General features: G+C 37.7%; 2 protein-coding genes and 1 pseudogene across 2 annotated transcripts in view; 2 read left to right on the top strand and 1 right to left on the bottom strand.

The window, feature by feature from the left end:
• Nucleotides 1-14,034, top strand: part of LOC135230230 (olfactory receptor 8K3-like) — a 19,212-nt gene extending 5,178 nt beyond the window's left edge. Inside the window, exon 1 of the mRNA XM_064279151.1 lies at nt 1-14,034. This exon is cut by the window's left edge and continues 5,178 nt beyond it. Coding sequence (XP_064135221.1) covers nt 13,002-13,949 — 948 coding nt within the window. The 5' untranslated portion in view covers nt 1-13,001 and the 3' untranslated portion in view covers nt 13,950-14,034.
• A 42,634-nt stretch (nt 14,035-56,668) lies between these two features.
• Nucleotides 56,669-59,356, top strand: LOC111749056 (olfactory receptor 4C11-like; annotated as a pseudogene).
• A 92-nt stretch (nt 59,357-59,448) lies between these two features.
• On the bottom strand, nt 59,449-63,657 carry LOC111749055 (olfactory receptor 4C6-like). The gene has a single exon (XM_064279150.1). It carries the CDS (start codon nt 61,864-61,866, stop codon nt 60,958-60,960), a length of 909 nt encoding a protein of 302 aa, XP_064135220.1. The 5' UTR covers nt 61,867-63,657; the 3' UTR covers nt 59,449-60,957.
• Nucleotides 63,658-72,089: the final 8,432 nt, after the last annotated feature.

The raw sequence follows: 72,089 nt of genomic DNA, 5'->3' as shown, positions 1-72,089 counted from the left end.
TTGAGGAATTTTCCTTCTATTCCTATTTTGCTGAGAGTTTTTATCACGAATGGTGTTGAACTTTGTCAAATGCCTTTTCTGCATCAGTTGATAAAATCACGTGACTCTTGTCTTTTGTTTCATTTATATGATGGACTACATTAATTGTTTTTCTCATGTTGAACCATCCCTGCATACCTGGTATGAATCCCACTTGGTCGTGGTGAATTTTTTGATTATTTTTTTGAATTCAATTGGCTAGAATTTTGTTGAGGGTTTTTAAAGGATCTAGGTTCATGAGGGATATATGTCTGTAATTTTCTTTTTTTGTGGTGTCTTTACCTGGTTTTGGTATCAGGGATATGCTGGCTTCATAGAATGAGTTTGGGAGTATTCAGTCCTTTTCTATGCTCTGAAATACCTAAACTCTTCTCTGAAAGTTTGGTAGAACTCTTCAGTGAAGTCATCTGGGCCAGGTTTTTTTGTTGTTGTTGTTGTTGTTGTTGAGATTTTTTGATTACCTTTTCAATCTTTTCTTTTGTTATGGGTCTATTTAGTTGTTCTACCTCTGTTTGTGTTAGTTTAGGTAGGTAGTCCGTTTCTAGAAATTCATCCATTTCTTCTAGGTTTTCAAATTTGTTAGAGTACAATTTTTCATAGTAATCTGATATGATTCTTTTAATTTCAGTTGGGTCTGTTGTAATATTGCCCAACTCATTTCTTATTCAGGTTATTTGCTTCCTCTCCTGTTTTTCTTTTGTCAATTTGGCCAATGATTTATCAATTTTGTTGATTTTTTCAAAGAACCAGCTTTTGGTCTACTTAATTCTTTCAATTTTTTTTTTCCTGTTTTCTATTTCATTTAGTTCTGCTCTAATTTTTATTATTTGTTTTCTTCTGGTGCCTGAGGGTTTTCTTTCATTGTAGGGATACTTCTTTGATTTTGGCCCTTTCTTCTTTTGGATGTGTGCATTTATTGACATAAATTGGCCTCTGAACACTGGTTTTGCTGTGTCCCAAAGGTTCTGATAGGAAATGTTTTCATTCTCATTGGATTCTATGAATTTCTTTATTGCATCCTTAATGTCTTCCATAATCCAGTCTTTTTTGAGCAGGGTTTTGGTCAGTTTCCAAGTGTTTGATTTCTTTTCCCTGCTTTTTCTGTTATCGATTTCCACTTTTTTGGCCTCATGGTCAGAGAAAATGCTTTGTAATATTTCAATGTTTTGCTTTCTGCTAAGGCTTGCTTTATGACCTAACATGTGGTCTATTCTAGAGAATGTTCACGTGCACTAGAAAAGAAAGTATACTTGGGTGCTGTTGGGTGGAGTGTTCTGTATATGTCTATGAAGTCAAATTGGTTGATTGTGGCATTTAGATCTTCCTTGTCTTTATTGAGCTTCTTTTGGATCTCCTGTCCTTCACCAAAAGCCGTGTGTTGAAGTCTCCTACTATTATTGTGAAGCTGTCTATCTCACTTTTCAATGCTGATGGAGTATGTTTTGAGTCTCTTGCAACCCTGTCTTTGGGTGCATAAATATTTAATCTGGTTATATCCTCCTTGTATATTGTTCCTGTAGTCATTATACAGTGTCCTTCCTTATCCTTTATAATGGTTTTAACTTTAAAGTCTATTTTGTCAGGAATTAATATTGCCACTCCTGCTCTTTTTTGATTGTTGTTTGCGTGATATATTTTTTCCCATCCTTTCAGTTTTAGTTTGTTTGTGTCTCTAAGTCTGAGGTGTGTCTCTTGTAGGCAGCATATAGACGGATCCTGTTTCTTTACCCATTCTGCCACTGTCTGTCTCTTTACTGGTGCATTTACATTCAGTGTAATTATGGACAGGTATGAATTTAGTGCTATTATTTTGATGTCTATTTTTGTGTGTTGTCGACAGTTTCTTTTTCCCACTTAATTTTTTGTGCTGAGTAGATTATATATTGTCTTTTCCTCTTATTCTTTGACCATTTTGTTTCTGCCGAGTCTCTATTTTTGTCTTGTATTTTATTTTGATGTGTAGGATAGTTTGTCTCCTTTGTGGTTACCTTATTCTTTAACCCTATTTTTCTAAATTTAAACCTAACCTTTATTTCTTTGTATCACCTTGTCTTCCTGTCCATATGAAAGATCTATGACTACATTTCTTAGTCCCTCTTTGTTGTTTTAATGTTGTCTTCTTTTATGTAATAGAATCGCCCTTTCTCTCTTTTGAGCGTTTTTTATCTTGGTTTATTTTTGTGATTTCCCTGTCAGGGTTGACTTCTGATGGCTCTGCCCAGCATTCTAGTCTTGGGTTGATACCTGACATTATTGATTTTCTAACCAAAGAACTCCCTTTAGTATTTCTTGTAGTACTGGTTTGGTTTTTACAAATTCCCTAAACTTCTGTTTATCTGCAAACGTCCTAATTTCACCTTCATCTTTGAGAGACAGTTTTGCTGAATACATGATTCTTGGCTGGCTATTTTTTTCCTTCAGTTTTTTATATGTCATCCCATTGCCCTCTTGCCAGCATGGTTTCTGCCGAGTAGTCTGAGCTTTTTTTTATTGACTGTCCTTTGTAGGTGACACTAGCCAATCTTAAAATTCTCTCTTTATCTTTGGTTTTGGCAAGTTCGATTATAATATGTTTTGGTGACTTTCTTTTAAAATCTACCTCAAGTGAGTTCGATGAGCATCTTGGATAGATATCTACTCATCTTTCACCATATCAGAGAAGTTTTCAGCCAACAAATCTTCAAGAATTCTCTCTGAATTTTCTTTTATCCCTCCCTGTTCTGGAGCTCCAATTACTCACAGGTTATTTCTCTTGATAGAGTCCCACATGATTCTTTTCTTCATTTTTTAAAATTCTTTTATCTGATTTTTCTTCAAATATATTGGTGCCAAGTGCTTTATCTTCAAGTTCACAAATATTGCTCAATTCTTCTCCTCTGACTTTCTATTGAATTGTCTAATTCTGTAATTTTATTGTTAATCTTCTGAATTTCTGATTGCTGTCTCTCTATGGATTTTTCCAGCTTATTAAATTTTTCATTATGTTCTTTAAGAACTTTTTAAATTTCTTCAATTGTTTTATTTGTGTGTTCTACGGCTTGTTCTGCATTTTGCCTTATCTTCTTCCTGAAGTCTTGAAGAGTTCCGTATATTAATCTTTTGCTTTCCGCATCTGGTAGTTCAAAGAATACTCATTCATCTGGACAATTCCGTGATTCTTTGTTTTGAGAGCTTGTTGTGGCAATCATGGTCTGTTTCTTTATGTGACTTGATATTGACAGTTGTCTCCAAGCCACCTATAAGTTATTTTATTAGTTTGTTTTGTTTGCTTACTGTATCATAGCTTCTTTTTTTGTTTTGTTTTGGTATAACCCTATGGGTTGCTTGAATGAGCTAGCTTGATTATTTTCACCTTTGGAGCTCTGACATCCTCTCCCCAGATGGCTAGAGCTGTTTTCAGGTAGCTTAGGTTTCCAGGTAGCTGATCACCAAGTGTATGGTACAGGCTCTGTCCTACAGTCTTGCAGGGGTAAGGGTGATTGGTGTAGGTACTGGTATCTGGTTGCAGCAAGTGGTCACACTCTGAACAAGGCAGGGGGCTGAGAATCATCCCCCAAGTCTCTCTGAAGAAAGCTGGTCCATTTTTCCTGGAGTGTACAGGTGGGTGGGTTCTGCAGACAGACCATGGGCACCCAATGTTTTTGGTTGTAAGGACTGGGAGGTACCAGTTATCCTTGGACCCCTGTTGCAGGTGACTGGGTGACCTGAGTGAAGCCACCAGTCCTTATGCCCCTTATGTGGGTTGGTGAGGACCCTGTGTAATAGGCAAAGTGGTGTCAAACATCAAACACCCACCTCTCCACCGCCCAGCTGAAATAGTTGTAGTCTGCCAACAAGGGCCTATTCTCCCGAAATATGCCCACAGATGTCCATGCAGAGAGTAAAGGTAGTCAAAGTCCATGGACCATTTATGCCTGGACAGGAGCCGCTTCAGTCCTGAGCTCCCCATGTTAGTGGAGCTGGCAAATTATCTTTTCCCTCAATTTCATATTTATTCCTTCTCCAGGGCCTGGAGGATGGCTCTAGGTGCTCAACAGGACCTATCTCGGGCCCAGGGAATTCAGCCATGAAGCCATCTTGGGGGTGTGGTAGAATATACACAAGTACTTGGCTTTTGCTGAGAGTGACATTCTTCTCTGGTTTCAGAGGTGTGAGCAGGCTGTGTGGCTGGCTGCTTCTCCCTGAGGAAATTGCAGCTGAACACTAGTACCAGTCCACCACAGCTGCTCCCGGGAATGGTGCCTGAGGGCTCCTGGCCATTCAGGTCTGGTAACTTCTCTCTGCTTCTGAATTGTCTCTTCCTCCCCTGCCTCTCAGTTCGTTTTCTAACCTTGTCTGTGATGTCCAGGGCTCCTAGCTTGTCATGAATGTACTCCTTTCACTTTTTTTCCCAGGTATTTGTTGTAAGAGGGCTCGCCAGTTGCGTCTGTCTATTCTGCCATCTTGGCCCCACCTCCTCATTTATTTTTATTTATTTGTGCTTTAAAAGTGAAAGGTTACAAATCAAGTCAGTCTCTCATACAGGAATTTACATACACTTTGCTGTATACTTCTAATTGCTCCCCCCTTAATAAGACGGCTCACTCCTTCCCTCCACTCTCTCTTTTAATGTCCATTCAGCCAGCTTCTGACCCCTTCTGCCCACTCATCTCCCATCCAGATAGGAGATGCCAACATAATCTCATGTGACTCCTGATCCAAGACACTCATTCTTCACCAGTATCATTTTCTATCCCATCGTCCAGTCCAATCCCTTCCTGAAGAGTTGGCTTTGGGAATGGTTCCTATCTTGGGCCAACAGAAGGTCTGGGGACCATGACTACCAGGGTGCTTAAGTATCAGTCATACCACTAAGTCTGGTCTTTTTATGAGAGTTTTTAGTGTGCATCCCACTGCTCTCCTTCTCCCTCAGGGGTTCTCTGTTGTGTTCCCTGTAAGGGCAGTCACCTGTTGTAGCTGGGCACCTTATAGTTTTTCTGGTCTCAAGCTGATGTAGTCTCTGATTTATGTGGCCCTTTCTGTCTCTTGGGCTCATAATTACCTTGTGTTTGGTGTTCTTCATTCTCCTTTGCTCTAGGTGAGTTGAGACCAATCGATGCATCTTAGTTGGCTGCTTGCTAACGTTTAAGACCCCAGCTGCCACTCTCCAAGTTGGGAGCAGCATCATTAGTAATTAAAGAATTTCAGTTAAAACATTAATGACATAATTCTTTACATCTATTAGAATATCATGTAGTTGGTAAGTATGTGGAGGAACCTGAGTATTCATAAACTCCTACAGGGAAATTAAAATGGTATAAATACTTTAAAAAATAATTTCCTTTCAGCATCAGGGTCTTCAAAAGCTAACCACAGTTTTATCATAAAATTTAACCATATTACTCATATATGTCTACCCAGGAGAAATTACAGCATTTTTCCTTACAAAGGCATGTATACAAATGTCCATAGCAACTTTGCAAAAGTCAAAAACTAGGATCAACCCAACTGCTCATCTACTTGAGGACGAATAAGTAAATTGCGGTATATTCAAGAAAATGGATACTACTCAACAATAAAAACTAATGAATTATTGTTACCTGCAAATATATTGATAAAAAGTACAAATCAATAAATTGGACTTTGTCAAAATTAAAACAACCCACACGTAGACATTTATTCCAGAGAAATGAAAACTTATTTTCATACAATAACATTTACACAAATTAGTAGATAAATGGTAACTTTGGAAAAGTGCAAGATAGTACACAGTACTGGGGAAGTCATGATAATTTGTTTAGGGCGAAGTCATAGAAGCTTCATAGACATATCCAAACCACCTGAGAGACTGAGCTACTGGGCTGAGGGGCTGGGGACCATGGTCTCAGGGAATATCTAGCTCAACAGACATAACATAGTCTATAGAGAAAATATTGTACATCCAACTGTGGTGACGCTTGCAAGCAGGCATCTAAAATATATCTACTGGTCATTCTGTTTGGAGCAAAGGAGAATGAAGAGAACCAAAGGCACAAGGGGAAGATTAGTCCGAAGGACTAATGGACCACAACAACCACAGCATCCACCAGACTGAGCCCAGGACAACTAGACAGTGCCCAGTTACCACCACCAACTGCTCTGGCAGGGGTCACAATAGAAGGTCCCAGACAGAGAGGGAGAAAAATGTAGAACAGACTTCAAATTCACACACACACACACACACACACACACAGAAACCTGGCTTGTTGGTCTCACAGAGACTGAAGAAACCATAAAAGTATGGCTCCTGGACACCTTTTAAAGTCCAACACTGAAGTCACCCCTGAGATTCACCCTTCAGCCAAAGATTGGACAGGTCTATGCGGCCAAAAATAACACACATGAGTGACGTACTTCGTATTGCAATCATAAATACAGGACTAGTGGGCACACTTGTTCAAAAGCAAAGAAGAGAAAACAGGATGGGACAGAAAAATTGGACAAATGGAAACAGAGGCTAAGGTAAAGAAAGGGAGAGTGTTGACATAGTACAGGGTTGGCAACAAATGTCACAAAGAACTTGTGCATTAACTGTTTAATGAGAAACTAATTTGCTCTGAAAGCTTTCACCTAAATCACAACCAAAAAAAGAAAAAAAGGTTGATAAAAACATTATTTATAATAGCTAAAAACTGGCAGCAACCCAAAATTTCCTTCTGTGGGTGAATGGTTATGTAAACTGTAATAAATAGATACATGATACAATACTCTACAATAAAATGAACAAATTATTAATACACACAACAGCATGGATGGACCTTAGTAGAGTCATGTGAAGTGAAAAAAGTCTATCTCAAAATGTTGTTGCTTTCTGCCATTGAGTTGACTTTAACTTATGACAACCTTATGTATAACAGAACAAAATGATGCCCAGTCCTGGGCTATCCTCAAAATCACTGGTATGATTGAGTCCACTGCTGCAGCCAATGTGGAAATCCATGTCACAGAGGGCTCACATTCTCTTTGGCCCTTTACTTCACCAAATATGATGTCCTCCTCCAGAAAATGGTCTTTCCTGATGACATGTCCAACGCAAGAAGATCGGACAATGTTCTGTTGGAGACAACAAGATATTTACCATTAAAAAATTTTTGGTTCGTTAGGTACCATGGAGTGGATTGTGACTCATAGTGACCTATAGGACAGAGTAGAAATGCCCCATAGGGTTGCCTAGGCTGTTATGAATGCAGATGGCAAGTTCTTTTTTCTCCAGAATGGCTTGTGGGTTAAAACTGTGAACCTTTTGGTTAGCAGTGAATTTTTAAACATTGCAATACCGGTGTTCCTTCCATTAAAGAATAGACAAGTAAAAAAAAATACACACATACATATACATATCATTACATATCACAAATAAGCAAAAAAAAAAAGTCACAAATGTTTACATTACAAATATTTAAAATGGCAAAATGCATCAAAAAGATTTATAGCATAATACATATATATTCATAATAAAACATTACACACAAAATACCACACTTTACAAGGTGTGATGGTTAAGGTTGTGTGTCAACTTGTCTTGGCCATCATTCTCAGTGGTTTGGCAGTCCAAAGATGTTGTGATCACTTCCATGATGAGGTTCGATATAATGTGGTTACCTCCATGATAGACTCTGCTCTGAGTAGCAAGTCAGTTGAAAGGAAGTTTCCTTGGGTGTGTGGTCTGAATTGAATATAAGCAGACATTCTGGCAAGGTTCATTTGCTATTGCTCACTTTGGGTCCTGTAGCTGGCTCCTGTTCATCTGACCTCTGGTTCTTGGGAATTGAGCCAGCAGCTTGCCTTCAGTATTGCCTGCTGATTTGGGGATTCTTGGATCTTCCCAGCCAGTGAGCAAGAGCCCTGCTGTTTGACCTGTAGATGTTGGGTCATCCAGCCCTTGCAGCTGCATGAATCAGGAGAAGCCTGTATCCTGATCTCGGGACTTGGGATGTTCCAGCTTCAATATCCCTGTGAGCCATTTCCTTGATGTAAATCTCTGTATACACATATTTATATGCTTTACTGGTTTTGCTCCTCTAGAGAACCCAGCCTAAGACACAAGTGTATATTGACATGGTACAGCATATGTCAAGCACAGCTGAATATGTGTGAAGGCAAGAAAGATGTTTTGGGATGAGGATTGAACAGAATGGAAAAGCATACAATATTGAGATGTAATAAAGGAAGCAAAAAACCTAAACAGACAGATGATGGCAATTGATCATCAAATGAGAAGCAAGGGTAACATTTCTGTTCTTTAGGTCAAAACAAAATTAACAAACAAAAAATAACTTGAAAATAGCAATAACAGCAACAATAATAAAAATAGTAAGAGCAAACTAGGAAGTGATACCTCACATATGCACAATGCAATAGTTTTATTCCATTTAAGTCTTTTAAATAATGTGATAAGACAGTGTTTAAGCACTTCTTCGTTTTGTCATCCGTTTGAAGAAACCACTGTAGAAATAGAGAATGTTGATAGGTCTGTTATACAGATACGATATTTTAATCCCGATCCCCATGTGGTAAAAATGGAACGTTAACAAAGAGTAAAACAAAGGACTATATGAAACAGATAAACATAGACATGCATACACACTCTATGAGTAAAAATTTGGTCACTGGTGAATACAAAATATACTGGACAATTAACAAACGAAGGCCAGGTATTTTGTTAAGCTTTCAAATGCCTCAGGAACAATCAGCAAATTGTTTGGCATCTCCTCAGGGAGGATCTCCATGGGTAAAAAAAAAAAAAAAATCCATAAATTCTTCTCCCTCTGCCGTTTTAAGAAACACTTGGGAGAGGAGTCAAGACAGAGGCTTCATTGCAGGTAAAAAGACTGTTTCCGTATTTTACCAGTATCCAGAATGTTTCATTGACCCTTGCAGGGTCCCACCTTTATCCAATGGCAAAGTCATTGCAAAATATTAGGATTTCTGATTCAGTTCTGTGTGCGTTATACTTTTCAATAGTGCCTGAAGCTAGGATCTCTCTCCAATTTTTTGACATAATTTTTTTTTCAAATCTTCACACTCTATTTCAGAGGCTAAATGCTAAGAAGCATTTTGAAACATTATCATTCCATGTCTAAATATTTTTACTTCATATAAGTAGTTATCTGAATAAAGTTAACAGAAAAAAACAAAGTCCTGGAGTCAGTTTTGCCTCATAACTGCCCCCTGGGTATCAGAGACCCGTGCTCCACAGGTTTTTCAATGGCTGTGACCTTCCAGAAGTAGATCTTTCTTTCTTCAAGGTGCCTCTGAGTGGACTCGACCCACCAGCCTTTCAGTCTGTAGCTGAGTGCTTAAGTGTTTTTGCCACCCAGGTGGCCTAATTATGTGAATAATAGAGCTCCAATATGAAAGTAAAGGAAGCATATACAGTATTAAAAATACTGCAGCAGAATTATGAAGCTGCAGGTATTCAGTTTCTAGCATTGGTGTTCTTCAAAATCCTCAGTTATAAGCTGCCTCTAGGCTCTTATGTACCTCTCAAGTGTAATTTAATATTTAATGCATATTTAGATAACAGTACAAATGTCCATTTTTCCTAATCTCTTGATGAAGAAACAAATAAATTTCCATCTCACACCTCGTGTTGAGAAGTGAAAAGCAATTTTTGGAGTTTAGGAAACTTTTAATTACCTAGTTTTTTTTTTTATGGTGATAGTATAATATATACCATATTCTTCAATTTCCAGTAGAATCTGGCAGGAAGAAGACATAATTTTTTCAAAGAGCATAGCTGTGTAAAATGAATTAAATGCTCAACAAATACAGTAAACTATGGAAAATAATTTGGTGCTCTCCGTGGAACTCCAAAGCCGATGGGAGGAAGTCCTCTTATCTCCTCTTAACTTATAGGAAAAGCAGCACTTACCAATATAAGTATTTTTGTTCTTCAGCCTTTCATCATTGCAACTCGACAAGATTTACATTGCTTTTATTGTATTCATTGAAGATAGTTGATTTCCTAATTATAATATCTACTAATACCCAATTCAGTACCTCTTAAAAAAAATTTTTAGTGTGCTTTAAGTGAAAGTTTACACAGCAAATTAATTTTCCAATCAGAAACTCTTACCAAAAACTGTGTCCGCACTCTTCTCATTTCCTTCCTGGCTCCCTGTTTCCATTAGTCAGGTTTCCCTGTCCCTCCCTGACTACTTGCCCTTTTGGTCTCCTGTAGTTGATCGAAGTTATTGTTTAGCAGCCCCGTCTGTTATTGGCCTGAAAGGTGGCCACCAGGGGTGTCTGTAGTTTCACATTAGAAGATTGTCTTAAGAAAATAGTCTCAGGGGTTTCTCCAGCCTCTTTCAAACAAGTAAATCTGGTCTTTTTTGTTTATTTATTTTTGAATTTGAATTTTTTTTTTACATTTTTTCCCCCATTTTGCTCCAGGCTTTCTATTGTGATCCTGGTCAGAGTGGTACCATCTAGTCCTTCTGGTCTCAGGTTAGAGGAGGCTGTGGTTCATGTGGGCCATATGTCCTTTGGACTAATTACTTCCTTTAGTCTTTGGTTTTCTTCGTTCTCCTTTGTTCTAGGTGGAAAGAGGCCAATAGTTTTTTTTTTTTTTTCTGACATAAGCAATGTGTGTACAGGGTCACAACCTTGTAAGCAATGTTTTAAATGAGATAGTGTATTTCCTGTGCAACCATTTTATTATTTAATATGATACTATTGTATTTTTCTATTTGTTTGGTTATTCTTGATTCAGAGGCTGCTGGTAGTGCTATTTTCATGTAAGTAGTATCATTTCAAACCTTTCGTTCTTTTACCTTAAACTGCCATCCTCATCCTTCTCTGGCATTTTTTTTTTTTAATCTGTGGCTTATTAGGGATACATATATACATTTTAATTTAAATATACATGTGTTTATATGCATTATGTACTATATAATAGCTTAAACTAGAGGATTTCTTTATCCAAATGGAATTTTTAAATGAAATTTTGTTATATAAAATCAGTGACATGGACCTTACTTTCTCCCAATTTGTTCAAATTTTCTCTCACTGTCTTAGATTCTTCCATGAGAAACTATATCTCATTTGTTACAAACAATTTAGTATATTAGTTATAATGAAAATGCTCCTAGGTTAGGACATATTTTAAGTAAATTTATATTCAAATGCACTGCTGACTCAAAAGTGACCCCATAGCTGTAAATAGGCTATAAATCTCTATGGAAGCAGACTGCCACATCTTTCTCCCATGGAGCCACTGGTGGTTTTGAACCGCTGACCTTTAGGTTAGCAGTCCATCAACTTATATTAAAATGTATTAAGAAGATGTATCATCCAGAAGATTGGCACATCGATGGTCCAATTTTAGTCATGGAGTTGAGGATGCAGGAGGGAAGGGCTGGGCTCAGTTACATGGATAACAAACTACTCAACCTACTTATCATCATAACCCTGACATAGAAGCTAGATCACAGTAGGAGAATTTGCATATGCATATGTAAAGAAAACACCTTTCAGGTAACTTACTGTCATCATTTGTCATTTAAAAAAAAAAACATCACTATATACTTGATATTTGAGACTTATGTCCTGATATCTTAAATGCATTGAAACATTTAATCCTCATTTTTTTTTCCAGCAACACTGAAGGGAAGTGGTCATTTTGCACTTGTGAATAAAGAAATTAAGGTATCTTTTTTTTTTTTTATTCTATAACCCACAAAGCCAAAACCAAACCCATTGCCACTGAGTTGATTCCAACTCATAGTGACCCTATAGGACAGAGTAAAACTGCCCCAAAGAGTTTCCAAAGAGTACCTGGTGGATTTGAACTGCCGCTCTTTTGGTTAGCAGTCGTAGCACTTGACCACTATGCCACAAACTTTTCTATTACCCACAAGCTGAGGTATAAAAAAGACTATATCTGTATGGGTCTACCACCTGGAATAATTTCCTGTATAAAGACAGACTATCCCCACCACGATCTATTAGATTTTCCTTGTGTTCAATACTTGTCAAGTATGTTGTTTCCGACTGTACCACCTGTGGCACAAGGGCTTTTACAGGACTATGTTTTGAAGTAAGGGATACTAAATGTTTCCACACATTCTGGGAATTTGCATTTTGAAATGTTTTTAATGAAGTTAACATACATATTATAATTTTATACATGTCATTATGTAATTGTCAGTATTGTAAATGAAAAAAGAAAGTTTTGTAACCACCCATATACCTAACACATCTAAAATTTTTTACTTTTTTTATTTTTGCTTCATATATCTATATGTAAAAAAAGAAAACCTGTTGCCATCGAGTTGATTCTGACTCATAGAGACCTTATAGGACAGAGTAGAACTGCCCAATAGGTTTTCTAAGGAGCAGCTAGTAGATTCAAAAAGCTGACTTTGTGGTTATCAGCCAAGCTCTTAACCACTGCTCCACCAGGAATCCCATCAAGGTATATGTATATGTACATCTACATCTACGTGTACACGTACACATATGCCTTCACCTACATCTTTATCTGTGTCTATCTCTATCTCTATGTCTGTATCAGGGCTTTTCAACTTCCGCCATAGTGACATTTTGGACTGGAAATTTTGTTATTGTGTGGGGTTACTCTGTATATAGTAGAATTTTTAATAACATCCCAGGCCTCCATTAGATACCAGTAGTACCCTTCTCCTAGTACTGACACCCAAAATGTCCTAGGCATTGACAAATGTTCCATGGGCAGCAAATTTTCCTCAATTGATAACAAGTTAGATTTTTCTTTCTTTCCCTCTATCTTTTTTTCTTTCTTCATGTACCTATACTTTACTTGTGGGAGGCGGGTTTACTTTCAAAAACCTGTATTGGAAGTTTGGATTTATCTTATTCATTTAGCATATTGCCTTTGTATACTAAAAATCTACCAGATGATGCTACATAAAACCGATTGACTACGCTGATATCTCTATCCAGAACAGGTTTCCTGATAGACCAAGATGGAAAAGCAAAATCTAACAATGCTAAATGAATTCCTTCTGATGGGAATCACAGATCACCCTGGGCTCCAGGCTCCGTTGTTCGGGCTGTTCCTCATCATCTACACGATCTCAGTGGTGGGCAACTCAGGCATGATCATCCTCACCAAGACAGACTCCAAGCTACAAACACCCATGTACTTTTTTCTCAGACACCTGGCTATCACTGATCTTGGTTATTCAACAGCTGTGGGACCCAAAATGCTAGTCAATTTTATTGTGGATGAAAACACTATCTCCTATTATTTTTGTGCTACACAGCTAGCTTTCTTTATTGTGTTCATAACTAGTGAACTTTTTCTTCTGTCAGCAATGTCTTATGACCGCTTTGTGGCTATCTGTAACCCTCTGCTCTACACAGTCATCATGTCACAAAGGACTTGTTGGGTGCTGGTGGCAATACCCTATCTCTACAGCACATTTGTTTCTCTTCTGGTCACCATAAAGATTTTTAATTTATCCTTCTGCGGCTACAATATCATCAATCATTTCTACTGTGACAATCTCTTCTTGTTATCCTTGCTCTGCTCAAACACACATGAAATTGAATTGATCAATCTCATCTTAGCATCTTTTGATTTGATTTCATCTCTTCTAACAGTTCTTGTTTCTTACCTACTCGTTTTTGTAGCCATTCTCAGGATGAAGTCAGCTGAGGGCAGGCACAAGGCTTTCTCCACCTGTGGATCCCATCTGACAGTGGTGGTAGTGTTCTATGGGACTTTAATCTTTATGTACATGCAGCCCAAGTCCAGTCATTCCTTTGACACTGATAAAGTGGCTTCCATATTTTACACCCTGGTTATCCCCATGTTGAATCCCTTGATTTATAGCTTGAGGAACAAAGATGTAAAATGTGCCCTACATAGGACATGGAAAAAAATACGCAATGTATTTTCTAGAGTTTGATGCAGCATATGATTCCTACAAATTACACCATGATCTCAAACCTTGTCTGTGTGCCTCCATAGGGAACAGTGAGCACAAATATATTCAACATATATTTATAAATTGCCTTCTACATGCTAGTCACTCTTCTAAGTGCATTGATGAACAAAAGAGTACAAACTGGTACCTTTCTTGAAGGAAAGAGATGAATCACAAACAATAATTAAGAACAATCTATAGTACAGTAGAATGTGTTAGGACCCTTGTGGTGCAGCAGTTAAATTGCTTGACTGCTAACTGGAACGTCAGTGTTTCAAAAAACCAGTTGCTTCTTGGGAGAAAATTGAAGCAATCTGCTTCCATAAAGATTTTCAGCCTTGGAAACCCTATGGGACAGTTCTATTCTGTCCTATAATGTTGCTATGAGTCATAATTGACTCAACAGCAGTGCATTTGGTTTTTTTGATAATGTGTTAAAAAATACCAAACCCATTGTCCTTGAGTCGATTACTACTCACAGCAACCCTGTAAGACAGAGTAGGACTGCCCCATAGGGTTTTCAAGGAGTGGGCAGTGGATTTGAATTGCCGACCTTTTGGTTAGCAGCCAAGCTCTTAACCACTGCACCACTAGGGCTCCAGGAGAATGTGTTGGGAATCATGAAATTAGGCAAGGAGAGTGGATATGCTGAGTGGAAGTGGGAAAAAGTACTAGGTACAAAAGTGGAGATACAAAGATTCTGGTGTTTTTTTTTTTCAATTATTAAACTTTTCAGTGTCAGCACTTGTGTTTATGTATGTGTGTGTGTTTGTAAGCCTTTGCCTTCTGTTTTAGTCTTCAAAGTCTTCTGAAGGCTGCATTAGATCAGGGCCAGGTTGCGAGGAGTCTCAGAGTATATGGCGATTTAAAGTACTCAGTTGCATGAATTGCTTAAATGCCCCCATTGCAGATCTTGGAGTTCTACCCTTTACCCATTAATGCCTTTACTTTCACATGTAAATCTGTTTACTCAACATACCTTGAAATTTTTGCAGTTCAAAAGTTCAGCTCTGCATCTGACTTGTTTTTGCCTAGATCAGAATATACACCAGTTAAGATAAATTTCTTGAGGCCAACCATAGAGGCTCCCAGGTTTGAAATCCATCCCCTGCTGGTTGTTCTTTCTTAATAATTATCTTTTTTTGTTTAATGGATGATCCTTTCTTATCTATATCAACAACTTTTTAAGTTGTTTGTTCAATTACTTTCTGTGTATCTCCTTGGGTAACAGGATAGTCTATGACGAGTTAAGTTTGCTGCCTCTCTTTCATTGGTTTGGCTTTCCTAAACTTTGGTAAATATTTATTATGAATTTTATTTGCATTGACTTTTGTCCACCCTACTTGTGAGCGACAAAATGAGATAATCCCATGGTTTGTGCTTACCTGTATTTCTAATTCAAGTAAGACCTTTTATGTGGTAAGGATATAGTTATCTAGTTTTACGGACATAGCTGCAGCATGTTAAAACCCACTGCCGTCGAGTTGATTCCGATGCTCCTTAATTTTTTCCATGTATTTTTGTTTATTGTTATTATTTTAAAATTTCTAGTATTTTTTTGAAACTTCAAAAGTCTAAATTATTTTCTTGGCACATGATCATGAAATAAAATTCTCCGTGTAGCCAATGAAACTTGAATAAAAATAGTCCATTGGAATATAAAAAGGTGCACGGTTTATTGTCATGTGAGCATAAATAGTTTAAAAATGTTAAAGTACTTAGAAGGCTATGAAGGTCATGAGCACTAAACCAAACAAAACCCCGTTGCCATCGAGTGGATTCTGCCTCATAGCAACCCTATAGAACAGAGTAGAACTGCCCCTATAGGGTTTCCAGTGAGCAGCTGGTGGGTTTGAACTGCTGACCTTTCGGTTAGCAGCAGAGTTCTCAACCACCACGCCAATAGGGCCCTGCTGCTGGACTTTTTTTTTAAATAAATTAAAACCCCTTTCTTGAGCTAATTTTGGGTGATCCCTTTGCTTATTGTTTCATTACATGCATGGGAAAAGCATTACTAGATGATGCAATGCAGAGAGGCAGAGGCACCATAAGCAATTGTGACAGTTGGGCACCATGGTATTGTAGGGTGTGTCATTCATATACACTAAGATGTGAAAGAAGCAGCTGAAAATTTGCAATATATTGGGTAGTCCCAAGTTTAATGCAAACATCTAAGAGCTTCCCACCACAGAAATCATCAGATCAAAAGGAATAACATACAACTCAGGGATATCCATCAACCCAAAGGAAAAAAAAGTGTAATTCACCTATATAGTTTTTCACTGAAGGAGCTCCTGAAATTAAGAGAGAGAAAGAGAGGAGAGAGAGAGAAAAAAAAAAAAAAGGAAATACTAGCTGAGGATCTTGAGTATACGAGTTAAACATTTTTACAGTTAGAATAAGAAATGATCTGTGATTCATTTAAATATTTAATGGTCCCCAATAATCTTAATACTTGTTGTTGTTAGGTGCCATTGAGTTAGTTTTGACTCACAGAAACCCCATGTACAGGAGAATGGAATAGCACCTGGTCCTGAGCCATCCTCACAATCATTGCTGTGTTTGAGACCATTGTTGCAGCCACTGTGCCAATCCACCTCCTTGAGGGTCTTCCTCTTTTTCTTTGACCCTGTACTATACTAAGCTTGATGTTCTTCTCCAGTGACTGGTCCCCACCACCAAGTGTCAAATAGTATCTGCATGTAATCTTTCATCTAGAGAAAGTTACCACCAAATTGGTACTACATACGTTGCTGGATTCCCTGGAGAAAGAGTAAACCAGTGGAGAGGTGAACAGAAATGCTTTGAGGTAGGGAAGTCACAGAAGTCAAGTTACAGGAAGAGTGATATTCTAATTTCCAGTATATGTGACTGGCACATTGCTAGAACTGTGAGGGGCATGCCCTTCACTACAACGTGGTATTCCTCCCAGTTTTCGTTGTGTCATATTCTAGTAGTAGGTTATCTTGTATTCATAGCCAGTCTTTTCTATACACAATGGCAACTAAAAACAATAGCAAACCTGTAAAGGCTCCTTGGTGAGAAATATAAAAATATTATATTACTTAAATCCCAGAAAACCTGCACAATTTAATATATGAAATAACAGCAAAGTACAGCATCAGATATATCTATTTACATAATTTTAGCTCAAAATATTAGTTTATTACTTGAAGCAATAAAAACTAGCCAACCCTAAAGTAGGCAAAATAAGAATTCAACATTTACTGTCTCATAGAGAATATTGGTATTTAAAACTCACTTCTTCATGGACATTTTCTTTGACCATCACAACAAATGACTCTATGGAAATTGTTAACTTAAAATAATTGATAAAGAAACATTGGATTTTTTTCAAGGCTTTATTTTTTACAAAGTCATTAAATGTTCATGATTTTTTTTTTAAACATTAAGACTTTTAATACCTACTTGAGTAAGCAAGGATTCTACACATTTAAAGTGCTTTATACATGGGTAAATCTCTTTTTTCACATCTAGAAGTCAGATAAATTGGCTTTTTCTTGTTACATTTATTTTTTAAAACCTTTTATTGAGATATAATTAACATAGCATATAATTCACTGGGTTTTTATAGTTCACTCACTTGGCTTGAATTTTTTTCTTCATTTCTTTCAGTATGAGAAATGCCGAGCATGTTCTTCCCTTTTGGTTTTCCATGGTCTTTGCACATTTCATTATAATAGTTTATTTGTCTTCTCAAGCCACCCTTTGAAATCTTCAGTTTTTAACTTCATTATTTCTTCCATTTGCTTTCAAGAGCAATTTTCAGAGTCTCCTCAGCCATCCATTTTGTTTTTTTCTTTCTTTCCTATTTTTTTTTAATGACCTTTTGCTTTGTTCATACTTGATGTCCTTGATCCCATTCCAAATTTGTCTAATCTTTGGTCATTAGTGTTCAATGTGTCAAATATATTCTTGAGATGGTCTCTAAATTCAGGCTGGATGTACTCAAGGTCATGTTTTGCTCTAATTTTCTTCAGCTTCATCTTGAACTTACATATGATTAATCATTGGTCTCTTCTGCACTTGGCTCCTGGCCTTGTTGCAACGATGATATTGAGCTTCTCCATCATCTCTTTCCACAGACATAGTTGATTTCATTCCTGTGTGTTCTGTCTGGTGAGTTCCACATGTATAGTCTCCTTTATGTTGCTGAAAAAAAAGTTATTCGTAAAGAAAAATTTGTTGGTTTTACAATATTCTAACATGCGATGCCTGACATTGTTTCTAACACCAAGGCCATATTTTCCAACTACCAATCCTTCTTCATTGTCTCCAACTTTCACATTCTAATCACCAATAATTATCAATGCATCTTGACTGCAATTTTGATTAATTTCAGACTTCATAAGTTGATAAAATCTTTGATTTCCTTATCTTTGGCATTAGTGTTTGGTGGGTAAATTTGAATAATAGTCATATTAACTGGTTTTCTTCATTGGAGTATGGATATATCCTGTCTCTGACAGCATTGCACTTCAGGATAGATCTTGAAATGTTCTTTTTTAAGGATGAGTGTGATGCCATTCCTCTTCAATTTGTTGTTCCCATGATAGTCCAAATCAAAACGTATAATACCAGTCCATTTCAGCTCACTAAGGTCTAGGATATCCGGATGCCCATCTTTATGTTTTTTGTTTCATTTTTTACAATTTCATTTCTCAGAGATTCATACTTCATACATTTCATGTTCTGATTATTAAGGGCTATTTGCCAGTTTCTTTTCATTTTGAGTCATGCTAATAAAATTGAATATCTTAATCTGATAAAATAGAATAAGAAAGCAGTCTTAAACAGACAATTCACAACGAAAGAAGGAGTGGAGCGACTAATATCTGTCTCCATATTAAAAAAATAAGAGAAATATAGGGAAAAAATGCATATCATATACATCAAATGTAATAATTTTATTGCATTTGAGAACATGGTGGAAATAAGGAAATATTGAGTGGCCTGTCCTAAAGGTAAATTTTTTTAATCCAGGTCCCTGGGTGCGACAATTTGAAAGTTAACTGAGTTAAATTAATAAATGTATCTAAAAGAAACCTACTCCTTGGTGAACGCAAATAGTTTAGAAAATTAGCAGACACCCTAGATGTTTTCTTAAGCTTTCAAGGGCTTCAGACATTAACACATTGCTTGCTATCTCCTCAGGGAGAGCCTCAAGGGCTGAGAGAAAGCTATAAATTGTTTCCACTATGCCATGCTAAGGAGCTAATAAAACAGATTGATTACAGGTAAAAGGCATAATTTTTTATGCAGTGCCATTTTTCTAACATCTAGAATGTTTTGGTGACATTTTCAAGGCTTCATTTTAATCAATGGCAAAGCAACAGCAAAATAGTAAGAATTTTGATTTAGTTCTGTCTGCTTTCCATCATTATCCCTGATAAGTTTTATATGAGGTAGATGTGGACTTCTCGTATTCTCTTTTCTAATTTAACGCTTTGAATTTTAATGTCTGCATTTGCTTGCTAATAGTTTACTCAGAGACTGCTCTGCTTATAGTGTTCAGGAATAGATATATGCAAGTTAAGAAAGAAAAGAAAGAGAGAGAGAGAAAGAAAGAGAGAGAGAAGAAGGAAGGAAGGAAGGAAGGAAGGAAGGAAGGAAGGAAGGAAGGAAGGAAGGAAGGAAGGAAGGAAGGAAGGAAGGAAGGAAGGAAGGAAGGAAGGAAGGAAGGAAGGAAGGAAGGAAGGAAGGAAGGAAGGAAGGAAGGATAGATGATGATAGATTAGATAGATGATAGACAGATCAGACGGACAGACAGACAGATAGATAGATAGATATAGACACACAGACATAGTTAGGAAGAAGTAATCACTACAAAATTTTAAACCAACCATTCTGTTATCTTAACCTGTAGGGCTATTGTTGTGTTTTTAAAACATCTGAGGTATATTCAGATACTTTTTTTTTTGAGATTATAATTAAATGGATCTCTGATGTCTCATGGCACATAAAAGTTCTGATGTTAAATGGAAGACGCTTCATGTTCAGACAGATTTTAAATAACTTCCAGTAATTCACATATATGTCATCGTCAGTATATTTTCTTTTTCTCCTACGCTATTGTGTCATATGGTGATTTTTTAACTTTCTTTTTTTTCATAAAAAGTAGAGGATTTTTTTTTTTTACAAGGCAGAGTTTGTGACATTAATGTTTCACTATTTGTTCAGATTTCCTCATATATCCTAGATTTCTCCATGAGAAAAACTACATATATCTGATGTGTTAAAAAAAAACTTAGAATGTGTCAGTTATAATACTAATGCTCAATTGGAGGAGAAATTATGTAGACTAACAAAGAAAGTCATCTATAGAATGGCACTTTCAGGCACTTCAGTCATAGAATGGGTTTTATGGAAATGTGGGGCTGGGGTCAGTTACAAGGATAGAACCATAATGAACCTAGTCATTATGAAAGTGGTGGCAAAGAATTTAAGTCACAGTCCAGAAGAATTTACCTATAAATATCATAGAGATCAAAACAATTAACAAAAAAAATCATTTCAAGTAATTACTGGCAACATCAAAAAAAATAGGTGACAAGGATGATAGACAAATACATGATAGATAGTTATACAGAGAGACATATGGATGAATGGATGGATGGGTGGATAGATGGAAGGATGGATGGATAGATAGATAAAGTGTACTAAACACACTCTATTTTAGAGTTATTTTCAAGTAACAAAGACACATTGAAGCATTTAATTCTCATGTATTCTTCATAACAATCCTGCAAGAAAGTGTTAGAATATGATTTTTCAGGTAGGGATAAACAGATTCATATAACTTATGTTATTTACCCAAAGTACCACTTTGTATATCTTACAAATGGAGGTATAACCCAACCTAGTATAGCAGAGGCTGTATCTAGGTTCATACAAAGGAATGTTTTCATCTATAAAGACAAATAATCCCTATTGTAATCAATTATATATCTATCTAAAACTCATCTACTATGTTGATTGTTCCATCCTGAACCAACTGTAATCATGAGTTTGCATAAGATAATGTTTTGAAATGAAAGGTTCAAAATGTTTTCACATATTTCTTCTTTGTTGTTGTTGTTAGGTTCTATCGAGTCGGTTCTGACTCATAGCGACCCTATGCACAACAGAATGAAACACTGCCTGGTCCTGCGCCATCCTTACAATCGTTTGTTATGCTTGAGCTCATCGTTGCAGCCACTGTGTCAATCCACCTCGTTGAGGGTCTTCCTCTTTTCCGCTGACCCTGTACTTTGCCAAGTATGATGTCCTTTCTCCAGGGACTGATCCCTCTTGACAATGTGTCCAAAGTACATAAGATGCAGTCTCGCCATCCTTGCTTCTAAAGAGCATTCTGGCTGTACTTCTTCTAAGACAGATTTGTTCGTTCTTTTGGCAGTGCATGGGATATTCAATATTCTTCACCAACACCACAATTAAAAGGCGTCAATTCTACTTCAGTCTTCCTTATTCATCGTCCAGCTTTCACATGAATATGATGCGATTGAAAATACCATGGCTTGGATCAGGCAAACCTTAGTCTTCAGGGTGACATCTTTGCTCTTCAACACTTTGAAGAGGTCCTTTGCAGCAGATTTACCCAATGCAATGCATCTTTTGATTTCTTGACTGCTGCTTCCATGGCTGTTGATTGTGGATCCAAGTAAAATGAAATCCTTGACAACTTCAGTCTTTTCTCCGTTTATCATGATGTCGCTCATTGGTCCACTTGTGAGGATTTTTGTTTTCTTTATGTTGAGATGTAATCCATACTGAAGGCTGTGGTCTTTGATCTTCATTAGTAAGTGCTTCAAGTCTTCCTCACTTTCAGTAAGCAAGCTTGTGTCATCTGCATAACGCAGGTTGTTAAGGAGACTTTCTCCAATCCTGATGCCCTGTTCTTCATATAGTCTAGCTTTTCTTTAGGTATACGAAAAAGATAAAAGTTTTAAGAAGAGTACAATAAATATCCATGTATCTAACACCTAAAGGTTTAACAGTTTATCCATTTTTGTTTCATCTATCAATCTATCCATTAATCTATAATATGTGTGTGTGTGTGTGTGTGTGTGTATAAAATTTGTGGGAGTAGGGTATATATTCAAATATCCTAATAAGGAAAGATTGGATTTATATTATTCACACTGGATTTGTATACTAAAAATCCATCGGACGACTATGTTAAAGCTATTGACGATGCTGATGTCTCTATCCAGAATAGGTTTCCTGATAGACCTAGATGGACAAACACAGTCTAACAGTGCTGAATGAATTCATCCTGTTGGGAATCACAGACTGTCCTGAGCTGCAGACTCCATTGTTTGGACTGTCCCTCATCAACTACATGATCTCAGTGGTGGGCAACTTGGGTATGGTCATCCTCACCAAGATAGACTCTAGTCTACAAACTCCCAAGTATTTTTTTCTCAGATACGTAGCTATCACTGATCTTGGTTACTCAATAGCTGTGGGACCCATAATGTTGGTAAATTTTGTTGTGCATGAAAATACAATCTCCTATTATTTTTGTGCTATACAGCTAGTTATTTTTATTTTGTTCATAAATAGTGAATTTTTTATTCTGTCAGCAATGTCTTATCACCACTATGTAGCCAGCTGTAACCCTCTGCTCTACACAGTCATCACGTCACAAAGGACGTGGTGGGTGCTGGTGGTGACTCCCTACCTCTACACCACATTTGTTTCTCTTCTCCTCACCATAAAGATTTTTAATTTATTCTTCTGTGGCTACAATGTCATCAGGCATTTCTACTGTGATGGTCTCCCCTTGTTGTCTTTCCTCTGCTCAGACACACTTGGAATTGAATCGATCATTCTCATCTTAGCAGCTTTTGATTTAATTTCATCCTTCCTAATAGTTCTTGTTTCTTACCTGCTCATTCTTCAATCATTCTCAAGATGAAGTCAGCTGAGGGCAGGCACAAGGCTTTCTCCACTTGTGGATCCCACCTAACAGTGGTGGTAGTGTTCTATGGGACTTTAATCTTTATGTACATGCAGCCCAAGTCCAGTTCCTCCTTTGACACTGATAAAATGGCTTCCATATTTTACATACTGGTTATTCCCATGTCAAATCCCTTGATCTATAGTTTAAGGAATAAAGATGTAAAATATGTCTTACATAGGACTTTGGGACAATTATGTAATATATTTACTCAAAGTTCACTATACCATATGATTCATATAAATTACATTATGGGCTTTAAACTGTTTTCTCTCTGCCTCCAAAGGGAATAGCAAGCAAAAAAGCATAGACAAGTTCAACATATATTTCTATGTTGCCTTCTACCACTCAGTTTACTAAGAGCTATAAAGAGATTAATAAATAAAACAGTAAAAAATGATGACTTCCTGACCAGTGCCTGATCTCTAAAATCTATATGATTCTGTTAAAACTCAACCACAAAAAGACAAACAACCCAATCAAGAAGTGGACAAAGGATATGAACACGCACTTCACTAAAGAAGATATTCAGGCAGCTAACAGATACATGAGAAAATGCTCTCGATCATTAGCCATTAGAGAAATGCAAATTAAAACTACGATGAGATTCCATCTCACTCCACCAAGGCTGGCATTAATCCAAAAAACACAAAATAATAAATGTTGGAGAAGCTGTGGAGAGATTGGAACTCTTATACACTGCTGATGGGAATGTAAAATAGTACAACCACTTTGGAAATCTATCTGGCGTTATCTTAAACAGTTAGAAATAGAACTACCATACAACCCAGAAATCCCACTCCTCGGGATATACCCTAGAGAAATAAGAGCCTTCACACGAACAGATATATGCACACCCATGTTTATTGCAGCTCTGTTTACAATAGCAAAAAGCTGGAAGCAACCAAGGTGTCCATCAACAGATGAGTGGTTAAATAAATTGTGGTATATTCACACAATGGAATACCACGCATCGATAAAGAACAGTGACAAATCTGTGAAACATTTCATAACATAGAGGAACCTGGAAGGTATTATGCTGAGCGAAATTAGAGGCAAAAGGACAAATATTGTATAAGACCACTATTACAAGATCTTGAGAAATAGTATAAACTGAGAAGAACACATACTTTTGTGGTTACGAGGGGGGAGGGAGGGAGGGTGGGAGAGGGTTATTTACTGATTAGTTAGTAGATAAGAACTACTTTAGGTGAAGGGAAGGACAATACTCAATACAGGGAAGGTCAGCTCAACTGGACTGGACCAAAAGCAAAGAAGTTTCTGGGATAAACTGAATGCTTCAAAGGTCAGCGGAGCAAGGGCGGGGGTTTGGGAACTATGGCTTAAGGGAACTTCTAAGTCAATTGGCAAAATAATTCTATTATGAAAACATTCTGCATCCCACTTTGAAATGTGGTGTCTGGGGTCTTAAATGCTAACAAGCAGCCATCTAAGATGCATCAATTGGTCTCAACCCACCTAGATCAAAGGAGAATGAAGAACACCAAGGTCACACAATAACTATGAGCCCAAGAGACAGAAAGGGCCACAGGAACCAGAGACTTACATCGTCCTGAGACCAGAAGAGCTAGATGGTGCCTGGCCACAACCGATGACTGCCCTGACAGGGAGCACAACAGAGAACCCCTGAGGGAGCAGGAGATCAGTGGGATGAAGACCCCAAATTCTCATAAAAAGACCAGACTTAATGGTCTGACTGAGACTAGAGGAATCCCGGCAGTCATGTACCCCAAACCTTCTGTTGGCCCAGGACAGGAACCATTCCCGAAGACAACTCATCAGACATGGAAGGGACTGGACAATGGGTTGGAGAGAGATGCTGGTAAAGAGTGAGCTACTTGTATCAGGTGGACACTTGAGACTGTGTTGGCATCTCCTGTCTGGATGGGAGATAGGAGAGTAGAGAGGGTTAGAAACTAGCAAAATTGTCACGAGAGACTGGAAGGGCTGACTCATTAGGGGGAGATTAAGTGGGAGTATGGAGTAAGGTGCATATAAGCTTATATGTGACAGGCTGACTTGATTTGTAAATGATCACTTAAAGCTCAATAAAAATTATTTAAAAAAATGTTGTCTTCCTTAAGCAGGAGAGATGTATTATAAGCATACTAATTAAGAAATTTTATAGGATATTAGAAGGAGTTAGGTGGTGATTAAAAAAAAGAAATGAAAAACAAGAGTAAATATGCCCAGTGGGATAGGGAAACAGTAGTAGATACAGGAAGAATTCCAAGTATCTGGTGTTTTCCCCATTTAGAAGAAAAAAAAAATTGTAGAAAGTATATGTGTGCGTGTATGTATGTGCGTGTAGGTGCATGTATGCGTGTACGTGTGTGCATGTGTTTATGTGTGCTTGTGTGTATGTGCGTGCACACTTGTTTGTATGTGTATGTGAATGTATGTATACCTACGTGCATGTGTCTGTACGTGTACATATGTGTGTATGTATATGTGTGTGTGTGTTCGTGTCTGCATACCTTCTGTTTTGTGTTCATTCTCTGCCCAGGGGTGGCTAATTCTGATTGCAAGAAGGCTCTGTATAGTGGGATGATATGAAATTTGCTCAAATGTCCACTTTCTAAACCTTGAAATCCATCTCTTTCATCATCAGCGCCTTTATTTTCATATATGAGCCCTTAGAATCTGTTTGCTTTGTTATTATTTCTATCGTTATTATAACAGTAATATAAACAGTAATAAAATATAGTTATTATATTTGATAAGACCAGCTCAGTATCTGTTTTTCTCTAAATGAGCCCATTTTGTCTGTATCATTAGATATACCAGGTAAGATAAATTTATTGGCGTCAGCCACAGAAGTTTCCGGGTTTTTTTCATTTTTTCTCTTCCAGATGGATATCACTTCCTTATTGGACGCTTCTGTCTCATAGATTTTTCCCCTTATCTGTCTAGAAAACAATAGTTACTCTATTTAGGAGACATTATCTGTTTAAGGTATCCTTGCATAAGAGGTCTATGGTATGATGACTTAGGTCATTTGCCTTGTTTTTTTTTTTTTTTAAGAATGTTCTCAAATTTGTGTAATATGAGTGTGCACTATATTTTGAGTGACCTATTGTTTGAATTCACTGTTTTGACTATTCTACTTGGAAGAAGCAAAAGAAGATAATCCCATGATTTGAACTATGCTGTGTTTCTAGTGAGTGAGGTGTGATTTGTAGTATTTTATATATTTGACATGGTTTCTGCACATGTTATTGTTGTTAGGTGCCATCAAGTTGGTTTTGACTCATAGTGACCCTATATACAACAGGAGGAAGCACTGCCGGGTCCTGTGCTATCCTCACAATAGTTTTTATGTTTGAGCCCATTGATGCAGCCACTGTTGTCAATTCATCTCCTTGAGGGTCTTTCTCTTTCTTGCTGACCCTCTACTTTACCAAGCATGACATCTTTCTCACAGAACTGAGGCGTCCCGATAACTGGTCCAAAGTATATGAAATGTAATCTTGCCTGACTTGCTTCTAAGGAGCATTGTGGTTGTATTCTTCAAAGACAAATTTGTTCATTCTTTTGGCAGTCCACGGTATATTCAATATTCTTCGCCAACACCACAGTTCAAAGGCATTAATTCTTCGGTCTTCCTTATTCATCATCCAGCTTTCACATGCATATGAGGCGATTGAAAACACCATGCCTTGGGTAGGAGCACCTTAGTCTTCAAGGTAATACCTTTGCTTTTCAACATTTAAAGAGGTCTTTTGCAACAAATTTGCCCAATGCAGCATGTCTTTTGCTTTCTTGACTGCTGCTTCCAGGAGCATTGAATGTGGATCCAAGTAAAATGAAATCTTTGACAACTTCAATCTTTTCTTCATTTATCTCAATGTTGCCTATTGGTCCCGTTGTGAGGGTTTTTATTTTCTTTAAGTTGAGGTGTAATATATAATGAAGGTTTGGCCTATGATTTTCATCAGTTAAGTGCTTCAAGTCCTCTTCACCCTCAGCAAGCAAGGTTGGGGATCATCTGCATAACACAGGTTGTTAATAAGTCTTCTCCCAAACCTGATTCTGCATTCTTCATGGAGGCCAGTTTCTCAGATTGTTTGCTCAGCATACAGAATAGGTATAGGTATAGTGAAAGATACAACCCTGATGCACACCTTTCCTGACTTTAAACCACTCAGTATCCCCTTGTTCTGTTTGAATGAGATTGCCTTTTGATCTAGGTACATGTTCTGCATAAGCACAATTAAGTGTTCTGGAGTTCCCATTATTCTCAATGTCATCAATAATTTGTTATGCTTCACACGGTCGAATGCCTTCACATAATCAATAAAACACAGGTAAACATATTTCTGGTATTCTTTGCTTTCAGCCAGGATTCATCCGACAGCATCTATGTGTTTTTTCTGGACATAGTTCTTCCATATTCCTTGCTAATTTTCCATGCATATTTTTGTATTTTTATCCCTTTAATAGTAACAAAAAAATTGTAATGAGAAAGAAAAAATAAATTTTAAATATACTAAGGTTGTCTATTAAAAAAAAAAGATCCAATCTAGGTTTTAGTTTAGCACCATACAAGGGGGGGTATGATATATTTTCATGTATAGAGAGACTAGAAAACACGTAAGAAAAAAAAAGTCACTGGTAAAGAGAGTATCAAAATGGAAATTTCAGTTTAATATACTCTGCATCCTCACTCAGGTCCAAGTGAGCTGATTGGGAAACTTTATTAAGCTTTTAGGAAAAAAAGAAGTAGCCTATTCCACATAAAATCTTCCACAAATCTGAAGAAAACAGTGTATTTGCATTTTCCATATGAACGTAGCTTTAACCGTGATATCAAACTCAGGCAAAGACATTAAAAGAAGAGAAAACAACAGAACACATATATGTAAAATGTAAAGAAAAATTTAAGAAATTGAGCCTGATGACATGTAAAGACAATAACACACCAAATTAGGTGTTCTCCAGAAATGCACGGATAGTTCTACATTAAAAAAAAATCAATTACTGATATTAAACGTAATAACAAATTACAAATGAAAAACAATGCCATATGAGTAGATCTAGAGGAATATTTTAAAAGTTCTAATAATTGTGATAAGGCTTTGAGAACGCTAGTATTAAAATGGAATATCCTCAAACTGATAGAGGGCACCCATGAAAAACCTACAGCTACCATCACACGTGGTATGAAAAATTGAATACATTCTCAGTAAGACCAGGAAAAAAACAAGTAAGTCCACTCTTACCAAACATGTTTATATTTTAGTGGATATTCTAGGTAACACAATAAGGCAATAAAAGGCAATAAAAAATTAAACAAATAAATAGAAAGCATCCAGATTGGAAAGGAAGAAGGAAAACTTTTTTTTTAATGATAGAAGACATGATTTTTTTATGTAAAAAATCTAATAGAGCCTACATTACATTTATAGAACTAAAAAGATAACTTTTTTTTGTGAATTTACTTTCAGCTTATTAGTTTATTAAAAAAAAAAAACAAAGCCCGTTTGGATTTTAAGTGGGCTTGCATCAACTCTATAGATTTATTTGGGGATTTCATAGATATAAAGCCAAAAGCAAAATCCATAAAAAAGTTTAACCACATCAAATATTAAAACTTATGCTCTTCAAAAGACAGTTGTATAAAAACCAGTTATATTCTGGGAGATAATACTTTCAAATAACATATCTCATAAATGGTTTGTTTCCATGATATACAGATATCTCAAAGCTCAAAAAACAGAAAAGAAATAAAAAGAAAGAGAGAAGGAAAGAAAAGAAATGAAACAGTCCACAAACATGGCCATAAATACAACAATTTACCCAAGGAACATATACAGTTGGCAAATAAGCACATAAAAATGTTCAGTTCATTAACCTTTGGTGAATTTCAAGTGAAAACATTAATGACAGATCTCTATACAGCTATTAGAATATCAGATAGCTGGTAAGTATGTGAAGGGACCAGAACTCTCATATGCTGCTAGTGGAAAATTAAATCTGTGTCAATACTTTAAAAAATAATTTATTTTAAGTATCAGGGTCTTAAAAAGCTGAACATGGTTTTACCATATTATTTAGCCATTTTACTCATATATACTCAAGAGGAATGACAGCATTTTTTCTTATAAAGATATGTATACAAATGTTCATAACAACTTTATTTGTAATACTCAAAAACTAGAATCAACCCAAAGGTTCATCTACTTTAGAATGAATAAATAAATTGTGATATATCCAAGAGAGTGCCCATCACTCAATAATAAAAACTTCTGAATTACTGGTACATGCAAACATATGGAAGAAAAGTACAAAATGACAGGTTGGGCTTTGTCAAAATTAAAACAACCCACACTTAGAAATTTATTCCAGAGAAATGAAAATTTATGTTCATACAAAAACCCTTACACAAATATTCACAGAAACATTAATAACTAAAAATTGGTAACCACCTAAAATGTCCCTCTATAGGTGAACGAGTAATCAAACTGTAGTAAATTCATGATGAAATAATACTCAGCAGTGAAAAGGAACAAATTATTAATGCTTATGATAGCATGGAAGGACCTCAATAGAACCAATGTGAAGTGAAAAAAAATCTATCTCTAGAGGTTGTTGTTATCTGCCATTGAGCTGACTGCAACTTACAGTGACAGAATAAAGTGTTGCCTGGCCCTGTGCTATCCTCACAATCATTGGCATGTTTGAGTCCATGTTGCAGCCACTGTGTCAGTCCAACTCATGAAGGGCTTCCCTCATTCTCCTTGGCCCTCTGCTTCACCAAATATGATGTTCTCCTCCAGCAACTGGTCTTTCCTAAAGACACGTCCAAAGCAAGAAAGCCAGAACATGTTCTGTTGGAAGCAAAAAAAAAAAAAAAAAAAACCTACCATTAAAGAATTTTTGGTTTGTGAGATGCTTTTGAGTCAATTGTGACTTATAGTGACCTACAAGACAGAGTAGAAATGCCCCATAGGGTTATCTAGGCTGTAATCTTTATGGATGCAGATGGCCAGATCTTTTCTCCCTGGAATGGCTTGGGGGTAAAAACTGGCAACCTTTCAGTTAGCAGTGAGTTTTGGACATTGCACAACCATGCCTCCTCTCCATTAAAGGGTAAGCAAGTGAATATATATGCATAATACCCACTAAACCATTGCTGTCGAGGGGACTCTGACTCACAGTGATCCTGTAAGACAGAGTAGAACTGTCCCATAAGGTTTCCAAGGAGCACCTGGTGGATTTGAACTGCTGACCTTTTGGTTAACAGCCATAGCTCTTAACCACTATGCCACCAGAGTTCCCTCATGAGCACCACCAGCTAATAATATCTCATACATATTGAATGCCATATCATAGTCATTTTCTATATATATACACACACACATTCACACCCCCCCCACTACATAGGACAAATAAGCAAAAAAAAAAATTTTAAAGGCCACAAATGGATACATTACAAATATTTACAATGACAAATGCTGCAAAAGGATTTATAGCACAATAAATATAAATTCATAGTAAAACAGTACACACAAAATATCTGTTTTTCAAGGAACAATTTGGTTGGTTTCAAATGGCCAACTTTCCTGCTAGTAGCTGAATGCTTAACCACCTGCACCACTCAGGGGCCTTAGAAGGCTCCATGTATAAATCATTAGGTGAGAAGGTAGAGTAATTGTAGAAGATTAGTAAAGATGACCCAAATGCAGAGGTCGTTCATCATCTGTAAGGATAATATTTTGTAAAATTTCCTCTCAGGAGACTATCAAAGTATAAGGCCAAATATGTCAATGAACCAGGTGTAAACTCCAATAAACAAGTTACAAAAGTAGGATAGTACTTTTATTATTATTATTATTGAAGGTAGAAAAGAATAAAGGCTATAACCCCAAATACATCTAAATTGAAAACGAGTTATTTGAGAATACAATCTGTTATGAAGTAAGAGAGAATTAATCTTTATTTTTTCTGGATGAGATACTTTTTTCAGTCCTTAATAGTGGAAACTTTTTTTTCCTTTAACCAACTTTTTTGTTTGCTGTGGAGTTGTCTCCTATGCATAGCAACCTTACCCATAACAGAATGAAACGTTGCCTAGCTTGCACCATCTTTTTATTTGCCCTTAAAATCATTGCACATTGTTTCCAGAGTAGGGGAAGAAAATACAACTAAATGAGTCTTACAATAAACATTCAATTATAAAATAAATAATCCAAGAATATCTTTCTTCAATCAGTAGGGCATTGCCACTGAAGATTAGAAAGTCGTAGTAAGAGATGTTCACACATTCTGCCATAATTTTATATGCACCTGAGGCATTATGTCAAAAATATCAAGGAAAAATTCTATCAAATGCTAAGTGATTATAGAAATATTGGCTGAATAAATGCGTTTAGAAATGAGTTATTCTAAAGGAATAAAGATTAATTAAAAGATCAGTAACCCAAGGCACAGAGGGTCTGTCCTTCTTGACTTTGAAATCACAAAGTCAGATGTAATATAATTGTAATGATAATCTTACAAGATGAAATGATCATCAGGCTAGGGATAGAAAAATTCAGTCCTGGTCTTTGCTAGATGGCCAAGAATAAGTTGTATTCTTTTTTAATTTTTTTGGATCTATATTATCAAGCAGAAGGATCATTCTGTGATCATTCTGTTATTGAAGGACAGAGCTTAGTTCTGGAGTGAATACTAGGATCTGAATTTGTGCTTGTGAATCATCAGCTTGGCCTGGCTCCAGTGATACTCTGCCCCTGGGAACAACCTACCACTGCAGGGCTAGATGGAAACTCACTGCATGGTGATTAGCTCCTCAGTCAGTAGAGACCCAACCTCAAAGGGATGCAATTACAATGATGCAAGTCAGCGCATTTCCAGTTTTTGAAAATAGCACTCTGGCCTCTTTTAGCGCAGGTCCATTACCCAAAGGAAGACATTTTATTAATGACACTTCTTCTAAGACTTGGGTTGGAAACTGCTTTCAAATTAAGCTCAAAATACAGCCAGATGGCAGGCATAGTCCCTTGAATAACTTTGTAATTAGCTTTCCTGGCTGTCTTTTGGCAATCTTTTCTATTTAGAGAAAATTTAAATTACCCTGCCAACCACAAAGGTTGTTTCCTATTTAAGTCTTTTGAAAATCACTGGACACTCTGCCCGTTGCCACCGAGTCCTTTGAAAATAATTTCCCATTAAGTAACAGGACTACTATGGCACTAGTTTTTTTTAACAGGACTATTTGCTGGCTGTACAGGTCCTGATTTACTTGCCTCTACATTTGGAACAACCACTTTGAAACTCTCACATGTCATAATTTCTTGCTCTTCTATAAAAGAAGCTTCATGTGAGTAAATCCTGGATGAAGTCAGACCTTTGGTTACTCTGATGTGATCCTAGAATATTTATCTCAACAGTCTTCTACCTTCTACCTACCGGGACCACTGGGTAACTGACTGGGTTCTCAGAAGTCAGAGATGACGCCAGACTGAGTTTTGGAGGTGGCCCTAAAAACTTAAGTATTAGACGTGTTCCTATTAATTTAAGTTGCTGTTTTGAAATTGTTGAAATAATGGAATCATCTAAACACACACACAATTATACTTAAAATGTGTTAATAATTCACCTGTTTGTTTGATTTACACAAATTGTGATCTCAGGGTAAGAGCTTTGAGCTATCAACCATTTTTAGCTTGATTTACTTTAATAACTTTTGGCACTTTATCAAAACTTAAACTTAAATGTTTTGATAATTTGATATTTTGTCCTCTATCCAGATATGAATATTAGTAAATAAAAGAGTGTGTGCACATGCTTCAGAGATGTGCTTGTAGAAAGGAAAGGAATGGGAATACTTGGTGTGATGAGGATAGTTTAAATTTTTTTTTCTGTTTTCCTTCTATTCTCTTTCATATATTTAATAGATTAAAATACATTTATATATATATATATATATATATATATATATATATATATATATATATATATATATATATATATATGTATAGTCCTGGTAGTGGAAACCCTGGTGACATAGTGGTTAAGTGCTACAGCTGCTAACCAAAGGGTCGGCAGTTCGAATCCTCCAGGCGCTCCTTGGAAACTCTATGGGGCAGTTCTACTCTGTCCTGTAGGATCACTATGAGTCGGAATCGACTCGACGGCACTGGGTTTGGTTTTTGGTTAGTCCTGGTGGTGCAGTGGTTAAGTATTTGGCTGCTAATCAAAAGGTCGGTAGTTCGAATCCATCAGCCATGCCTTGGAAACCCTATGGGGCAGCTCTACTCTGTCTAATAGGGTCACTATGAGTCAGAATCAACTCAACAGCTATGGGATATATATATGTGTATATATATATCGATTGCCGTTGAGTCAATTTCGACTCATAGTGACCCTATAAGACAGATTAGAACTGCCCTATGGGGTTTTCAAGGCTGTAATCTTTATGGAACCAGACTGCCACATCTTTCTCTCACAGAGTGGCTGGTGGGCTTGAACTGCTGATCTTTCGGTTAGCACCTGAGCACTTTAACCACTAACACCACCAGGGTGCTCTCTCTCTCTCTCTCTATGTATATATCTTGTTTCCTTTTGTACCAATTTCTTTAACCTTAATTTTTCTACAATAGCCTCTGAGAAAAAACTTACATGGTGTTTTTATTTTTTTCTGTTTTAATTAGTTAATGATACTTCAGACTTTTGGTTTTCATTATCAATGTCATGGGGAGTTGAAATCTTTAAAATATGTTTCTCAATCAATATAAAACCTTACACACCTATTTGTGAGCATCTCTTCTTAAGAGGGTGGTGGTAGTGGTGTGTTAGGGGTGATGCTGGTGATTTTCTCAGGAAGAGGGTGGAGAAGTTAAGAAAGAATAACCCTCTGCTGTCTGCAGAAGCATTCCAAGTAAACATTAATTTTTGTGTCTACAATGGCATACTAACTTCCATCCCACACAAAAGAGCTATTGGAGATTATTCCATCTTAACAAGTCCTCAACTCTCAAGAAAAGCACGGTGTATTTTTAAGGCTTACTGACGGAAATAGTCCTTTTAAAGCCCTTATGGATGATGTATGTGCTTGGGGCATACACCTTCAAAAGAAAGCAGAGCCCTTGATTGTTCATTAAAAATGACGACCCAGAAATTACCCTTCTGTGTCCCCAGTGTTATGGACCACTATTTCTGTGATGTACTACCTTTGTTGAAACTTGCCTGCATGGATACTTATGTCATGAATCTACTCGTGGTGTTTAATAGTGGGGCCACATGCATGGTGCATTTCATAATCCTGATCATCTCCTATGTTTTCACCTTATGCTCTCTGAGTAACAGGAGTGCAGAAGGAAGAAAGAAAGCCCTCTCTACCTGCACTTCTGACATTATCGTTGTCATCTTATTCTTTGTTCCATGTATATTCGCTTACACTTGTCCCTCAATCACATTTCCAGTGGGCAAGATGGTGGCTGTGTTTTACACTATTCGGACACCCTTGCTCAACCCTCTGATTTACACTCTGAGGAATGCAGATATATAAAATGCCATGAGAAAGTTATGGTGCAACCAACTACGATTTGAGACAGCAAAGAACAGAAGATTCTAGCTGTTAATTCTGTCATAATTTGAATAAAATTGGGTAGATAGAGAAGAAAAAATATTCTTATCTTGATGTGGACAATAGCATTCTCTCCCAGAAGTATGTTTGGGGACATTAGTAGAGTGAGCACAGACCCATTTATTTTGAGCCAATGTCAATAAAGTAACAGAACATTAAGTACGGTAATATTTGTGGGAGCACAAGCCCACTCCCCACTTCTGCTTTCTGGGGTTGATACCCGTGTTCTTTTGCTGTATGTGACCCAGATCCTGTTGTGTATATAGCTTCACCTCACTCTTTCATACATTCTGGTTTGAGCTTCTTTTCTCCGTGTCTTTCATCCAAGTTTAATAATTTGTCCCTGATTTCTGGCTGATTTTTTTGTTTTTGTTGTTGGCCAATAAGTTTTGGCACTACTAAATCTGGGCTTTTCTGGTTCAACAGCCAATAGGATGAGATCACTATGAGAATCTCATAGGAGCATACAGATGAGCTAATTAAGCCCCTATTTGATGCTTGGCTCCCTTTTGTAATGTCCTTAAAAAAATTTTAAGAAAAGGACATCCTTTCACCTCCCTCTTGAACACATACAGTGAGCAACTCATGTGCTTCTATTCAAATAAAGACAATTCTAGTTGTAATAAATATTAACTGTGTTGTCATAATCTTTTCCTATGTACTTTGATATCATTTTTCTTGTTCAACATGTTAATCATTATTCATTCATAAAATTTAGTTCCATATACATTTTTTGTTGAAGCTTCAGTCAATGGATACTGCCCAAATCTTTTGGTTAGTAAATTGGTGACAATTTTGTAAAATTGTGAGGGTTATATTGTAACGAGGAACATGACATGGATGAGATCATAAAGAGAAAAATTTCTTTTTTTTCTTTATAATAAAAAAAGATAGTAACTGACATATAGAGAAAAAGAGTTAATGTTATAATAATTCATCCAAATGAGACTCTCTGCTTGGAAATATACAAGCCCTGGTGGTACAGTGGTTAAGAGCTACAGCTGCTAACCAAAAGGTCGGCAGATCAACCCACCAGCCGCTCTTGTAAACTCTATGCGGCAGCTCTACTCTGTCAGATAGATTCGCTGTGAGCTGGAATCAACTCGAAGGCAACTTTTTTTTTTTTGGCTTAGAAATATAGAACTAAATATATCAAAAAAGTAAAACTTCTCATTAGGTATCAGGCATAGTCCTAGTGCAAGGAATATGTTTCACTGATCAGCGGCCCGTCTGCCTGGTAGGTACGCTTCCTTTTGAAGAGGAATATTTCAGGCTACGGATTCTTGAGACCATAATCAATAATGCCCTTTTTGTCAAATCCTAGTTTTATCAAGCAAATATCCTATAATAATTTGGCTTCCTATAGAGAGTTTCCTTCCTGGAGAGAAAGATATCGACCAATGACTGAAATAAGTATTTTAATGCTCTTGACCTCGATCTATGTATCTATCTATGAAAGTAAATATTTATATAATTAAATACAGATATTTTAATAAATATATACATATATAATAACCAACTATTTATATATCGCATGTTATGGATTGAATTTTGTCCCCCCAAAATATGTGTCAACTTGGTTAGGCCATGATTCCCAGCATTGTGTAATTTCCCTCCATTTAGTGATTGTAATTTTTTGTTAAAGAGGTTTAGGGTAGGATCGTACACCCTTACTAAGGTCACATCCCTGATCTAATGTAAATGGAGTTTCCCTGGAGTGTGACCTGCACTACCTTTCATCTTACAAGAGATAAAAGGAAAGGGAAGCAAGCAGAGGTACCTCTTACCACCAAGAAAGCAGTGCTGGGAGCAGAGCACGTCCTTTGAACCTGGGTTCCTGTGGCAAGGGACTTCCTCCAGAGCCAAGAGAGAAAGCCTTCCCCTGATGCTGATGCCCTGAATTTAGACTTCTAGCCTACTAGACATGAGAGAGTAAATTTTTCTTTGTTGAAGCCATCTACTTGTGGTATTTCTGTTATAGCAGCACTTGATGACTAAGACATCACACATGTAGATCTATAACGTAATGTCACTTGAACACTGAGGGCCTTTGTATGAGTTATCTTCGGAAATAACTCTAAAAATGTTACAACATCAAAAAATGTTATAGCAGTTCTCACCTGACCTATTAGGGGAAAAAAATGCTGACCTTCATAAGTTATACAGAATCTGATATATTTTCTCATCAATTCCTCTATACTCTTGGTTTGAGCTACCATTATCTCTCACTTAAGTAATAGCAACATTGTTGTTTTTATTAGGTGCTGTTGAGTCGGTTCCAACTCATAGCAAGCAACCCTATAGGACAGAGGAGAACTGCCCCATAGGGTTTCCGAAGAGCAACTGATGGATTTGAACTGCTGACTTTTTCTTTAGCAGCTGAGCTCTTAATCACTACACCACCAGGGGTCCACCAAGTGAAAGCAATAGACTCTAACATTCTTCTTGCTTCTACTGTTGTCCTGCTATGGCCATTTTTAACACAGCAGCCAAAGGTTCCTCTTAAAACTTGAGTCAAATCAGGTCACTCTTTTGCATAAAAACCTGAAACATCCCTGTTTTATCCAGAGGAAAAGCCAAAATTCTTACAGTGATTTGACCTTCTATGAACTTTTTGGCCTTCTCTCCTGTTGCTCACACACCCCCTCTCTTAGCTCCAGTCACACTGGCTTCCTTGTTTTTCCTTGATTTCACCAGGCAAGCTTTCATCTATGATATTTGTCTCACCTGTGTTCTCTGTTTAAAACACTCTTTAAGTAAGGTCTAGCCTCGTCTCTATAAGACATTAGTCTTCCCTCAAACAGGTCTCCAGAATCAACGTATTTAATAGTGAATACCCATAAGTTTTTTTTTTTTACCCATAAGTACTCATCATCTCCTTATATTAGTCTACTTCTTCTTTTTAAATAGTATTTATTATCTCCTAACATTTATTTAATTTACCTACTTGTTTTATCTCTTTCTTGTCTCTCTCCAAGAAGAAAACAGTTTTCATCTATTTCATTCAGGAATATATCCCAAGCCAGTTGTAGAATGATTGGAACATAATAGAAACTCATTAAATATTTGATATAGTTTTTTTTTAATCGAGTTCTTCAAATCTGAGGAGTCTAAACCAATACTATCTCTCTATGGGATCTGCTGGAGCCCATACGAATGCTTAATTTTGTGTTTTCATCTTGATGATAATTCCAAAATATATATTGAAACATTTTGAGTCAGAGTCCCTGGGTGGTGGAAACAGTTAAACTCTCAACTAATAGCCAACAGGTTGGCGGCTTGAACCCACCCAGAGGTGTGTGGGAAGATCGGCCCGGCCACCTGCTTCTGCTTTAGAAAAGTCACAGCCTTGAAAACCCTAAGGAAAAGATCTACTCTGCAACACACAGGGTAGCCATGAGTTGGAATCAACTCAATGAATATTAACAACAACACATTCTGAGTCATCTGACAAAAAACTTATGTCCATACAAAACCACATAATTTGAGTGTGTACAGTGGTTAAGTGCTTGGTTGCTAACTGGAAGGTCATTGGTTCGAACCCACCAGCAGCTCTGTGTGAGAAAAACGAGGCAATCTACTTCCTTAAGATTAAAACCTTGGAATCTCTGTGGGGCAGTTCTACTCTGTCCTATAGGGTCACTATGAATTGGAATAGATTGCACAGCAATGGTAAGTAATTTTTTGTTTGTTTGTTTTGGTTTGGTGCGTGCTTGCTAGTGTGGTGGTGCCAAAGACTGCTACATTGTGTTTGGAGGCTAAAAAACAAGTAGAGATGAACTTGATAAGTGAGTAAAAAGAATTTGTGTGAAGTGCACATCAAATAACTGTGAAGTCCAGAAAAAGATTTCACAATAGAGAGAGAAAATTGGTAATAACATTGATTTGCCAAACTTGAAATTACTTTTGCCACATGTCTGTTTATGTGACAATTTTACTATAACAAAACTATGTTAATAAAAATGTTAATAGTAACATTAAATTACTTTTGTTAATTTAAATTTTACTGATGTTGTAGTGGTTATATTTGTAAATTTGACTTAGTTTTAAATTTGTATAAAAATTATAAGTGTAAGGAAATTTTAACTCTTTTGATGTTTACACATGTTAGTAAAATAAATCATTTAATTTAACCTTGGCATTCATGATAAATATTTTACTTTAAAAAAGTTGCATATAATACTCTAAATTAAAAAAAATCCAGTCTATTCTCTAGAAAACGAAAGCACTTTTAGTAGCAAAACAGTTTTTTTTTTAATTAAACTGTATATCCACATAAGAAAACAAACCAAACCTGTTGCTGTCCACCAGATTCAAACTCATAGTGACCCTATATGACAGACTAGAACTGTCCCATAGGGTTTCCAAGGAGCAGCTGGTGAATTCAAATGGCTGACCTTTTGGTTAACAGTCTACCACTTAACACTTTGCCACCAGGGTTCTGTACACGCAATAGAAAAATAAAAATGAAACATAAGACTTAAGTCTGAGGATGATGATCTAGAGGTAGACAAGACTCTGGCCAAGTTGATTATGATTGTCTAGGCCCTTTAATCATTGAAATGTATCAATATTGTCTCTTTTAATGATTCATTCCGAACCAAGAAAACTTTCCAAGGAAGTCTACAAAATTTTTTCCCCATAGAAAGCCATATATTGACTAATGACTAGGGTGAGTGTGATGCTCAATTATTCCTGCCTCCTAGTATTCATTCCTTGTACAATGCCCTCTCCTTGAGTGGGGGCAGGATACGTGATTTTCCTACCACCAATAGAATATAGTAGAAGTAATGGGATAACTTCCATGATTATGTTATGTAACACTGCAATTTCTGTATTATTCACAGTCTCTCTCCCTTGTTGGTTTTGAAGAAGCAAGCTGTGAGATTGTGAAATGCCCTTTGGAAATGTGCACATAGACAGGAAATGAGGGCAGCCTCTGGCAGATAGCCAGCAAGAAACTGAGGTCATCAGTCCAACAACATGCAAGGAACTGAATTTTGCCAATAACCACATGACTTGGGCACAGATCCTTCCACAGTAGAGTCTGGAGATGAGGCCACAGCCCCAGGTGATGCCTTGATTGTAGCCTTGGGAGTAGAGGAACCAGCTAAGCCATGCCTGGACTCCTTATGCACAGATACTGTGAGATAATAAATGTGTGTTATGTTAAGCCAGGCGCTATATGGTAATTTGTCACACAGCAGTAGATAACTACAGTAGATAGCTGAGAATGTAGGCCTATTTTCTAATTATATTTTCTCAGAAATGTACTAACCTCATATTCGGTCAAAGTTAGCCAGTCCATGAAGGCTGTCCATCTCTGAGAATGAACAGATTCCTTTTTCGTGGTATAAATCTGAAGATCAGTCGTGATACATAGTTACTCCATGGTGGAACAACAAGAAGGTGCAACCCTGCCAGGCAATTTCTGAACTTTTCGCCCTATGTTTCTATTTCAATAAGCTTCAGACTTCGATGTTATGAATTTTGATGTAAAAAATACTCAGAATGTTGGTGAAGGAATCTTATCTTTGTATGTGATATACAATATTAAAAATCCAGATACATTCAAGGAATATAGTACTAGTTATAGTATAGTGAAATTTGTAAGAGCCAGAATTTGACAGGACTTTCTTGTTTTTCCAGATTTCACAATTTTTCCTTCAACAGCATGCAGTCACCATTTTTCTATCATTATTTAGTGGAAAATATATATACAGATGGAAACATATGTGTATACAATAATATTTTAATGAGTTTTTGATAAACATTTACACAGAAAATTAAGTTTCCATTTGGCAATTTTCACTCAAATTAAGTGATTTTTTTTTTTTTAGTTACATTTATCACAATGTGTTAACATTCTCTTTAATTGTGTTCATATTTTAGTCTCATACTGATGGTTTTTAAGTAGTGTAATGATCTTATGGGTAATCTTTTATTTTGTGTGTCACTCTTCTATTTTACTATAAGGTGATCTCAGGGGATAGGCTTGGTTCTAGGTTTAAAGAATGTCTCAGGGTGATAGTCTCAGGGAGTCCTCTGTTCTCTACTGTTCGTTTGTTTGCTTTTTTTTTTTTTAATAGCAATTTGAGTTCTACTGCACATTTTTCTTCCATTCTATTGTGATCCTGGTCAGAATGGTCAGTGATGGTAGCCAGGCACTGACTAGTTCTTTTTGTCTCAGGGTAGATGACGTTGTAGCTTATGTAGACTTGTCTCTTCTCAGAGTTTTGGTTACCTTTTACTGTTTTTCTCCTGGACAGGAAAGACAAATAATTGTGTCTTAAATGGTCAGCTTGCAAGCTTTTAATTCCAGACACTAGTCACTTCCTTAGGATGCAGATCATGATTTTTGTGAACTATGTTACGACAATTGACTGAGTTGTCCCGTGAAACTATGGTCCCAAGCTTTCAAACCCCAAAAGTCAGTCATGGAAGGAGTTTGCTTATGTCTGTGGAATATACGTATTTGTGTCTTCAACAAATCTATATGCTTGTACTGATATTTATATTTACACATGCCTATTTCAGGAAACCCTCGTGGCGTAGTGGCTAAGTGATACAGCTGCTAACCAAGAGGACAGCAGTTAGAATCCACCAGGCACTCCTTGGAAACTCTATGGGGCAGTTCTACTCTGTTCTGTAGGGTCGCTATGAGTCAGAATTGACTCGACTGCAGTGGGTTTGTTTTGGGTTTTATAGATATTTCAGAAACCTTGGTGGCATAGTAGTTAGAGCTATGGCTACAAACCTAAAGGTTGGCAGTTCAAAACTACCAGGCACTCCTTGGAAACTCTATGGGGCAGTTCAACTCTGTCCTATAGGGTCACTATCAGTCAGAATCGACTCGACGGCAATGTTTTGTTTTGTTTTTATAGATATTTCTATCTGCTCTTACCTATGTACCTACCTGTATACCAGTATGACTATATTCATCCATATATGCTCACTCATATTTTACTTTGGTTGTACTTTGCTTACTACATCCACATTTGATGCCACATTTCCCATTACCAAAAAAAAAAAAAACTGATTTCATGGAAGGCCCTAAAGATTCCGCAAGAAACCTGCTGGTACTAATAGAAGAATTTAGCAATGTTGCAACGTGTAAGATTAACACACAAAAAATCATCTGGGTTCGTCTACACTATCAAAGACTACTCCAAAAAAAAAAAAAAAATCGAGAAAACAATATCATTAGCCTCCAAATTGATAAAATACCTAGGAATTAATGTAGCCAGGGACATAAAAGACATCCAACGAAAATGATAAAACATTACCATAAGACACCAAAAGAGACCTAGAAAAATGGAAAGGCATCCTGTGCTCATGGATTAGAAGACAGTATAATAAAAATGTCAATTGTACCAAAAACAATGTAGAGATAAAATACAATCCTGATAGAAATCCCAACAACATTCTTTACTGAAATAGAAAAATTAATGACCAACTTCATATGGAAAGGAAAGAAACCCTGAATAGCCAAAGCAATACTGAAGAAAAGGAACAAAACAGGAGGCCTTACACTCCCTGATATCAAAACATACTACACAGCCACTTAATCAAAATGGGCTGGTGTTTGTTCAGCAATTGATACATAGACCACAGGGACATATTTTTATCTATGAATGATTGATTTTCAACAAGGAGTCAAAGACCATTCAGCAGGACAGAAACAGTCTCTTTAATAAATGGTGCTAGCAAAACTGGATACCCACCTGTAGAAAAATTAAACAGGACCCATACCTCACACCATACACACAAATTAACTCAAAATGAATCAAAGACCTAGATATTAAACCTACAACCATAAAATCCCTGGAAGAAAACATAGGGAGAAAACTATGGGACCTAATCGTTTGTAAAAATAGGATAACCAACATAACACATACACAAATAGAAGACAAAATAGAAAATTGGGACCTCATAAAAATTAAAAACTTATGCTCATGAAAAGACTTTATTAAAAGAATAAATAGATAATCTACAGACTGGGAAAAATTCTTTGGAAACGACTTACCCAATAAGGACCTAATCTCTAAATTCTATAAAAAACTGCAAAAACTCAGCAACAAAAAGGCAAATAGCCTGATCACAAAATGGGCAAAGGACATGAACAGAACATTCACCAAAGAGGACATCCAAGCAGTCAACAGACATAGGAAAATATATTCACTATCATTATCCATTGTTGTTGTTGTTAGATGCCTTCTAGTAGGTTCCAAATCATAGCAACTCCCTGCAAAACAAAAGGAAGCACTGCCCTGTCCTGTGCCGTCCTCACCATCATTGCTGTGCTTGAGCCCATTGTTGCAGCCTCTGTGTCAATCCATCTTTTGACAGTCTTCCTTTTTTTCTGATGGCCCTCTACTTAAGGTCCTTCTCCCGGGACTGATTCCTCCTGAAACATGTCCAAAGTACATGTGATGAAGTCTTACCATCTCTGCTTCCACGAAGCTTTCTGGCTCTCCCAAATTTTCCCACTGTGTGCAGGGAGCCAGCTGTTTCCCTCTGTGTTGCCCATTGGTCTGAAGTATTCCCCTTGCTTTGCTACCATTGAAATCTCTTCCCTTCTTAGTGCCCATCCTTCTCAGGCCTCAGCAAGATTCAACAGCATTGTCTCGTAGCACCATGGTTTTTCTTCACCTCCTTCCAATTGCATGTACTTTGAACTCCCACTCCAATTAGTGTTGTCTTAAAAAAATAAAGCTACAGTTTCCTCAGATTAGCTCCTGTTCTGTGTTCCCTGATTGTGGTGTTGCCTTGCCCTGTCCCAAAATGGCTGCAATGAGCCAGTGCTCTGGATGTTAGCAGGTAGGTTCTCCCAGCTTCTGGGCAGTCCCTGATCCTCCTCTCTCCTGCTTCTGAACTCACCCTGACTCTCCAACACCTCAGCTGCTGTCCAGAGTACTTCACCATTTTGTGCAGCTCGTGGTGGAAAATATTTGAGTTTTCTTTTTCTGACAGATTTCTGCCTTACACAGGTTCCAGCTTTCACAAATTTTACTGTATTATTACATAAAAAGGAGAGTGGTCTCATTAATATTTTGAGTTTTTTTTTGTTAATATCATATTGTTTTTTAGGTGAAAGTTTACAGAGAAAACTAGGTTCTGATTTAACAATTTTTATACAGATCGTTCCATGATATTGGTTACAATTCTCACAACTTGTCAGCATTCTCATTATTTCCATTTTGTCCATTCTATTTGCATTGATCTAACTTCCTTCCCCCTCCTTGACTTCTCGTCTTTGCTTTGGGGTAAATGTTGACCATTTTGTCTCATACAGTTGATTGTTTAAGGGACGCATTACTCACGGGTGATATTGTTTACTTTATAAGCTAATCTATTATTTGGCTGATAGGTGAGCACCAGGAGAGGCTTCAGTGCCAAATTTAAAGGATATCTTAGGGTGACAGTCTCAGGGGTTCCTCTAGTCTCTACTGGTTCAGTAGGTATGACTTTTTTTCAGAAATTTGAGTTTTGTTCTACATTTTTCTACTATTCTGTCTGGGACCTTCTACTGTGTCCCTGCTCAGAATGGTCTGTAGTCATATCCGGGCCCATCCAGTTCTTCTGGTCTCAGGTTAGAAGAGACTGTGGTTCATGTGGGCTGTTAGTCCTGTGGACTATTTTCATCTTTAGTTTCCCTTCATTCTCTTTCATTCCAGATGAGTTGGGTTGTATCTTAGATGGACACTTGCAAGCTTTTAAGCCCCCAGACTCTACTTACCAAACTAGAGTGTAGAACATTAACTTTATGAATTATGTTATGGCAATTGACTAAGTTATCTCAGGAGTCTATGATCCTAAGCTTTGTAACCCCTTAAACCAATCCTGAGAGTTGTTCAGATTTGTCTAGGAAGTCTCTAATTGTGCTTCCAGGTGCTTTATTATGTATATGGATATATATGCAACACACACACACATATATATACATGTGCCTACAGACAAACCTATGCATCCACGAATACCTTCCTATATACATATATGCATATGCGTCATGCAAACCCTGGTGGCGTAGTGGTTAAGAGCTATGGCTGCTAACCAAAAGGTTGGCAGTTCGAATCCAGCAGGTGGTCCTTGGGAACTCTATGGAGCAGTTCTACTCTGTCCTATAGGGTCGCTATGAGTCAGAATCGACTCGACGGCAGTGGATATATATATAAATATATATATGTGTGTCATGAATTGAATTGTGTCCCCTCAAAGTATCTGTCAACTTGGCTAAGTCTTGATTCCCTTGTATGATTGTCTACCATTTTATTATCTGATGTGATTTCCCTATGTGTTGTAAATCCTATCACTATGATGTAATAAGATGGGTTAACTGCAGTTATACTGATGAGGTCTACAAGATTAGAAAGGGCCTTAAGCCAGCCTCTTTTGAGATATAAAAGAGAGAAGCAAGTAGAGAGATAGGGGGACCTCATACCACCAAGAAAGCGGTGCCAGGAGCAGAATGCTTCCTTTGGACCTGAGGTTCCTAAGCTGAGATGCTCCCAGACCAAGCAAAGACTGATGACAAGGACCTTCCTCCAGCACTGAGAGAGAAAGGCTTCCCCTGGAGCTGATGCCCTGATTTTGGACTTGTAAGCCTACTTGACTGTGAGAGAATAAATTTATCTTTGTTAAAGCCATCCACTTGTGGTATTTCTGTTATAGCAACATTAGGTGACTAAGACATTACTTAACCACTCATGTATTTTTTTTTGGTTGTTATTACTGTTGTTGCAAAATTTTATTTGTTGTAGCATTTACTGAAGTTTTTCCTTTTTCTTGTGTACTTCCAAGTATCTTCATTTACCAACGTCAGGTTGTGTAGACTTCGCCCATATTGGTATTGCCTTTCCCATCAACAAAAATAACAAATGTCTGCTATCTCGATAAGGAGCTCTGGTGGCACAGTGGTTAAGAACTCAGCTGCTAGCCAAAATACTAGCAATTTGAATCCACCAGCTGCTCCTTGAAAGCCCTATGGAGTAGTTCTAGGCTTTTTTTTAGGGTCACTATGAGTCAGAATCAACTTGATGGCAGTGGATTTGGTTTGGACTATCTAGACAATGAATCCCCATCCTTCCCCCTCCCATCCCTGGTAACCATCAAAGAATGTTTCTCTCTGTGTGTATATCTATTCTTGACTTTTTATAATAGCGGGATCATACAATATTTGTCCTTTTGTGATTGACTTGTTTCACTCAGCTTAATGTCCTCTAGATTCACCTGTGTTATAAGATGTTTTGCTGACTAATTATTCTTTATAGTTGTGTAGGTAATATTCCATTGTGTGTATGTACAATTTGCTTATCCATTCATCTGTTGATGGGCTCTTAGGTTGTTTCCATCTTTTTGCTATTGTGAATAATGCTGCAGTGAACACTGATGTGCCTATGTCTATTTGTGTCACTACCATTATATCTCTTGGGTATATACCTAGGAGTGGGGTTGCTGACTTATAAAGTATTTCTATTTTTAGCTTTTTTGAGGAAGCATAATACTGTTTTCCATAGTACCATTTTACAATCCTATCAGCAATGCATAAAAGTTCTAATCTCCCTACAACCTCTCCAGAATTTGTTGTTTTCTGTTTTTTTCATCATTGCCATTTTTGCAGGGATGTCACATATCTCACTGTAGCTTTGATTTGCATCTCTCTAGTGGCCAATATCATGATGAGGATGGCACAGGACCAGGCAGTGTTTGGTTCTGTTATACATAGGGCTGCTATGAGTTGGAACCAACTCAATAGCACCTAACTACAATAACATAATGGCTAATGATGTGAGCATGTTTTCATGTATTTGTTGGCCATCTGAATATCTATTCTCTTATGTGCAATGTCTGTTCATGTCCTTTTTCCATTTTTTGACTGGGTTGTTTATCTTTTTTTGTTGAATTATTGAAGTTTTCTGCATATTTTAAAGATTAGACCCTTGTCAGATATGTCATTGTCAAAGAACTTTTCCAGTCTGTAGGTTCTCTTTTTAATTTTTTTGATGAGCATAAGTATTTAATTTCTAGGATGTCTCAGTTACCTAAATTATCTTTTGTTCATGCATTTTCAGTTGTGTTTGATAGGCTATTTATGCCAAAAATTAAGTCCCCTAGTTTTGTTCCTTTATAATTTTACGTTTAACATTTAGGTCTTTGATCTATTTTGAGTTAGTTTTTGTGTATGGTGTGAGGTGTAGATTCTATTTCATTTCTCAACAAATGGCTGACCAGTTTTCCCAGTGCCATTTGTTAAAGAGACTGTTGCTTCCCTATTGAATGAACTTCAACTCTTTGTCGAAGCTCAACTGCCCATAGATGGATAGATTTACATCTGGGTTCTCAATTCTATTTCATTGATCTGTGTGTCTGTCATTGAACCAGCACCAGGCTGTTTGATTACTGTGGCTGTATAATAAGTTTTGAGATTGGGAAGTGTGAGGCCTCCTACTTTGTTTTTCATATTCAATATTGCTTTAGCTATTCAGGCCCCTTTTCCTTTACATATAAAGTTGAAGATTAGTTATTTTCAGTTCATTAAAAAATGTTGGAATTTGGATCAGGATTGCGTTATATCTGTAGATCACTTTGGGTACTGTTGACATTTTCACAATGTTAAGTCTTCCAATCCATGAACATGGGATGTTTTTCCATTTATGTAGGCCTCTTTGGCTGTTTTGCAGCAGTGTTTTATAATTTTCCTTGTATAAGCCTTTTATGCCACTAAAAAAACTAGTTAGGTTTATTCCGAGGTATTTTGGGGGATGTCTTAGTTATCTAGTGCAGCTATAACAGAAATGCCACAAGTGTTTTTCTTTAACAAACAGAAAATTATTTCCTCACATTTTAGGAAGCTAGAAGTCCGAATTCAGGAAGCTGGCTCTAGGGGAAGGTTTTTTCTCTCTGTGGACTCTGGAGGAGGATCTTGTCTCTTCTGAGTTTCTGCTCCCAGGCAATATTCATGTGGCTTGGAGTTTCACTTCCCCCATCTCTACTTCTTTTGCTCTCTTCTTTAATCTTTTTGTATCTCTAAAGAGATTTTTTTAAAGAGATTTACTCAAGACACGCCCTACATTAATCCTGTATCATTAACATAACAAAGCCCATTCCCAAATAGGATTGTAACCAAAAAACAAAAACATATTTTTTGGGGGGTACAGGATTCAATCCATAACATTCCACCCTTTGACCTCCAAAAGTTCATGTCCTTGCCACATGCAAAACAAATTCACTCCATCACATCATGCCAGAAATTTTAAATCACCTCCAAGTTCAAATCTCATCTTCTGAGTCATCTAAATCAAATATGGGTGAGATGTTAGGCATATTCCATCCTGGGGCAAAGTCATCTTCATTTGTAAACCTGTGAAATATAGAATACTGATTATCTGCTTCCCAAATAGTGTTGGAACAGACACAGGTTATATATTTCCATTACAAATAGGATAAATTGAAGGGAAAGAAGGGTTAAAGGGCACCAAGCAAGTACAAATCCCAGCAGAATAAACTGCATTAGTTCTCACGCCTTTAGCATAATCCTCTGCATTCTGAGACCACAGATGTGGCTACTTTTGGCCTATTTCCTGCCTGTAGAACTCCAAAAGACAGACAACGTTCTTTCCTTTTTCTCTGTCCTCTTCAGCCTAAAATGATGTGTTTTCTGCTGTGGTAGTTGATTAGATCCATCAGTAACAGGCTTAATCTCTTAAAAAAAAAAAAAAAAAAGATTGTGTAGCCACATGCTTGGTGAACATCTTAAGATATGTTTCATAGTTTGTACAACAGAATTTCCCAAATCTTTAAGTTTTGTTTTAATTTTGCACAGTTCATTTTTAAGTCATCTCTTTCTTCTTGCATTTTACTATAAACAGCAAGAAGAAACCATGTGGCCCCTTTAAGAGCTTGCTTAGAAATCTCATCAACCAGATATCCAAGTTCATTACTTACAAGTTCTACCTTCCACCATTTGGACATAATTCAGACAAGTTCTTTGCCACTGCATAAAAAATATCACACTTCCTCCACTGCCAGTCACATGTTCATCTTTTTCTTTTATTGTCTCAACAGAAGTACATCCAATGTTCACATTTCTAAGAACATTCTTTTCCTGGAGCCATATGTATTCTCTAAGATGATAGAAGATTCTCTATAGTTCTTCTCACTTCCTCCTGAGCCCTCACCTGAATTTCCTTTGACGTCCATAATTCTACCAACATTCTCTTCAAGGAAATATAGGTTTTTAATAGGCACCTTAAAACTCTTCCAGCCTACATCCATTATCCAATTCCAAAGCCACTTCCACATTGTAGATATTTGTTACAGCAACACCCCCACTTCTAGTTAACAAATATCCCACTCCTGATACCAAATTCTGTCTTAGTTATCTAGAGCTGCAATAACAGAAATACCACAGGTGTGTGGCTTTAACAAACAGAAATTTATTTGCTCACATTTTAGGAGGCTAGAACCCTGAATTCAGGGTGCTGGCTCTGGGAAAAGCTTTCTTTCTCTGTCAGCTCTGGAGGAAGATCCTTGTCTCTTCTGAGCTTCTGCTCCTGGGCAATCTTCATGTGGCTAGGTATCTCACTTCCCCCATCTCTGCTTCTCTTGATTGATTGTTTAATCTCTTATAGCTCAGCACCATGCCTTAATCCTGTCTAATTAGCATAACAAAACAATCTAGTCCCATATGAGATTATAGCCACAGGCATAAAGACTAGGAATTATAACAATTATTTTGGGGGAAACACAATTCAGTCCATAATAGTGCACTGTTTTAAATGGTACTGTTTTCTTGTTTTCCTTTCAGAATTCTCTTTGTTAGTGTAGAGGAACCCAACTGGTTTGTGTCTTGATCTTGTACCTTGCCACTTTGCTGCATCTTTCTTGTGGATAATATTTTGAGTTTTATAGTTTCTTAGAGTAAGGCTAGGCTTCTATGAAAGGGAAACCCAGTGATAGAGTGGGTTAACATATAGGAATTTTATTCATCTTGATATAATGGTCCCATGTAAATGGCCCAGGATGGAAGGGCAGTACCTCTTCTCTTTTTCATTACAAGACCCAGGTTACTTCCAAGCAGTTGCTTGGTCACCTCCTAGAACTTTTATGTTCATAGTGTGATCCGCCTGTTAGTATCACTGGCATCACCTACGAGTTTGTTAGAAATGCAGAATCCTAGGCCAACTGCAGACCTTGTTATTAGTCATTAGGTGGTATCGAGTTGGTTCCAACTCATAGAGACCTTGCGTACAACAGAGAGAAGCACTGTCTGGTCCTGTGTCATCCTCACAATTGTTGTTATGTTTAAGCCTATTGTTGCAGCCACTGTGTCAATTCATCTCGTTGAGGGTCTTCCTCTTTTTTGCTGACCCTCTACAAAGCATGACATCCTTCTCCTTGGATTGGTCCCTCCTGATAACATGTCCAAAGTAAGTGAGATGAAACCTTACCATCCTTACTTCTAAGGAGCATTATGGGTGTACTTCCTCCGAGACAGATTTGTTCTTTCTTCTGGCAGCCCTTGGTATATTCAACATTCTTTGTCAACACCATAATTCAAAGGCATCAACTCTTCTTCAATCTTCCTTATTCATTGTCCAGTTTTCACATGCATATGGGACTACTGAAAACACCATGGCTTGGGTCAGGTGCAGCTTAGTCCTTAAAGTGAACATCTTTGCTTTTTTACACTTTAAAGATTTCTTTTGCAGGAGATTCATCCAATAAAATACGTCATTTGATTTCTTGACTGCTGTTTCCAGGAGTGTGGATTGTGGATCCAAGTAAAATGAAATCCTTGACAACTCCAATATTTTCTCCATTTATCATGATGTCGCTTATTGTTCCAATTGTGAGGATTTTTGTTTTTTTGACGTTGAGGTGTAATCCATACTGATTGCTGTGGTCTTTGATCTTCATCAGTTAGCGCTTCAAGTCCTCTTTGCTTTCAGCAAGCAAGGTTGTGTCATCTGCATATTGCAGGTTGTTAATGAGTCTTCCAATCCTGGTGCTGCATTTTTATTTATATACTCTGGCTTCTTGGATGATTTACTCATCATACAGATCGAATAAGTGTGGTGAATGGATACAATGCTGATTGCACAACTTTGTTGAAACCATGTAGATTCCCCTTGTTCTGTTCAAACGACTGCTTCTTGGTCTATGTACAGGTTCCTCAGGTGCAAAATAAATGTTTTGGAATTCCCATTCTTCACAATGTTATCCATAATTTATTACGATCCACACTTTCAAATGCCTTTGCAGAGTCAATAAAACACAGACCTAATGAATCATAATTTGACTTTTCACCCTAGTTGATTTATATGTACATTATAGTTTGAGAAGAATTGCCCTACAGCATTATCATCTATAGCTGTAACACCCCTCACCCCCGGTTTTAGGTATCAAGAAGGGGAAATAAGCTTGAGAAGTACAATGTCAACATTTGCTATTTCAGCCTGGAAGTTACACATATTTCTCCTGTTCACATCCAATTGACAAGAACTTGGTCACAGAGCTGCACCAAGCTGCAAAGGAAGCTATGGAAAGTGAGCTCTTTTGGGGAGATCATGAACCTAGGTATCACCTATTACTGAAGAGGAAGGAGAGAATGGATTCACAGAAGCAAGGACTCCCCATTATTGTCAAGTACAAGTACCAGTGATAAAATGAAAATCTCTATCTTTAGTGTTCACATTATAGTGGATAGTGCTATTTCATAAAGCCCAATAAGAAGTCCATGGTTTTTATACATTCTCAAGATTAGTAGAAATTGTGTAAATATTATTCAAACTAGTGATTGCCTTTTTTTTTTTTTTATGAGAATATTTTAAATCCCCTACAATAAAAAAAAAAAAAAGTTCCTTGGAGTTGATTTTGACTCATAGAGGCCTTACAGGACAGAGTAGAACTGCCCCACAGGGTTTCCAAGGCTGTAAAGCTTTACAGAAACAGACTTCTACTTCTTTATCCTGTGGAGTGGCTGGTGGGTTTGAACTGCTGACCTTTGATAAGCAACCAAGTGCTTAACCACTGCACACCCGGGAATATTTTACAGCACCATAGCCTCCATTTTTCATTCTAACTCTCCTCCCCAACTGTGATGGTTAAGGTTGTGTGTCAACTTGGCCAGGCCATCATTCTCAGTGGTTTGATAGTTGCGGGATGTTGTGATCAGTTCCATGATGAGATTTGATGTTATGTGATCACCTCCATGATGGGATCTGCTGTGAGTGGTAAATCAGTGGAAGGGGAGTTTCCTTGGGCATGTGGCTTGCATTGAATGTAAGTGGATATTGTGACAGGGCATGTGGGCTTTTATTGGTTCTGGATCCTGCAGCTGGCTCCTGTTTATCAGATCTCGACAATATACAACAACAACAATTTCCAACCATATCTCCATTATTTACAGCCTACTTCTGCTAACTCTATTAATTCTTTTTTTCCCATTGTGACATATAAACCATTATTCCTGCCAACATTTTGCATGACACCAGCTATGCTCCTGCCTAAGAAACTTTGCACAGTTTGCTCCCTCTGTCTTAATTATTCTTCCCCCAAATATTTGCATGGCTTGTCCCTCACTTCCTTCAGTATCATATTCAAAATTGGTGTTTTTTTCTGTCCAAAAGATCAATGCTAAAAATAATCTTTAAATAAAATTTGTTTTAATTAATTGTTCTTGTGTTACTTGTTGTAAATTTAAATCCCTCTGTCATCTTCCTTCTTTTTTTTTTTTTACTGATTTATCAACTTCAAAATATTTTAGAAATTGTGGAAAATTTAATTCATAATTTTCATGTAAATTTCTGTTATATATTTTATTAATATTATTAGGATTAATAATAATTATTATAGTTAACAGTAATATGTTCCATAATAGGAAAGTAAGGGAAGTTAATAAACTTGTCTAAAGTCACATAAACATAAGCAATGGAGTCAGAGAATTCAATCGCATCACACCTACTTGAGATTTGCCTACCATTTGAAAAGATTGTACTTAAAGGAGAAAGCCTTTGGTAACTTTCCTTGGTAACTTTTAGTGGTCTACATATCAATGTGAGTTTGAAAGTGTGCTTGTTCCTTACAGCAGAGTGTGTGGGTGAAGTGGAGGCAGAGATGTGGCTACATGAACACTTGGTAACTGAAATTGGAGGTGTCCCTTAGGACAAATGAAGTAGAAAGGAGGGCTCTGAGGACAAAATCTGACTGTGGACAACCTTGTCTGGGATTAATTGGCCCTATGGTTTGCTGCTATATTTTTTCATGGTTTGCTGTGCTGTTGGGCTAGCTGTGCAAAGTAGCTCATTGAGCCAATCTCTCAGGGTTGAACCCAGTGCCGTTGAGTCGATGAGTGGGGAGAAATGCAGTCCTTGGCCTCTGGAGGCTGGAATGCAGTTCTGGGCATCTGTGAACTTTTATGAAACCCCTATAAATATCTGAAGGAAGAAGAAAAAGACATACTTAATTCATGTGTTTTGTCAGGGAGTGTTTTGAGGGTAGTAGAACTGACATTAGAAAAATTTCTACCATAGAATAATGAGAATATTTTTTGTTTTAGAAAATTTTAAGTGCAGAAATAAGAAACTTAAAAAAATTTTCTCTTGCTAGCATTACAGACCCTTTCATAGAGTTTAATTCAGGCCTTCTAGGAAGAGTTAGTTATCTGTGGGGCATTTATTTTCTCTTCTGATAGCTCCTGCAACAGAAAGCCACAGTAGACCTATCTCAAGTACAATTTGCATGTTGCAATGCACTGTGCATAGTTAATCTTCAAAGTAAATTAGAATTGAAAAAGAGAAGACTATGAGTTCTCCGTTGAATGTTATTCCTTCACTTACAAGAAAAAAGGTAGGTTTTTCAAACCCCGCTGAAATATTTCCTTTCTCTTGCCTCCCATTTCAGTGCTGCTTCTGTATAATTTTCCAACACCACCCCATTTTTTTAGGACAGTTACCATCATCTAGTTATGTCTCCTAAGAAACTTGAAGTTCCAGGAACGTATTTCCCACAGTGATGGGAAGGTTCTGATGTTTCAGGGACCCTCAACTTTCACTGGGCTCTGCTTGGTGCATCCCTGCCTCTGAGGCCAATTCTGATGGAAAAAAGGGGGTGAAACAAACTATTCCCTGGCACCAAGACCAACCTGAAAGAATATCCTACCTTCAGACTATTTGCAAGGTTTAAGTTCAGGAAAAGCATGAGGATGCATAAGTGAATACAATATTGGGTGTCCAGGACCCACCGTCAACCCTGCTTAGAGCCTAAAACCACACCTACTTCTGGAGTTGGAGAAAAAGACAACATGAGGCATGGAGGAGGGAGAAGAAATCTCTTTAATAAAATCCTGGGATAGACTATTTAATCCCTAACATAGTTCTTTGCTCACCCTTGCTTGCCCTAGGGATTTCTCCCTTTTATCCCCATCCTGATCCTTCCTCCTTCTCTTAGCCACAATGACTTATTTTTTTCCCTTTTGATCTGACTCTTTTTTTTTTTCTTTACCCCCTCCTCAGTATTATTTTTCAAGTATGAACATAAAATGCTGATCTCTTTGTTTTACCCATTCTGGAATTTCCATGCATGAACACGCCAGCAGCTTCCTTCTTTACCTGTTTATGTTTCCTGGGCTTTGTGTTGGCTCTATTTGGATAGCTGGAGACTGATGTTTTGTACGGCAGTGTAGGGTGAAGTGTTAGAGAGAATGCTATGGAGACCAAAGACTGGTTTTGGTCTTGGATTTACTCTAACTGCTCTCTGCTAAACTCTGCCTCCCAGCTTAACACAAAGTGCACAAAGTAGAAAAAAGCTAACTTGCCTTACTTAACTCATGCGATATTATAAAATCAATGGACAAAAGATGTTGAAGCAAAAATGAGAGAAGAATATAATCAGGGACTACATGATTCAACAAATATTTAGTTTTGGGCTGTGGAAGGCCACTAGCAAGAGAGTGACTTGGGGAAATACAGATAGGCTTCTCTGAGGAGATGTTTTTTGAACTGGGTACTCTCTCCATAGGTAGAAATGAAAGTTTAGGTTGTAGCAGAGGTAGGGGTGTTCAGCTGACGTCGGATGTGAAAAAATCGGAATGAGATGGTCTGGGTATACTAATGAGAAACATTAAGTGTCAGACTTGACTGGAGCATGCATTGGCAGAAGTCCGGAGAAGAAAAGTAAAAAGCAAGATTCTGTTACAGAGCTGGAGGGCTTGAAAGCAATGATGAGCACCGCAGACAGAGATTATTAAAATCATAGTAACCATTTTATTTATGACTCATCACATTTTTTTGAATGCGAACTTCGTGTTTTTAAGGGATGACAATGGGGTAAAATGAGGGAGAGGGGATTGCTGAATTTATGTTCTCCTTCGCTGTTTAGAAATGTAGAACAGGCATCTCAGTAAAAGCTTGTGAGAATCCACTTAAAGAATTCCAGAACTATCCATTTTATTATATCCCAGTCTGTATTTTTGTTAAGCATGAGTTAATCATTCTCACAGTGAAAACCTACACGAGTATAGCAATACATACTGTTTTTATTTCATCTAATTGTGTGAGACTTTTTATTTAAATTTTAATGACTGCTCTACTGTGTGACAAGGTTCTTATGTTAAAATTGAGAGGAAAATTATTTTCTTGAGCGCCCTCAATGAAAGTAAGGATATTCAGGCTTAGGTACGAACCAACTTGACCAAGGTCAAGTGACATTTAAAGACATAGATGAGATTATAATCCACCTCTCTGGGCTCCCTACATGTTTTTTGCCTCCCACAGAGATGAGTTGAGAGTTAGCACTTTGGATCCTTCTTTAAGAAAGGAAGTGACAAGTCTGAAGCCACTGATGAATCATATTTGGGATAACTTCAGAGCCAGTCTCTATTTTGTTGAGGCTACAGTGAATCCAGATCCCTGGGCAGTGTACAGGGTCTGTGCTTGTCTAGTAACCTACAGGGTGGCAGTTTAAACCCACCCAGTGGCACCGTGGAAGAAAGTCCTGGTGAACTGTTTCTGTGAGGATTACAACCCAGAGAACCCTCGGGAGCAGTCCTACTCTGTAACACACGGAGTTGTCAGAAGTCTAAATTAACTCCATGGCAACGGATTTCATTTGGTGTTTTACAGTGAATCTACTTGAATCCTCTCCATTGACTTTCTAAGTGCAGGGACGGAAAGAAAGTCTTCAGTAGGTCTCCAGAATCTTGAAGAAGATAGGCACTTTGTTATAGAAAAGCTCAAAGTTCAAATGGACTAAATTCAGTTAAAAAAAAAAAAAAGATGGCTAAATTCCATTAAACAACTTGGAGTAGGTGCCTGATAAATCTTAATAGAAGGTGCTGTTATGTTTTTATGCCTCCAAATTTTCTACTTTGCCAATAGAGAATATCAGATATTTATAACTTGGCTTTTATGGCCTTCAGCTACGAAGGCGACTTACTTTTCCAACTTTTCTACCACAGCTTTTGAGTCTGACCAAACTAGAGGGTTCATACTGATCTGTTTTCTTAATATAGCATGTGCCTTACCACCACTAAATTTTTTATTTCATTTCTTGTCATCTAAATGCCCACATTCCTTTGCTTTTGATTCCAAACTGTTCACTACCAAGATCTTGTTTTATCTCTGCTTTCCTCTTATCATGGGTCCCTTGTAATGATGCTATTACATACTTTTGATTGATGTTTCTCTTTTTTATGTCTTAGAGATATTTAGAACTCTCAATCCTAGCTTCTGATCATCATAAGAAAACTATTGTCATCCACAGTGCTGATATGATTTCAGCCACTCAGCAAAGGAACTTAATATTTTAATGCAATGGTATAGCTTTATTATGGATATATAAAAAATTTGAATTAATATTCTTGAAAAATGGAAAATCTCTCTTGTAAATCCAGTAGTGAAAATCATAATGAAAATAACCACTCTTATTATGGGTACTGAGTACTGGCATCTAATAATCTGATTAAGTCAAGTTATTTAATCTTCGCAGCAACCTTAAAGCATATATTATTTTATTATTTCTGTTTTACAGATGAAGAAAACAAAGCACAGAGATATCAAAGAACTTGTTAAATGTCACACCTCTGATGAACAGTAGGGTGAGGTTTGAAACTAGACAATGTGACTTCAGACTCTATGTATTGATCACTCTGCTAACATATCTCCTCTCAGTTCTAAGTCTGAAAGTTTACATCTAATAGAACTTGGTTTGGAACTTGGATCTTTCCAGTTAAAATTATAGCTCACTTTTTACATAATTTTGAATTCTTCACTTTTTTTTTCAATCTATCCTTGAGAAATTTGTGCTTTTCTCTCTGCATGTGGTTTCTTCTCTTCTAGTACATATTGCATAATGTCTTACTTTATTAATGATCTCCAAATAAAGTTTTTAGAAGAAGTATCCTGGGGAATTCAGAATAAAGAAGGTTATATATGAGTAAAAACAATACTGAGGTTGTTAGAATATTAGAAAGTATATGCAAGTCAAATTTATAGATAGAGAAGCTCAATATTCTATTTTAAAGCTAAGTTAAGGGAATAAGTTCAAGACAAAGATAAAGAGTAGTTTCCCTCCATCATGCCAACCAAAAGCATCGCTGTGGGTTGAATTGCACCCTCCCAAAACGTGTTGTAAATCCTAGCTTCTATGCCTGTGGTTATATTCCTATTTGGGGATGGGTTGTCTTTTTTATGTTAATGAGACAGAATTAGTGATAAAACAGATGAAACAAGAAAGCTGGGAAGGCAAGATAGGGGAGGAAAGATACTAAGCCACATGAAGATTACCCAGGAGCAGAAGCTCAAAGAGACGAGGACCTTCCTCTGAGCCAACAGAGACAGAAAGCACCCTGAATTCAAACTTCTAGCCCCCTGTTTGTTAAAGGCACCTATTTGTGGTAATTCTATCCTAGCAGCACTAGATAAGTAAGACAAACATCATCCAGACATTCATTATGTCATGAACATCAGAGAAGCTCACATCTTGACTACTAGAGGCATAGATGATAAATTGTCAAAACAGTTTAGTTGTAAAGCATATACCACTCAAGATCCTAAAGAGCCAGGGATAATAGACACAAAAATGAGTCAACAGAACTGAAAATATGTTCTTAAGAAGGAATTCTCCAACAATAAAATTATTGCTTAATTACATTGGAATGGTGTTTTTCAGATTTCAAAGCACATAGATAAGATGCATAATGCATCAAACATATAAAAAAAACCCCAGTGCCATCAAGTCTATTCCGACTCATCGCCACCCTATAGGACAGAGTAGAACTGCCCCATTGGGTTTCCAAGGAGAGCCTGGCGGATTTGAACTGCCGACCCTTTGGTTAGCAGCCGTAGCACTTAAGCACTACGCCACCAGGGTTTCCATCAAACACATAGTCATGTAAATGTCTGTGTGTAAATCTTTTTTTAAATTCTCATGATAACTCAGAATAAGGTAGAGCAGATATTGGTACTTCATTTTTCATATGAAGGCCAAGTTTCAAAGCAGTTAAGTCACTTGCCCAGGGAAAGAACAAGTTTTATAGTTCTCAGTCTTGGTAAAAAATCAAAGTTTGTAAAGGAGGCATATATATATATATATAATTTTTTTATTCAAAAAATACAAAAGTGCTGGGCCAATCAGACAGTTTCTAAATGAATCAACAGATAAATCTGGGAGAGGTCTGTGCATCTGTAGATTTACAAAGATTCCTGGGGAATTTTGGTGCACGCCAAAGGTAATTGGAGGTAACAGAACATGGAACAGAACCAATTAATTCAGAGTTTAGCCAAATGATTTTCCCAAAATGTCACTTTTTTTCTCTCTGCAGATTAAACCTTTGTCAAATTCATCCCACCTACAGCCACTTACATAGTGATGAATAACAGTGTGACCGAATTCATTCTGTTTGGGTTGACACAGGATGCTGAAAAGCAGAAAGCAATATTTGGAATCTTCTTGATTCTTTACCTTTTGACTCTGCTGGGGGATTTTCTCATTGTGGTGACTATTAAGACAAGTCATACCCTTGGGAGTCCCAAGTACTTTTTCCTATTCTACCCGTCCTTTGCTGATGTCTGCTTTTCTACAACTACGGCACCCAGGTTGATTGCGGATGCTCTATCCTAGAAGAAGACCATTTCCTACCGTGAGCGCATGACTCAGGTCTTTGCAGCCCATTTCTTTGGGTGTATGGAGATATTTGTGCTCATCCTCATGGCTTTTGATCACTATGTGGCCATTTGAAAGCTGCTGCAATATAAACAACCACCATGAGCAGGTGTCTGTGGTGTGCTGGTGATTCTGGCCTGGGTGGGATCTTGTATCCATTCTTCAATACAGATTTCCTTGGCTTTGATATTGTCCTTCTGTGGTCCCAATGTGATTGATAACTATTTGTGTGACTTGCAGCCCTTGTTGAAACTTGCCTGCATGGACACTATGTGATAAGTTTGCTGCTGTGTCCAATAGTGGGGCCATATGCATGATGAGTTTCACGCTCTTGCTTATATCCTATGTTGTCATTTGATACTCTCTGAGAAACCACAGTGCAGAAGGAAGGTGAAAAGCTCTTTCTACCTGCATCTCCCATTTTATTGTGGTAGTCATGTTTTTTGGTCCATGTATATTCATGTACACACACCCACCAGCTACATTTCCAGTGGACAAGATGGTGGCTGTGTTTTATACAATTGGGACACCCTTTCTCAACCCTCTGATATATATACTGAGGAATGCAGAAGTGAAAAATGCCATGAAAAAGTTATGGCGTAGCAAATTATGACTTCAGCTGATAAATATGGTGTATTTAATTTACACTTCCTTAACACATTAGTTTTTGTTACATGGACAGGAAAGGTGAAATACTCCTAACAGGAAACAGTCCTAACAGGAAGCAGTCAATGTATATCAACATGTTATTGGTCCATTATATACACATTTAATATTCTGAGAGGACTGCATTAGACTATGAGTACTTAAAGCTCATAACCATTGTAAACAACCTATAATGAGCCTTACTTGGATTCTATCAACACCTGACCATTTTCACTTGGTAATTTAACTTCTTGTAGACATTTTTCTCCAGAAAGAAATGTGCTGACTAATCACAGGATAATCGTGTGCATGTGTGTCCACCAAATTCCTTTTACAAATCTTTTTCTAGTACCATATGAATTTGGTCAACATGAGCCAATCTGTAGGAGACTGGAAAGTTGCAGAATTCAGATTGTCATTTTGCCAGTATGAGCATTTGATAGGATGCTCCTTGAAGATGATACATTGGACACCTGTAGCTGAGCCTGCCCTACTGGGCAATCCTGTGCTGATACCACTAAGTCTCTCTTTCTGCCTATATTTTTCTGATCTCAGTCCCTGCAGCCACCAATGTGGAGGATCATATGCTAGTCTGTCAGAATAGCACTCTCTAGAAGTGCCCTTTCAGCATGCACGTACACATGTATGTGTAAATGCACACACACTCACAAATACAAACAAATTTTAAGGTACTTGACTGGAATTTTAAGGTACTATGACCTCTGGTTGACAGACAATTAAAAATTAAAGTAGGAGGTGATGTCAGCCAAATGGCAGAGTAGGTAACTCCAAACATGTCCTTCCACAGAAACATCAGAGAAACGAGTACCGACATGAGAGGCAGGCATACCTCTACTCCCATGGTGGGGCAGGGGAATTCTCTACATCCAAAGCTGTTCTCACAAACCACTCTTCCAGTTTATACTGACCAGGTTTCATATTCTTTACTTAGTTGTGAGGGTTCTTATCTTCATCATTCACTGCCTTCACTGTAGTAGCAGGTATGGTGTGATCTGGAACGCACTTTGTAATTTCACTTATCATGTGTAGCCAAAATTTCAATCTTAACACCTCGTTACATTAGAAATGTGAAATCATGATTCGTATCATTGCCGAAATTCAAAAGAACTGATTTCTCCTTAGGAAGGGCTTACACAGTACTCGAATTTGAGAAATAACTTGTGTGCACACATGTGAAAGGTACATTTTATGGACAAAAGTTTGTATAGTTAAACTTTACCTGTAAACAGGAAAAACTACAAAATGAATTATAGCTCTTAGATCTGATAATGGAGTTCCAGTAGTGAGGTAAAAGGACTGACCTGGGGAAGGCTAAAGGGGAAAGGGTAACCACCACAAGGATGAGATTAGGAGGAAGAAAAGAAACCTTGAAAATCAGTATCATAATTTCTATGTTGTAAATATCCTAAACAATAAATCAGACTTGTATTTCTAAAAGATCCCTCTGGATTCTTCTGGAACTTGGGCTGTTTTATTTCTCACACATCTTGGAAAGAATGACTTCTCTTTAGGAGAAACTCATAATGTTTTCAGCATGATGACAGTTACTTGCCATCTAAAGTCTCTCATTGCATCCAAAGTTTCTTCATGGTATTTTTCACCTCTGTGCTTCTCAGGATGTAGATCAAGGAATTTAACATGGGTGTGATGATAGACTCCGACATAGCCATTGCCTTGTCTATGGGATAAGTGGCCACAGGTGTTACGTACAAGAAAACAAATGGCACAAAGAACAAGACAATCACTGTGAGGTGGGAGCCACAGGTAGACAGGGCTTTGCGCCATCCTTCAGAGCTATAAGACTTCAAAGAGCAGAGGATGATCATGTAGGAGACAATGAGGATAAGAAAGATGGTCACGCACATCACCCCACTATTGAGGATGACCAAGAGGCCCAGGACGCAGGTGTCCATGCAGGCCAGTGTCAGCAACTGAAACAAGTCACACATAAAGTGATCAATGACATTGGGACCACAGAAAGGTTTTTGGTACATGAAGAGAAGCTGTATCATTGCATGCAAAAATCCTCCCACCCAGGCCCCTCCCAGCAGCAGGCAGCACATCCGAGAACTCATGATGGTCCTGTAGTGCAGGGGCTTACAGATGGCCACATAGTGGTCATAGGCCATCACAATGAGAAGGATGATTGACACTCCACCAAAGAAATGTTCTGCAAAGAGCTGGGTCATACAGCCTTTGAGGGAGATGGTAGTGCTCTCAGAGAGGGAATCCACAATCATCTTGGGGGCGACGACAGAAGAAAAGATGGCATCCATGAGGGACAAGGAAGTAAGGAAAAAATACATAGGTGACCTCAGACTCTGACTTGCAGTCATAGTTACCACAATGAGTAGGTTTCCCAACATGGTGACAACATACATGATTAGAAACACAGCAGAAAATATTTTCCTCAGCTCTGGGTTTTTCGTAAGACCCAAAAGAATGAATTCAGTCACATTGTTTTGGTTTCGCATTTACCAGGTACTGATATGAGCGCTGGCTGAGAGTCGGAAAATCTAAAAAAGCAACATAGTGTTTATAGTTAGTGACTATTTGGCGTCATTCATTTGGCTCAATGTGTGTTTGGAGAGGTAGAGGCAGTAACCAGGTAAACCAGAGAATTTTAGGACAAGGCAAGGAATTTCTGAGGGCAATGGGAAACCAAGGGAGAGTATAAAACAAAAGAGTATTATAATTTCTTAATTGTAAATAGCCTGAATTATAAATCAGGCTTACATTTTTAAAAGATACCTGTGGATTCTAGTGGAAGCTGGACAGCTTTATTTCTCACATATCTCTGACAGAATGAATCTCAGGGGAAATTCATAATGCTCTCAACATAGTGACAGTTACTTGCCAACCAAAGTCTAGACCAGATGCCATGGAGTAGATTCTGACTCATGGTGACCCCATGAATGTCAGAGTAGAACTGTGAGCAATAGGGTTTTCTATGGCTGATTTTTCAGAAATAGATTGCCAGGCCTTTCTTTCGAGGTATCTCTGGGTGGATTCAAACCTCTAACCTTTTGGTTTGCAGCCGAGGCCATAAACTGTATCACCTGGGACTTCACATTTCTCAAGGTTCTTAATAGATTACTAAAGATGAAGTGGGCACCAATACAATTAATGATATTTTATAGAACAAAAGGAAACGGCAGTGAACTCTGAACTGAATAGAGAATACTAGTATTAGCCCTTTCTCCAGGCTTGAGAGTGGATTTGATATCAGGGACTGGCTATTATTTCTCTGTCAGTCAGACTCAATGATGACAGCTATCAGCTTTAGTCGGTAAACATTTGTATTTCTAGACTTGCTTCAGCCATAATCAAGGATCAAACCATACCCCAAATTTCCAATTCAGCTCTGAATCACAACCCTCAGCTACTTTTGTGATATTTCTTTTCTCTTTCCACAATGGTTCACTGAAGAACATTTTCGAAAGACCGCTCAAATGAAGAAAGGGACAATCTTAGTTAACATTTTTCTTTTTCTTTGTCAGTCCACTTCCCTCTTATTCCCTAATTATTTAAGCAGACAACAAGTATTTTAAAAACTCAGAGGATGCTGCAAATTTGAACAATAAAAAGCATCAGATGTGGCTTGTTTCCTTAAATAAGGGCAGACCTAGTAAATTTAAAATAATGACAAAGAAATAAGTGATAACTGAAGAAATGAAAGAAAAGTAAATTATTGAAGTTTTAAAGCTAGACAAAGGCTATTCCCAGCAGGGGGACAGCATGTGCAAAGACCCAGAAGGAGGGATAAGAGACATGGTTCAGGGCAGAACAGAAAGCTAAGGTCTTAGAGTTATGTACATCAGGTTCTAATTTCGACTTCTGGAACGCTTTTTAGCTGTGTAATTAGCTAAAAGTCATTTATCCTTCCAGATTTGCATTTTTATTTAGAAATATTGAATTTGCATATTTATAAATGCATTTTAATAATATAAATTTATATAAACATTGCTGGCATCATGTATGCAAATGCACTGTACATTGAATTTTAATCAATGATTTATCATTGACAACATTCCAGGTCAGTATAAGGAGATTTATAATATTCCCAATTTTCTGCTGCTACAATGCTACAGTGAATGTCTTGTATTGATATATCTATGACTATATCAGGGAAACCCTGGTTGCATAGTGGTTCAGACCTGCAGCTGCTGAACAGTTTCCAGGTGCTCCTTGGAAACTCTATAGGGGCAGCTCTACTCTGTTTTACAGGGTTGCTATGAGTTTTGGCACAGTGGTTAAGAGCTAAGATGGTAAGTTGGAATCCACCAGATGCTCCTTGGAAGCCCTGTGAGGCAGTTCTACCACGTCCTTTAGGGTCACTGTTAGTCAGAATCAACTAGACAGCAACTGGGCCAGGTTATAACAATATAGATACAGGTAAAGATATATAGCAATAGATTTAAGTATTTCTGTAAAGTGAGTTTCTGCAATAGAATTGTAAAATCACAGGATAGGAACATTTTACACTTGGATAACCAAACCAAACCCATTGCCGTCAAGTTGATTCCAACTCAGAACACTGCAGGACAGAGTAGAACTACTCCAAACGTTTTCCAAGGGGCGGCTGATGGATTTGAACTGCTAGCCTTTTGATTAGCAGCTGTTGCTCTTATCCACTGTGCCACCAGGGATCCACTTGGATAAAAAAAAAAGATATTGGTAAATTCTCCTTACAAAATGGTCATGCCTGACAATAAGGTATTAGACAGCTTTTATGTTTCTATCAGTTTTGTCTTTCTTGTTTATATCAATTCCTTTTCATTTGTATTATTTTTATTATTATAGAAGCATGCATTCTATATCAGAATATAATTCAGAAGAATTTTTAGTAAGTAAACATTTAAACTCCTTTCATAAAGGACAATTATTCTTTCTCTAAGTAGATTTGTCAATAATCGATGTACTCATCTCAAAATAATAACTGTAATAACAATAACATTTATTAAGCATAGTGACTTGTTCACTTCCTTGAGTCCACAGAGTTACTGCATAATATAGCCTGCTTTTGAATCCAGGAAGCTGGACTCTGGAGCTGATATTTCTTTCTGAATTCACCTGGGCTATATATAATACCTCCATCGAAATCTAAGTACCTAGATGGCTCTAGTGATTGCACTTGGACTGTCAGTTTTATATAGTCAGTGGACTTGTAGCTCTGAAGCTTCCTGAGTATCAAGCTAGGTTTTTCTCTTACCGTTAAAGTACTTTAAAGTAACCTCTTTAGTGCATATATTACCCCATGTTTTGCTTTGTTTTCATAAAAATTAATGGCAAATTTGTGGGTTTGTAACTAACTCCAGCAGAATTTTGTAGAACGGAAGTGGCAATAATGTTTTAATTTTTGGTATTGGAATCTACAATAATTTCTCAGTGTTTCCACAGAATGCTCCTAAATTACCTCTATCCTCACCGTCACCAAACCACCAGCATTACCAAGGCAGTCCCCACCACTACCACCACCTTCATCACTGTGGTCACCACTGTCGTCGCCAACACTGCAACTACTACTGCCATTACCACCAACACCAGTATCATCACCAACACTGCCACCACCACAATCATTACTACTGCCACCACTGCTATCTTTGTCATTGCCATCACCACTGTCACCACCACCACCGTCATTCCTAGAGGTAAACCTGCTTATAAGAAAATTTTGTAGTTGTTTTGTTTTACCTATAAAGAAATACAAAAATTCAGCTCATTCCTAAATTAAAACTGTCAATCTAAAATTTAAGCATTACCCTCTAAACATCACTAATTTTAGGAAAAAGAATACATTAATAAAGTTAACACTTAGAGCTTAGTTTTTAGAGTTGGTCAAAAGTGGAAAGTTGTAGAAATAAAGACTCTAATCATTTCAAGTCTAATCCAAGATCTTATCTCACCCAAGATTCGTTCGCATAAAGCAACTTCTCCAGAGAGTCCAAGAACCAGGTGAAATGATTCCAGCTTAGTTTTTCTTACTGTGGAAGTAAGCTGTCCAGGATATAAATGGAGAAAAGCCATCCAATCATTAAATACTGGTCAAATTTGTCGAACTACGATTTTTATTGCTTTTGAAGAGAGATTTAAAGCAGAAGTTGTAGGTATCTATGAATCTAATGAAGAAGTGTACATTCTGTTTTACCAAGGGATTTATTTATATTCTTTCCAATTAAAAAGGATTGCTGACGAGGGAGCCAAGCAGAGAATTTACTGAATCATTCAGGTCTCTTTTGAATCTCAGCGGATTGTATGTTAAGATCAAAGTAGAAACTGTTTTTGTTCAGTTTCTCAGAAGATACATCATGGATCCAATGCTCTCCTTTGGGATATAAGAGGGCAGAGGGCATGTTTGAACAGCTGTGACAAGGCACAGATTTATACCATTCAGTTGTAGCCCTCGAGGCTAGATCTCCACTGACAGAGGCTAATCCCCACCCCAGTGAATTCCCATTCACCCACCTTAATAATAGGGTGTTCTCAGAAGCAGAATGTCACTAAGACCAGGCCAACATGCAGAAACCTAGACCACAATGTTAACAATTCAGTCATTTGTTCATGCACTGTGATGTGTATCTCAATTACAGAATGGCCACAATTTTAAATAGTTAGAATATAGCAACAGGAAGGAACCTGAGTCAAATCCCATCTCTGGATTCGACCTCCCACACAGAAGTAATATCTGTTCCTGGAGGGCCACCATCAGGGTCAGAAAATTTGTACCCGGGCATAAAAATATATTTAATTTTTTCTAATTTATTAATAAATGGCATTTTCAATTAATATTGTTTTTCTATTTTTGGAATAATAGGTTACAATTTTCATTCCTTCTCCATCTTATAAAGTGATTTCATTTACATTAACTTTTTTATCTTCAACACCTTATAAGGTTATCAGAGTTAGGATGATTATTTCAATTTTCAGAATCTAATCCTCAAAGATTATCCATAGACTTATTTTTGCTGTAGAATCATTTTTTACAAATTGTCTGATATTACCCCATCAGACATGGGGTCTGAAGTTACCCCATGGTCACCAGAGCCGTTTAGATATGGGTTAGAATCAACTTCTCTTGGTGGGGAAGAATGGGGAGAGAGTAATATGAGTTTCTATATAGTAAATTCTTGAAAATTCTAACTCAGCTGTTATATTAATGACTATTCACATATGCATCCAATCCCTCTCTATCACACTGTTGTTGTTAGGTGCTGTTGATCCAGTTCCAACTCATAGTGAGCCTATATACAACAGAACGAAACACTGCCCGGTCCTGGATCATTCTCAAAATAGTTTCTTTATTTGTGCCTACTCTTGCAGCCACTGTGTCAGTTCAACTCCTTAAAGGTCTTTCTCTTTTTTGCTGACCCTCTGCTTTTCCAAGTATGATGTTCTTCTCCACGGACGGGTCCCTCCTGATAACACGTACTAAGTACATAGGACAAAGTCTCACCATCCTCACTTCTAAGGAGCATTCTGCCTGTACTTCTTCCAAGACAGATGTGTTTGTTCTTCTGGAAGCCCACGATGTATTTAATGTTCTTCACCAACACCATAATTTAAAGGCATCAATTCTTCTTCAGTCTTCTTTATTTGTTTTCAAGCCCCATGACACTAAAAAAAAAAAACCTTCTTTTATTTCCTTTATCACATTTGTCATTATCTGATTATATCTTTCATTTAGCTTTCATTTGCTTATTATTTATCTGCACCTAACTAGAATATAACCAGTAAGAAAACTTTGACCTTTCTGTACTTCTGATTTGTATAGTACATGAATCTCTGGGAGGTGCAAATGGCTAAGTGATACACAACTAGCAGAAAGGTTGACCATTTGAACCTGTCCAAGAGGCTCCTCACAAGACAGACCTGGTGATCTGCTTCCGAAAAGTCACAGCCTTGAAAACCCTATGGAACAGTTCTACTGTGCACATACAGGGTCAACATGAGTTGAAACCGATCTGACAACAACTAACAACAGCAGCAGCGGTACAGTATGTAGAACATGGAAGAATAGACATATGTTAAGAAAAAAAAAAGTAAATACACAAGTTGTTGTTGTTAGGTGCCGTCAAGTCGATTCCCTCATAGTGACGCTATGCAACAAAGTGAAACACTGCCTGGTCCTGCACCATTATCACAATCGTCGCTATGCTTGAGCCCATTGTTGTAGCCACTGTGTCCGTCCATCTCATTGAAGGTCTTCCTCCTTTTTGTTGACACTCTACTTTACCAAGCATGAAGTCCTTCCTCAGGGATTGGTCCCTCCTGATAACACGTCCAAAGTATGTAAGACAATGTCTCACTATCCTTGGCTATAAAGAGCATTCTCGCTGTACTTCTTCTAAGACAGATTTTTTCATTCTTTTGGCAGTCCATGGTATATTCAATATTCCTTACCAACACCGTAATTCAAAGTTGTCAGTTCTTCTTTGATCTTCAGCCTATTTGATCAAACAGTCCTTTTTCTTAAAAACATGATTAATATCTGACTACATAATATGGGAAAAGTTACTGTGAAGAACCAGTATTTATTCTTCAAGGAAGCTATTCTCATACCATAATCCATTGCCATTGAGTGGATTCTGACTCATACCAGACAGAGGAAATACTCAGCCAACCCCTTTGTGTGACTTGAGTCTTAAAGTTTTCTATCGATCTGTGTCCCATATCATCTCAAATTTTATCATTCACTGTTTATTCTTTTGAATTGATTGCTATCCTAACAATCACACTTCTTTTCCAAATATAAGTAACATATTTACTTTGGTGGGAATAAAATTATTAATTTTTTTTTCCCTTTGGCAAAAGGAACTAAGTGAGGATGGGTTGCCTACAAAGATGAGAATCAAGGAAGAGCTTAATGTGAAGAAAATTTTCCAGATGATAGAGGAAGAAACAAAGACAATTTTTATAATGTGGCCCAGGGTCATCCCTGCATTTCTGTTATTTCACAATCATGTAAAGGATCAAAATAGCATTGTGGAAAGAGTCCAAACACTATCCAAAAGACTTGGAAATCCGGTTAACCTCAAATGACCTCATTTTACTTACAAGTCAGATGAAGTTAAACTGCCTAGGTAGAGCAAATGATTAAGTGTTTAGCTGAAAGACCGGTGGTCTGAGTCCACTCAGAAGAGCTCAGAAGAAAGTCCTTGGGATCTACTTCTGAAACGTCGCAGACATTGAAAGCTTTATGGAGCACAGTTCTACTCTGACACACGTGGGGCCGGAACAGACTTGACATCGATTGTTTTTGTTTTTAAGACAGGGTTAGTAATTATATCATAACGTTGTAAGAATTACTAGCTAATGTTTGTAAAATATCTTCTGAAGTGTCTGTTCAATAAAATTGAGTTCATTCTCTCATTTAAATGACCCCAAAATGGCATTTCTTAGTTAAATATGAAGTTTAACCCATACTTTCATGTAAGACAGGCATATACTTTTATCTTTCTTCTTTTTTTTTTTTCTCCTCCCCTTTGGAATAATTTCTTTATAAAGCACAAGAAGTTATCTGACGGCAATTGTTACCCATGAGTGGTTCCGCAACAGAAATAGAAAGGAAAAGGTGGTACCTTAAAAGCATTCGCAAGCTATCAAGATTTTCTCCCTGAGGCTCTCAAATTGACTTACATTTTCTCCTAGAGTCTTGTCCTTCCCGGATTTGCTGTTGCCAGTTTATTTTTCTTGTGTCTCGTTCATAATTGTTTTAGCACCTCTTTACTGAGCTCTTGGTGATTTTCACTAGGATTCCCATTTTTTTAGCTTTGATATTGTTCTTTAGATGTTCTTTTAACTCTCTTTTATGCCCTGGATTAAATGTGACATATCGTTGATGCTTCTCCAGTACTGACCCTTGACTTGCCCTTGTCTGTATTCCAAGTTCTTAGGCAGGATATGTCATCAGAAGGTTAAAAGAGGCCCCTGACCTTCGAAGGTCAGGGAAGCAGGGGCAGGGTTTTGGGGTCCATGATTTCAGGGGACATCTAAGTCAATTGGCATAATAAAATCTATTAAGAAAACATCCTGGATCCCGCTTTGAAGAGTGGCATCTGGGGTCTGAAACACTAGCAAGTGGCCATCTAAGATGCATCAATGAGTCTCAACCCACCTGGATCAAAGGAGAATGAAGAACACCAAGGACACAAGGCAATTACGAGCCCAAGAGACAGAAAGGGCCACTTGAACCAGAGACTATATCATCCTGAGACCAGAAGAACTAGATGGTGCCTGGCTACAACCGATGACTGCCCTGACAGGGAGCACAACAGAGAACCCCTGAGGGAGCAGGAGAACAGTGGGATACAGATCCTAAATGCTCATAAAAAGACTAGACTTAATAGTCTGACTGAGACTAGAAGGACCCTCGTGGTCATGGCCCCAAAACTTCTGTTGGTCCAGGACAGGGACCATTCCTGAAGCCAACTCGTCAGACATGGACTGGACTGGACAATGGGTTGGAGAGGGATGCTGATGAGAAGTGAGCTTCTCGGATCAGGTGGACACTTGAGACAATGTTGGCATCTCCTGCCTGGAGGCAAGATGGGAGGGTAGAGGGGGTTAGAAGCTGGCAAAATGGACGTGAAAAGAAAGAGTGGAAGGAGGGAGTGGGTTGTCTCATTGAGGGGAGAGTAATTGGGAATATGTAGTAAGGTGTATATAAGTTTTTACGTGAGAGACTGACTTGATTTGTAAACTTTCACTTAAAGCACAATAAAAAGTATATAAAAAAAGAGGCCCCTGACCTTTTAATCTTATTTCTGCTACAACTTCTAATTATCAGTAACAATTGGGACTTTTGTCATTTTTAGTAGTTCAATTGTTATTGTTGTTGTTATTAGGTGCTGTTGAGTCGGTTCCAACTCATAGCAACCCTATGCACAACAGAACACTACTCAGTCCTGCACCAACCTCACAGTTGTTGTTATGCTTGAGCCGATTGTCACAGCCACTGTGTCAACGCATCTCTTTGAGGATCTTCCTCATTTTTTCTGACCCTCTACTTTACCAAGCATGACGTCCTTCTCTGGGGACTGATTCCTCCTTATAACATGTCCAAAGTATGTGAGACGTAATCTTGCCCTCCTTGCTTCTAAGGAGCATTCTGGTTATACTTCTTCCAAGACAGATTTGTTCATTCTTTTGGCAGTCCATGGTATATTCAATATTCTTCACCAATACCACAATTCAAAGGCATCAATTCGTCTCCAGTCTTCCTCATTCATTGTCCAGCTTTCGCATGTGTATGAGATGATTGGAAACACCGTGGCTTGGGTCAGGTGCACCTTAGTCCTCAAGGTGACATCTTTGCTTTTTAACATTTTAAAGAGACCTCTTACAGGCAATTTGCCCAGGGCAATGCGTGTTTTGATTTCTTGACTGCTGCTTCCAGTAGTTCAATTAGAAAACATAATATTCTTGGATATCTAAGTGAAGATTTGAACACATGGTTAGATGTATGTAAGTGTGGAGTTAGGGAGCATGGTCTGGAATGCAGGCATAAATTTTTGAGTATTCAGCATTTGAATAACTTTTAAGACTACAGGATTGGATGCATTTACTGAAGCAGTATGTACTGACAGAAGAAAAAAGTTAGGACCAATGACTGAGCCCTGGTGCACTCTATAACTTTGAATGGTGAAGTGAAAAAGGCAGAACTCACAAAGGAGAATGAGGAGTGACACATGAAGTAGAAGGAAAACCAAGAAACTGTGTGATATCAGAAACCAAGTGAATATATCAAGGAAGTAAAAGTGATCAGCTATTTCCAATATTGCTGATAGATCTAGCAAAATGATGGCTGAAAATTGACCATTGGATTTAGCAATGTGGAGGTCCTTGGCTCTATTGTTAAGAAATCTTTGTTAAGGTGGAGAAGTAGGGAAAGTTTTCCTGGAGTTGGTTTAAGACGGACTGAACAGAAAGGAATAAGAAACTGCAAGTAAGAAAACTAAGAAGAAGAAAAAATAAATGGGGATGTTGGAGGCAGGGCCAAGATGGCGGACTAAGTAGATGCTACCTCTGATCCCTCTTGCAACAAAGACTCAGAAAAACAAGTGAACTGATGACATACATAACAATCTACGAACCCTCAACAACAAACACAGATTTAGAGACGAAAAATGAACAAATATGGGGAAGCAGCAACTGTTTTTGGAGCCAGGAGCCAGCGTTCCAGTCAGGTAACCTTGGCGGCCGGTTTAGGTCAGGGTTCAGGGGAGCTGATGGCGCAAACAAGGGGCACAGCCCTACCCCCGCGAACTCACCCCGGGAGGGGGCCCAGCCGGTCCGCGCAGGCGGCGTGGCGATGCAGCCAGTGGGAGAAGTCCCTGGGAGGCAGTGACTGGTCTTGGAGCTGGGAGAGCAGCGTCCCAGCCGGGGAATTGTGCTGCCGGGCATTTGACTGGGTGCTGTCACGGCACAAGCACGGGGAGCTGCTCAACTCCCCTGAACTAACCCCGGGAGGGGGCCCAGCCAGTCCAAGGGGGCAACGCGGCGACGCGGCTGGAGGGACGAGAAGTCCCCGGGAGGCAGTGACTGATTTTGGAGTCGGGAGTGCAGCGTCCCAGCAGGGGAACCTTAACGCTGGGCATTGGACTGGCAGCGGAGGATCTGACAGCGGCTTCAGTGGACCAGATCCCCGGTGGCAATCTCCACACAGCCAGCACACATAGGCGACATGCCCCTCGGGAAT

The sequence above is a fragment of the Loxodonta africana genome, unplaced genomic scaffold (assembly GCF_030014295.1).
Source record: "Loxodonta africana isolate mLoxAfr1 unplaced genomic scaffold, mLoxAfr1.hap2 scaffold_89, whole genome shotgun sequence".
NCBI lineage: Eukaryota > Metazoa > Chordata > Mammalia > Proboscidea > Elephantidae > Loxodonta > Loxodonta africana.
This window is presented reverse-complemented; position numbering and strand designations above follow the sequence as displayed.

What these genes read in the sequence shown, in the direction of transcription:
- LOC111749055 (XM_064279150.1), bottom strand. Translation starts at nt 61,866, where the DNA reads ATGCGAAACCAAAACAATGTGACTGAATTCATTCTTTTGGGTCTTACG.